The sequence below is a fragment of the Amblyraja radiata genome, chromosome 16, assembly GCF_010909765.2.
Source record: "Amblyraja radiata isolate CabotCenter1 chromosome 16, sAmbRad1.1.pri, whole genome shotgun sequence".
In the NCBI taxonomy this organism is placed as follows: domain Eukaryota; kingdom Metazoa; phylum Chordata; class Chondrichthyes; order Rajiformes; family Rajidae; genus Amblyraja; species Amblyraja radiata.
The window spans coordinates 49,737,672-49,809,760 of record NC_045971.1 but is presented as its reverse complement, the minus strand read 5'-3'; the positions used below and the strand labels follow the sequence as shown (position 1 = coordinate 49,809,760).

At 45.1% G+C, this 72,089-nt stretch overlaps 2 protein-coding genes across 2 annotated transcripts; one reads left to right on the top strand and one right to left on the bottom strand.

The window, feature by feature from the left end:
- The first annotated feature begins 24,385 nt into the window (after positions 1–24,385).
- On the top strand, positions 24,386–25,777 carry LOC116982212 (zinc finger protein 16-like). Its single transcript, XM_033035509.1, has one exon. It carries the CDS (start codon positions 24,394–24,396, stop codon positions 25,726–25,728), a length of 1,335 nt encoding a protein of 444 aa, XP_032891400.1. The 5' UTR covers positions 24,386–24,393; the 3' UTR covers positions 25,729–25,777.
- A 27,258-nt stretch (positions 25,778–53,035) lies between these two features.
- LOC116982306 (zinc finger protein 239-like) lies at positions 53,036–55,573 on the bottom strand. Its single transcript, XM_033035573.1, has 3 exons — positions 55,508–55,573; positions 53,735–54,034; positions 53,036–53,566 (listed from the first exon to the last, which is right to left on the bottom strand). Exons 1-3 carry the CDS (start codon positions 55,571–55,573, stop codon positions 53,036–53,038), a joined length of 897 nt encoding a protein of 298 aa, XP_032891464.1.
- Between the last annotated feature and the right edge of the window lie 16,516 nt (positions 55,574–72,089).

Here is a 72,089-nt window from a genome sequence, read left to right as displayed (position 1 = left end):
GCCGCGTAACACAAGTCAAAAACCAGGTTCAAGTTCAAAAACAGTTTTAATTATTCATTGGAACACAAAACCCAAACCTGATTTTAAACAACCCAGTCAGGGATATGGATGAACTGACAAACAATTTAACAATGCTCCAGCCAGCCACGTAATGGGCCGTCGAACCGGAGACTCTAAAACCTGCCTAAAGAGATATAACCCTGAAACAAAATACACGAAAACTCTAAGGTCAGCCCTTATCCGTCCCAATTCAATATCTGTTAACAAGGAACGGTGAAAGTACACAAAGTTCTATGCCATGTGGCCAGGTTTTCCTCGGCTCACACCAACAGTCTGCTCATCAGTCAGGGTCTACGAAGAAGAGAGAGAATCCTGGGAAGCTCTGGTATTTATGCTTCAGATGAGTCACCCGTCACCTGACGCAGCTTGGCCAATCGGGTACAGGAGCCTTTTAACCCCTTGATTCCAGACTCACAGCCACGAGGCCTGTACTTGGGAGAGAAACAGAGAAAGGTAAGTACATAGCATTCACCAGGAGGGGGAAGCGCCTAACAACGTTTAATGCTAAATTGTTGTTGCCGCACCAGTCCACTAGTTGTTTCACTTTCTCCCTGTACATTGTTTCATCCTTTCCACTGATGAGACCCACCACTGTGGTGTCATCTGCAAATTTTATAATCTTATTGCCCCTGAATCTGGCAGCACAGTCATGTGTGAGCAGTGGGAACAACAGCGGGCTGAGCACACAGCCTTGAGGGGAGCCAGTGCTCAGCGTGATCGAGCCTGAGGTATTCTTGCCAACATGGACTGACTGCGGTCTCGATGTCAGAAAGTCCAGGATCCAGTGACACAGGGTGGTGTTGAGGCCCAGCAGGGTTAGTTCCTCCACAAGTCTCTGTGGGATGATGGTGTTAAAAGCTGAGCTGAAGTCAATGTACAGGATTCTGGCGTAGGTGTTTTTGTTTTCCAGATGAGTGAGTACTGTGTGCAGCGTAGTAGAGATGGCACCTTCTGTAGAACGGTTGGGGCGATAGGCGAACTGGAGGGGGTCTAACGATGAGGAGAGGCTGGCAGTAATGTGAGGTTTAACCAGGCGTTCAAAGCACATCATTACTATGGGGGTCAGGGTGACAGGGCGGTAATCATTTAGGCAAGCCACAACTGATTTCTTTGCTATTGGGATTATTGTGGAGGTTTTGAGGCATGTGGGGACAATGGCTTGACTAAGGGAGATGTTGAAGATGTCTGTTAGCACATCTGCTAACTCAACCGCACATTCCTTGAGCACACGGCCTGGGATGTTGTCGGGTCCAACTGCTTTCCACGGGTTGAGCTTGGACAGGATTCTCCGTGTGTACATCGAGTCTATGGTCAGGATTGGCTGGTCAGTTTGTAAGCAAGGACTAGCTCTCCCATTGGGTATGGTGTTAGCTGCATCAAAACGTGCAAAGAAATTGTTCTTCTGGAACAATTACCTGTAAGTTTATCTGGAAGAGAAGTGTCGGTGTCAGTCACCTGCTGCCTTGCCTTGTACCCCGTCAGTGTTTGGATTCCCATCCACATCCTCCTGCTGTCTCCTGTGTCACAGAGGTGTCCCTGGATTTTCTCTGCATAGCCACGTTTCGCTGCCTTGATTCCTTTTTCCAGTGCAGTCCTGGTAGATGGAAGAGCAGCTGTGTTACCGGCTCTGTAGGCTGCATCACGGGCCCTCAGCAGCGAGCGCACCTCTGCTGTCATCCATGACTTTTCATTTCCACAGAGATTAGGGATCCCAATTGATTGGGGATGATCAGCCATGATCACATTGAATGGCGGTGCTGGCTCGAAGGGCCAAATGGCCTCCTCCTGCACCTGTTGTCTATTGTCCAGTGAAGGTGATTGGACTCTTGTTGTTAGACAAAAATGCTGGAGAAACTCAGCGTGTGAGGCAGCATCTATGGAGCGAAGGAAATGGTTCTTGAGTCTGAAGAAGGGTCTCGACCCGAATCGTCACCTATTCCTTTGAATCCTCTGTCCCAGAGAGTGTGAGAGAGAGACAGACAGAGAGACAGAGAGAGAGAGAGACGGAGAGAGGGATGGAGAGAGGGACGGAGAGAGGGACAGAGAGAGGGAGAGAGAGAGGGAGATGCAGGTGCAGCAGGCAGTGAAGAAAGTATATTCCCTAGGACATTGAGGGAAGTTAGTGTAGAAATAGCCAGGGGCTATGACAGAAATATTTCAAATGTCATTAGAAACGGGAATAGTCCCCGAGGATTGGCGTACTGCGCATGTTGTTCCATTGTTTAAAAAGGGTTCTAAGAGTAAACCTAGCAATTATAGACCTGTTAGTTTGACTTCAGTGGTGGGCAAATTAATGGAAAAGATACTTAGAGATAATATATATAAGCATCTGGATAAACAGGGTCTGATTAGGAACAGTCAACATGGATTTGTGCCTGGAAGGTCATGTTTGACTAAACTTCTTGAATTTTTTGAAGCGGTTACTAGGGAAATTGACAAGGGTAAAGCAGTGGATGTTGTCTATATGGACTTTAGTAATGCCTTTGACAAGGTTCCTCATGGAAGGTTGGTTAAGAAGGTTCAACTGTTGGGTATAAATGCAGGAGTAGCAAGATGGATTCAACAGTGGCTGAATGGGAGACGCCAGAGGGTAATGGTGGATGGCTGTTTGTCGGGTTGGAGGCAGGTGACTAGTGGGGTGCCTCAGGGATCTGTGTTGGGTCCTTTGTTGTTTGTCATGTACATCAATGATCTGGATGAAGGGGTGGTAAATTGGATTAGTAAGTATGCAGATGATACCAAGATAGGGGGTGTTGTGGATAATGAAGAGGATTTCCAAAGTCTACAGAGTGATTTAGGCCATTTGGAAGAATGGGCTGAAAGATGGCAGATGGAGTTTAATGCTGATAAATGTGAGGTGCTACACCTTGGCAGGACAAATCAAAATAGGACGTACATGGTAAATAGAAACATAGAAACATAGAAAATAGGTGCAGAAGTAGGACATTCGGCCCTTCGAGCCTGCACCGCCATTCAATATGATCATGGCTGATCATCCAACTCAGTATCCTGTACCTGCCTTCTCTCCATACCCCCTGATCCCTTTAGCCACAAGGGCCACATCTAACTCCCTCTTAAATATAGCCAATGAACTGGCCTCAACTACCTACTAAATGGTAGGGAATTGAAGAATGCAGTTGAACAGAGGGATCTGGGAATAACCGTGCATAGTTCCTTGAAGGTGGAATCTCATATAGATAGGGTGGTAAAGAAAGCTTTTGGTATGCTAGCCTTTATAAATCAGAGCATTGAGTATAGAAGCTGGGATGTAATGTTAAATTGTACAAGGCATTGGTGAGACCAAATCTGGAGTATGGTGTACAATTTTGGTCGCCCAATTATAGGAAGGATGTCAACAAAATAGAGAGAGTACAGAGGAGATTTACTAGAATGTTGCCTGGGTTTCAACAACTAAGTTACAGAGAAAGGTTGAATAAGTTAGGTCGTTATTCTCTGGAGCGCAGAAGGTTAAGGGGGGACTTGAAAGAGGTCTTTAAAATGATGAGAGGGATAGACAGAGTTGATATGGACAAGCTTTTCCCTTTGAGAATAGGGAAGATTCAAACAAGAGGACATGACTTCAGAATTAAGGGACAGAAGTTTAGGGGTAACATGAGGGGGAACTTCTTTACTCAGAGAGTGGTAGCGGTGTGGAATGAGCTTCCAGTGGAAGTGGTGGAGGCAGGTTTGTTGGTATAATTTAAAAATAAATTGGATGGGCATATGGATGAGAAGGGAATGGAGGGTTATGGTATGAGTGCAGGCAGGTGAGACTAAGGGAAAATAATTGTTCGGCACGGACTTGTAGGGCCGAGATGGCCTGTTTCCGTGCTGTAATTGTTATATGGTTATATGGTTATAAAGTGAATGGTATGTTAGCATTCATAGCAAAAGGATTTGAGTATAGGAGCAGGGAGGTTCTACTGCAGTTGTACAGGCTCTTGGTGAGACCACACCTGGAGTATTGCGTACAGATTTGGTCTCCTAATCTGAGGAAAGACATTCTTGCCATAGAGGGAGCACAGAGAAGGTTCACCAGACTGATTTCTGGGATGTCAGGACTTTCATATGAAGATAGACTGGATAGACTCGGCTTGTACTCGCTAGAATTTAGAAGATTGAGGGGGCATCTTATAGAAACTTCCAAAATTCTTAAGGGGTTGGACAGGCTAGATGCAGGAAGATTGTTCCCGATGTTGGGGAAGTCCAGAACAAGGGGTCGCTGTTTAAGGATAAGAGGGAAATCTTTTAGGACCGAGATGATAAAAACATTTTTCACACAGACAGTGGTGAATCCCTGGAATTCTCTGCCACAGAAGGTTGTTGAGGCCAGTTCATTGGCTATATTTAAGAGGGAGTTAGATGTGGCCCTTGTGGCGAAAGGGATCAGGGGGTGTGGAGAGAAGGCAGGTACAGGATACTGAGTTGGATGATCAGCCATGATCATATTGAATGGCGGTGCAGGCTCGAAGGGCCGAATGGCCTGCTCCTGCACCTATTTTCCATGTTTCTATGTTTCTATGAGAGGGAGGGAGAGAGGGAGAGAGAGAAAGAGACAGAGAGAGGGAGCGAGAGAGACAGACAGACAGAGGGAGAGAGAGACAAAGAGAGAGAGACAGAGAGGGAAAGAGAGAGACAGAGACAGAGTGAGGCAGAGAGGGAGACAGAAAGAGAGAGAGACAGAGAGAGAGAAAGAGACAGAGAGAGACAGACAGAGACAGAGAGATATATCGATAGAGAGAGAGAGAGAGAGAAACAGAGAGAGAGAGAGAGAGAGAGAGAGAGAGAGAGAAACAGAGAGAGACACACACAGTAAAGGACACAGGCTGAAAATGAGAAGCCAGTGTGACCTCAGTGTGGGGGGGAGAGAAAGAGACTGACAGACAGAAAGAGACAGAGACAGAGAGGGATAGACAGACAGACAGACAGACAAAGCGAGAGGTACAGCGCGGAAACATGCCCTTCAGCCCAACTTGCCCACACCGACTAACATGCCCCATCTACACTAGTCCCACCCCGACCAACATGCCCCATCTACACTAGTCCCACCCCGACCAACATGCCCCATCTACACTAGTCCCACCCCGACCAACATGCCCCATCTACACTAGTCCCACCCCGACCAACATGCCCCATCTACACTAGTCCCACCCCGACCAACATGCCCCATCTACACTAGTCCCACCCCGACCAACATGCCCCATCTACACTAGTCTCACCCCGAGCAACATGCCCCATCTACACTAGTCCCACCCCGACCAACATGCCCCATCTACACTAGCCCCACCCCGACCAACATGCCCCATCTACACTAGTCTCACCCCGAGCAACATGCCCCATCTACACTAGTCCCACCCCGACCAACATGCCCCATCTACACGTCCCACCCCGACCAACATGCCCCACCTACACTAGTCCCACCCCGACCAACATGCCCCATCTACACTAGTCCCACCCCGACCAACATGCCCCATCTACACTAGTCCCACCCCGACCAACATGCCCCATCTACACTAGTCTTGTACAAATGCAACGTGACCTCCCAACTTCTTGACTGAATAGGGAGAGAGAGAGGGGGAGAAAGAGGGAGAGAGAGAGAGAATGAGGGAGAGAGAGACAGAGAGAAACACAGAGAGAGTTGTACAGTGCAAAATGAGAAGACGTTTCCCAGGGAATACCGGGGCATCGCACATAAAACTTAAACATTTCACGCATAACCATATAACAATTACAGCACGGAAACAGGCCATCTCGGCCTTTCATGTCCGTGCCGAACACTTATTTTCCCCTAGTCCCATCTACCTGCACTCAGGCCATAACCCTCCATTCCTTTCCCATCCATATACCTATCCAATTTATTTTTAAATGATAAAATTGAACCTGCCTCCTCCACTTCCACTGGAAGCTCATTCCACACAGCTACCTCTCTCTGAGTAAAGAGGTTCCCCCTCGTATTACCCCTAAACTTCTGTCCCTTAATTCTGAACTCATGTCCACTTGTTTCAATCTTCCCTCCTCTCAAAGGGAAAAGCTTATCCACGTCAACTCTGTCTTTCCCTCCCATCATTTTAAAGACCTCTATCAAATCCCCGCTTAACCTTCTGCGCTCCAAAGAATAAAGACCTAACTTGTTCAATCTTTCTCTGTAACTTAGTTGCTGAAACCCAGGCAACATTCAAGTAAATCTCCTCTACTCTCTCCATATTGTTGACATCCTTCCTATAATTAGGCGACCAAAATTGTACACCATACTCCAGAATTGGCCTCACCAATGCCTTGTACAATTTTAATATTACATCCCAACTTCTATACTCAATGCTCTGATTTATAAAGGCCAGCACACTAAAAGCTTTCTTTCCCACCCTCTCTACATGAGATTCCACCTTAAGGGAACTATGCACAGTTATTCCTAGATCCCTCTGTTCAACTGCATTCCTCAATACCTACCATTTACCATGTACGTCCTATTTTGATTTGTCCTGCCAAGGTGTAGCACCTCACACTTCAGCATTAAACTCCATCTGCCATCTTTCAGCCCACTCTTCCAAATGGCCTAAATCTCTCTGTAGACTGTGAAAATCTACTTCATTATCCACAGCACCACCTATTTTAGTATCATCTGCATACTTACTAATCCAATTTACCACACCATCATCCAGATTATTGATGTACATGACAAACAACAGTGGACCCAACACAGATCCCTGAGGCACCCCAGTAGTCACCAGCCTCCAACCTGACAAACAGCCATCCACCCTTAGGTACACCAAAATGCTGGAGAAACTCAGCGGGTGCAGCAGCATCTATGGAGCGAAGGAAATAGGTAACTTTTCGTGAAATCTGCGGTTCCTTCTTGAACACAGCCATCCACCCTTACTCTCTGGCATCTCCCATTCAGCCACTGTTGAATCCATCTTGCTACTCCACCATTAATACCCAACAATTGAACCTTCTTAACCAACCTTCCATGAGGAACCTTGTCAAAGGCCTTATTGAAGTCCATATAGACAACATCCACTGCTTTACCCTCATCAATTTCCCGAGTAACCGCTTCAAAAAATTCTAGAAGATTAGTCAAACATGACCTTCCAGGCACAAATCCCTGTTCCAGGCATAAAATATAATGATAAAAAAAACAATCCAGTTCCTGATAAAACAGTACGAATAGTTAAACAAAAGTGCAGGTAAAAACAGCAACATTAAAATACAAGTAACAGTCATAAAATGTCCAGGGCAGCTGATTTAAGTGGCCTGAGCCAGTGCCAGAGTTATTACTCAGTGCCAGTTATTAAATTGTCAGTTCAAAAAGCAGCAGAATCAGGTGGAATGACTGTTTAGCAGCCTCACAGCCTGTGGCAGGAAACTGTTTAGCAGTCTGGTTGTCCGGGCTTTGATGCTACGGTATCTCTTGCCTGATGGCAGGAGATCCAGGTGTGCGTGGAGTGAGTGCAGTCTGTCCTTTGCTATGCTCAGTGCTTTTTTCAGGCAGCGGCACTGGAACAGTTCTTGTACCGAGGGTAGGGAGACGTCAATGATCCTCTCTGCTCCCCTCACTACTCTCTGCAGAGACTTCCTGTCTGAGCAGTTACAGTTGGAGTACCATGTGTTCATGCAGTACGTGAGTACAGACTCCACCGTGCCCCTGTAAAAAGTCCTGAGGATGTTGGTGGGGAGTGAGACCTGTTTGAGTTTCCTCAGGTAGTGCAGTCGCTGATGGGCCCGTTTGACAATCCCAGTGATGTTCCTGGACCAGGTGAGACTGTCTGTAATTTGCACTCCGAGGAACTTTATGCTCTCTGTTGTTGAGGGGTGTGTGTTTGGGCTGCGACCTCCTGAAGTCCTGAAGTCGACAATCTTCTTCTTTGTTTTGTCGACGTTTAATGCTAAATTGTTGTTGCCGCACCAGTCCACTAGTTGTTTCACTTTCTCCCTGTACATTGTTACATCCTCTCCACTGATGAGACCCACCACTGTGGTGTCATCTGCAAATTTTATAATCTTGTTGCCCCTGAATCTGGCAGCACAGTCATGTGTGAGCAGTGGGAACAACAGCGGGCTGAGCACACAGCCTTGAGGGGAGCCGGTGCTCAGCGTGATTGAGCCTGAGGTATTCTTGCCAACATGGACTGACTGCGGTCTCGATGTCAGAAAGTCCAGGATCCAGTGACACAGGGTGGTGTTGAGGCCCAGCAGGGTTAGTTCCTCCACAAGTCTCTGTGGGATGATGGTGTTAAAAGCTGAGCTGAAGTCAATTTACAGGATTCTGGTGTAGGTGTTTTTGTTTTCCAGATGAGTGAGTACTGTGTGCAGCGTAGTAGAGATGGCATCTTCTGTTGAACATTTGGGGCATTAGGCAAACTGAGGTGGTCTAACGATGAGGAGAGGCTGGCAGTAATGTGAGGTTTAACCAGGCGTTCAAAGCACATCATTACTATGGGGGTTAGAGCGACAGGGCGGTAATCATTTAGGCAAGCCACAACTGATTTATTTGCTATTGGGATTATTGTGGAAGTTTTGAGGCATGTGGGGACAATGGCTTGACTAAGTGAGATGTTGAAGATGTCTGTTAGCACTTCTGCTAACTCATCCGCACATTCCTTGAGCACACGGCCTGGGATGTTGTCGGGTCCAACAGCTTTCCACGGGTTGACCTTGGACAGGATTCTCCGTGTGTACATCGAGTCTATGGTCAGGACTGACTGGTCAGTTTGTAAGCAAGGGCTAGCTCTCCCATTGGGTGTGGTGTTAGCTGCATCAAAACGTGCAAAGAAATTGTTCTACTGGAACAATTTTCTGGAAGTTTATCTGGAAGAGAAGTGTCGGTGTCAGTCACCTGCTGCCTTGCCTTGTACCCCGTCAGTGTTTGGATTCCCTTCCACATCCTCCTGCTCTCCTGTGTCACAGAGGTGTCCCTGGATTTTCTCTGCATAGGCACGTTTTGCTGCCTTGATTCCTTTTTCCAGTGCAGTCCTGGTAGATGGAAGAGCAGCTGTGTTACCGGCTCTGTAGGCTGCATCACGGGCCCTCAGCAGCGAGCGCACCTCTGCTGTCATCCATGGCTTTTCATTTCCACAGAGATTAGGGATGATCGGCCATGATCACATTGAATGGCGGTGCTGGCTCGAAGGGCCGAATGGCCTCCTCCTGCACCTGTTGTCTATTGTCCAGTGAAGGTGATTGGACTCTTGTTGTTAGACAAAAATGTTGGAGAAACTCAGCGTGTGAGGCAGCATCTATGGAGCGAAGGAAATGGTTCTTGAGTCTGAAGAAGGGTCTCGACCTGAATTGTCACCTATTCCTTTGAATCCTCTGTCCCAGAGAGTGTGAGAGAGAGACAGACAGAGAGAGAGAGACAGAGAGAGAGACGGGGAGAGAGACGGAGAGAGGGATGGAGAGAGGAACGGAGAGAGGGATGGAGAGAGGAACGGAGAGAGGGACGGAGAGAGGGACGGAGAGAGAGAGGGAGATGCAGGTGCAGCAGGCAGTGAAGAAAGTATATTCCCTAGGACATTGAGGGAAGTTAGTGTAGAAATAGCCGGGGCTATGACAGAAATATTTCAAATGTCATTAGAAACGGGAATAGTCCCCGAGGATTGGCGTACTGCGCATGTTGTTCCATTGTTTAAAAAGGGTTCTAAGAGTAAACCTAGCAATTATAGACCTGTTAGTTTGACTTCAGTGGTGGGCAAATTAATGGAAAAGATACTTAGAGATAATATAATAATAAGCATCTGGATAAACAGGGTCTGATTAGGAACAGTCAACATGGATTTGTGCCTGGAAGGTCATGTTTGACTAATCTTCTTGAATTTTTTGAAGAGGTTACTAGGGAAATTGACGAGGGTAAAGCAGTGGGTGTTGTCTATATGGACTTTAGTAAGGCCTTTGACAAGGTTCCTCATGGAAGGTTGGTTAAGAAGGTTCAACTGTTGGGTATAAATGCAGGAGTAGCAAGATGGATTCAACAGTGGCTGAATGGGAGACGCCAGAGGGTAATGGTGGATGGCTGTTTGTCGGGTTGGAGGCAGGTGACTAGTGGGGTGCCTCAGGGATCTGTGTTGGGTCCTTTGTTGTTTGTCATGTACATCAATGATCTGGATGAAGGTGTGGTAAATTGGATTAGTAAGTATGCAGATGATACCAAGATAGGGGGTGTTGTGGATAATGAAGAGGATTTCCAAAGTCTACAGAGTGATTTAGGCCATTTGGAAGAATGGGCTGAAAGATGGCAGATGGAGTTTAATGCTGATAAATGTGAGGTGCTACACCTTGGCAGGACAAATCAAAATAGGACGTACATGGTAAATGGTAGGGAATTGAAGAATGCAGTTGAACAGAGGGATCTGGGAATAACCGTGCATAGTTCCTTGAAGGTGGAATCTCATATAGATAGGGTGGTAAAGAAAGCTTTTGGTATGCTAGCCTTTATAAATCAGAGCATTGAGTATAGAAGCTGGGATGTAATGTTAAAATTGTACAAGGCATTGGTGAGACCAAATCTGGAGTATGGTGTACAATTTTGGTCGCCCAATTATAGGAAGGATGTCAACAAAATAGAGAGAGTACAGAGGAGATTTACTAGAATGTTGCCTGGGTTTCAACAACTAAGTTACAGAGAAAGGTTGAATAAGTTAGGTCTTTATTCTCTGGAGCGCAGTGACATCAGTGAGTTCGCGGAAGCAGTCGCGGACTTCATCGCAACAGTAACCGACAACATCGTCCCCACGGTAAGGGTAAGCACCTTTCCGAACCAAAAACCCTGGGTAGACAGATCTGTTCGTGTGGCCCTGAATGCCTACAACTCGGGCGTGGCATCAGGAAACATGGACGTCTACAAGGCAGAGTCCTACCGACTGCGAAGGGTGGTGAAGGACGCAAAGAGAAGGTACAGAGACAAGATGGAGTTACAGATGGAGCAGCAGGACACCAGAAGCCTGTGGCAGGGGCTACGGATTGTATCCAACTACCGGAGCACCCCTCCCTCATCCGCAAGTGCCGGCACCTCCCTAGCTGATTACCTGAACTCCTTTTATGTTCGTTTCGAGAGGGGCAACACCACCCCAGGTATGCCGACTATCGACAATACCGCCAGCGGGCTGGCTACCGAAGCTGAAGGGAGGAATGTGCACACATTCTCGCTGTCCGAGCACGACGTGAGAAGGGCTCTGACACGGGTGAACACGAGAAAAGCTGCAGGCCCCGATGGCATCTCGGGGCGAGTACTCAAGTCCTGTGCTACGCAGCTAGCTCCAGTGCTCACTACATTATTCAACCTCTCCCTGGACAAGTCCGTGGTCCCTGCCTGCTTCAAAAAATCCATCATTGTAACGGTACCAAAAAATGCCTCCCCAGCCTGTCTGAATGACTACGTCCGGTGGCCCTTACCTCGGTAGTCATGAAATGCTTTGAGAGGCTGGTGAAGAAATACATCTGCGCCTTCCTCCCTCGGAACATGGACCCGTTGCAGTTCGCATACCGTCCGAACAGATCCACGGACGATGCGGTCTCCCAGGTCTTGCACACCGCTCTCTCCCATCTGGACAGCCAGAAGGGTCGCTACGTGAGGATGCTGTTCATAGACTACAGTTCAGCCTTCAACACGATAGTCCCCACCAGACTGGCCGGGAAGCTACTGGAATTGGGGCTCAACACCTCCCTGTGTGCCTGGGTCCTGGAGTTTCTCACCGCCAGGCCCCAGGGAGTCAAGATGGGAGGGAATACATCGAAGTCCCTCACCCTGAGCACAGGATCGCCCCAGGGTTGCGTCCTCAGCCCCCTATTGTACTCCCTGTACACACATGACTGTGTGGCTAGGTTCAGCTCCAACTCAATAATTAAGTTTGCTGATGACACTGTGGTGGTGGGCCTGATCTCAGACAACGACGAGAAGGCCTACCGGGAGGAGGTGGCTGATCTAGCACTCTAGTGTCAGGATAACAGCCTCCTCTTGAACATCAAGAAAACTAAGGAGCTGATCGTGGACTTTAGGAGGGCACATCATCTGAGGACGTACACTCCATTGAGGATAAATGGGGATCCTGTGGATAGAGTGAACTGTTTTAAATATCTGGGAGTCCACAACTCCGAGGATATGACATGGGCATCACACGCCTCAGCACTCGTGAGTAAGGCAAGGCAGCGCCTTTACCACCTCAGGCAATTGAGAAAATTCAGAGTGTCTCCGAGGATCCTCCAGTGCTTCTATGCAGCGGCGGTGGAAAGCATCTTGTCCGGAAATATTACCATCTGGTTTTTGAATTGCTCTGCCCAGGACAAGAAGGCTCTGCAGAGAGTAGTGCGTTCGGCCGAACGCACTATGGGAACTTCACTCGCCCCCCTGAAGGAACTATACAACAGGAGGTGCAACTCCAGAGCAAATAAAATCATGGGAGACTCCTTCCACCCCTGCAACGGACTGTTCCAGCTGCTACGGTCAGGCAAACGCCTCCGTTGCCATGCGGTGAGAACAGAGAGGTTGAGAAGGAGTTTCTTCCCAGAGGCCATTCGGACTGTAAACGCCTATCTCACCAGGGACTAACTCTACTGAACGTTTTTCCTTCCATTATTTATTATGTAAAAGAATATGTGTGTTATGATTGTGTTTATAATTTGTTTGGTTGTTTGGTTGTTTGTCTTTTGCACAAAAGTCCGCGTGCATTGCCACTTTCATTTCACTGCACATCTCGTATGTGTATGTGACAAATAAACTTGACTTGACTTGACTAAGGGGGAACTTGATAGAGGTCTTTAAAATGATGAGAGGGATAGACAGAGATGATGTGGACAAGCTTTTCCCTTTGAGAATAGGGAAGATTCAAACAAGAGGACATTACTTCAGAATTAAGGGACAGAAGTTTAGGGGTAACATGAGGGGGAACTTCTTTACTCAGAGAGTGGTAGCGGTGTGGAATGAGCTTCCAATGGAAGTGGTGGAGGCAGGTTTGTTGGTATCATTTAAAAATAAATTGGATGGGCATATGGATGAGAAGGGAATGGAGGGTTATGGTCTGAGTGCAGGTAGATGGGACTAAGGGAAAATAATTGTTCGGCTCGGACTTGTAGGGCCGAGATGGCCTGTTTCAGTGCTGTAATTGTTATATGGTTATATGGTTATAAAGTGAATGGTATGTTAGCATTCATAGCAAAGGGATTTGAGTATAGGAGCAGGGAGGTTCTACTGCAGTTGTACAGGCTCTTGGTGAGACCACACCTGGAGTATTGCGTACAGTTTTGGTCTACTAATCTGAGGAAAGACATTCTTGCCATAGAGGGAGCACAGAGAAGGTTCACCAGACTGATTCCTGGGATGCCAGGACTTTCATATGAAGAAAGACTGGATAGACTCGGCTTGTACTCGCTAGAATTTAGAAGATTGAGGGGGCATCTTATAGAAACTTCCAAAATTCTTAAGGGGTTGGACAGGCTAGATGCAGGAAGATTGTTCCCGATGTTGGGGAAGTCCAGAACAAGGGGTCGCAGTTTAAGGATAAGGGGGAAATCTTTTAGGACCGAGATGATAAAAACATTTTTCACACAGACAGTGGTGAATCTCTGGAATTCTCTGCCACAGAAGGTAGTTGAGGCCAGTTCATTGGCTATATTTAAGAGGGAGTTAGATGTGGCCCTTGTGGCGAAAGGGATTAGGGGGTGTGGAGAGAAGGCAGGTACAGGATACTGAGTTGGATGATCAGCCATGATCATATTGAATGGTGGTGCAGGCTCGAAGGGCCGAATGGCCTACTCCTGCATCTATTTTCTATGTTTCTATGTTACTATGAGGGAGAGAGGGAGAGAGAGAAAGAGACAGAGAGAGGGAGCGAGAGAGACAGACAGACAGAGGGAGAGAGAGACAAAGAGAGACAGAGAGGGAAGGAGAGAGACAGAAAGAGAGAGAGACAGACAGAGAGATATGTCGATCAATAGAGAGAGAGAGAGAGAGAGAGAGACAGAGAAACAGAGAGAGAGAGAGAGAGACACACACACAGTAAAGGACAGGCTGAAAATGAGAAGCTAGTGTGACCTCAGTGTGGGGGGAGAGAGAGAGACTGACAGACTGAAAGAGACAGAGAGGGACACACACAGACAGACAGACAGACAGAGAGAGAGAGAGAGGTACAGTGCGGAAACATGCCCTTCAGCCCAACTTGCCCACACCGGCTAATATGCCCCATCTACACTAGTCCCACCCCGACCAACATGCCCCATCTACACTAGTCCCACCCCGACCAACATGCCCCATCTACACTAGTCCCACCCCGACCAACATGCCCCATCTACACTAGTCCCACCCCGACCAACATGCCCCATCTACACTAGTCCCACCCCGACCAACATGCCCCATCTACACTAGTCCCACCCCGACCAACATCCCCCATCTACACTAGTCCCACCCCGACCAACATGCCCCATCTACACTAGTCCCACCCCGACCAACGTGCCCCATCTACACTAGTCCCACCCCGACCAACATGCCCCATCTACACTAGGCCCACCCCGACCAACATGTCCCATGTACACTAGTCCCACCCCGACCAACATGCCCCATCTACACTAGTCCCACCCCGACCAACATGCCCCATCTACACTAGTCTTGTACAAATGCAACGTGACCTCCCAACTTCTTGACTGAATAGGGAGAGAGAGGGAGATAGAGGGAGAGAGAGAACGAGGGAGAGAGAGACAGAGAGAAACACAGAGAGAGTGACAGAGAGAGAGAGTGTGATAAGGAACTGCAGATGTTGGATTTCACCGAAGATAGACACAAAGTGCAGGAGTAACTCAGCGGGTCAGGCAGCATCTCTGGAGAGAAGGAATGGGTGATATTTCGGGTCGATACCCTTCTTCAGACTGAGATAGAGAGACAGAGAGAGAAAGAAAGAGAGAGACAGAGAGAGACAGAGAGCGAGACAGAGAAAGAGAGAGAAACAGGGAGAGAAACGGAGAGAGTGAGAGATAAACAGAGAAAAAGAGAGAGACACACAGGGAGAGAGAGAGAGAGAGAGAGGGAGTGATACAGGGCGGAAACGGGCCCTTCGGCTCAACTTGCCCACACCGGCCAACATGCCTCATCTACACTAGTCCAAGTACCTGTCCAAGTGTTGGGATAGTCCCAGCCTCAACTCCCTCCTCCAGCAGCTCGTTCCATACACCCACCACCCTCTGTGTGGAAAAGTTGCCCCTCAGGTTCCTATTCAATGATTCCCACCCCTCGCGTCTCTCACCTTAAACCCGTGTCCTCTGGTCCTCGATTCCCCTGCTCTGGGCAAGAGACTGTGCGTCTACCCGATCTATTCCTCTGGTGATTTTGTTCACCTCTATAACCATATAACCATATAACAATTACAACACGGAAACAGGCCATCTCGACCCTTCTAGTCCGTGCCGAACACATAATCTCCCCTAGTCCCATATACCTGCGTCAGACCATAACCCTCCATTCCTTTCCCATCCATATAACTATCCAATTTATTTTTAAATGATAAAAACGAACCTGCCTCCACCACCTTCACTGGAAGCTCATTCCACACAGCTACCACTCTCTGAGTAAAGAAGTTCCCCCTCATGTTACCCCTAAACTTCAGTCCCTTAATTCTCAAGTCATGTCCCCTTGTTTGAATCTTCCCTACTCTCAGTGGGAAAAGCTTTTCCACGTCAACTCTGTCTATCCCTCTCATCATTTTAAAAACCTCTATCAAGTCCCCCCTTAACCTTCTGCGCTCCAAAGAATAAAGCCCTAACTTGTTCAACCTTTCTCTGTAACTTAGTTGCTGAAACCCAGGCAACATTCTAGTAAATCTCCTCTGTACTCTCTCTATTTTGTTGACATCCTTCCTATAATTAGGCGACCAAAATTGTACACCATACTCCAGAATTGGCCTCACCAATGCCTTGTACAATTTTAACAATAAGATCACCACTCATCCTCCTGTGCTACAAGGAATAGAGTCCCAGCCCTGCCCCAACCTCTCCCTGTAGCTCAGGACCCTCGAGACCCGGCAACATCCTCGTAAAGCTTCTCCGCGCCCTTTCCAGCTCGACGACATCTTTCCTGTAACACGGTGCCCAGAACTGAACACAATACAGAGACAGAGACAGACAGAGGGAGAGAGAGACAGGGACAGAGGCAGGGACAGAGATAGAGAGAGACACACACACACAGACAGGGACAGAGACAGGGGCAGGGAGAGTGGCAGAGAGAGGGACAGAGAGAGAGACAGGGACAGAGGCAGGGACAGAGATAGAGAGAGACACACACACACAGACAGGGACAGAGACAGGGGCAGGGAGAGTGGCAGAGAGGGACACAGAGAGAGACAGGGACAGAGGCAGGGACAGAGAGAGAGAGAGACACACACACACACACACAGACAGGGTCAGGGGCAGGGAGAGTGGCAGAGAGAGGGACAGAGAGAGTGACAGACAGAGAGAGACAGAGTGAGAGAGACAGATGCAGAGGGAGATATAGAGATAGAGAGGGAGGGAGAGAGAGAGGGAGACGGAGAGGGAGACATGCAGAGAGAGGAAGAGAGAGATAGAGATATATAGAGAGAGACAGAAACAGAGAGAGACAGGGGGAGAGGGGGAGATGGGGAGACAGAGAGGCGGAGACAGAGAAGGGGAGACAGGGAGGGGGAGACGGGGAGAGAGAGAGAGAGAGAGAGAGAGAGAGAGAGAGAGAGAGACAGAGAGACAGAGAGAGGGAGAGATAGAGATAGAGAGAGGGAGAGATAGAAAGAGGGAGAGAGACAGAGAAAGAGAGACAGAGAGAGAGAAAGAGCAAGACAGGGAGAGACAGAGACAGCAAGAGAGAGAGAGGGACAGGGATAGAGAGGAACAGACAGAGACAGAGAGATACAGACAGAGAGAGAGAAAGAGTGAGAGACAGAGAAATACTGAGAGACAGATGCAGAGAGAGAGGGAAAGAGATATAGAGAGAGACTGAGAGAGACAGAGACGGAGAGACAGACAGAGACAGACAGAGAGGGGGAGAGAGAGAGAGAGACAGATATTGGGCAGTGATTGAGAGGGAGAGAGAGAGACAGAAACAGAGAGAGACAGTGAGACAGACAGAGGGGGAGGCAGAGGGAGAGGCAGAGAGAGAGAGAGAGAGAGAGAGAGAGAGGGACAGAGAGATAGTGGAAACAAATTAGACCCAAATAACTACCGTGGCATCTGTGTCAGTAGCTGCCTAGGGAAGTTATTCTGCAGTATCATAAATAACAGAATGCAGGATTTCCTTAACAAACACAACATTCTCAGTAAAAACCAAATTGGCTTCCTCCCAAAACACCGTACCACTGACCACATTTATACCCTCCACACTCTCATTGAAAAACATGTACACCAAGCGAAAAATGGGAAAATATTTGCCTGTTTTATTGACTTTGAGAAAGCAGTTGACTCTATTTGGCATGAAGGGCTCTATTACAAACTCCGCAGCTGTGGTATAGGAGGAAAGGTATATGACCTTATCAAATCAATGTATCTGAATAATAAATGTGGCTTTAAAATTGGGGACAAACGCACTGATCTCTTCGCCCATAGAAGAGGCGTCCGGCAAGGCTGCAATCTGAGCCCGACACTGTTTAATGTATATATCAACGATTTGGCAGAAAAGTTGGACCAGAGCACAGCGCCGGGCCTCTGTCTTCTGGACGGAGAGGTAAAATCCCTGTTTAATGTGGATGACTTGGTTCTGCTGTCCCCCACAGAACAGGGACTGCAGCAACAGTTGGACCTACTTGATGAGTACTGCCAAAATTGGGCCCTGGTAGTAAATCTAAAGAAAACCAACATCATGATTTTTCAGAAAAGACCCAGATGTCAGGAAGATAAATACAAATTTACTCTCAATGGTGCTGTTCCCGAACACACTATGAGCTATACTTACCTTGGTCTAACCGTCTCAGCATCAGGGAGCTTCAATATGGCAATGAATGCACTAAAAGAGAAAGCTCGAAGAGCTCTGTATGCAATAAAAAGAAGATTCTACAACATCCAAATCCCAATTAAAATCTGGCTTAAAATATTTGACAGTGTAATCCAGCCTATTGCGCTTTATGGTAGTGAAGTATGTCACCATAATTATAGTAAATGGGAAAAACATACAACAGAGGCCCTGCATGCGGAATTTTGTCAGAACATCCTCTGTATCCAAAGGAAAACACCAACAAACGCATGTAGGGCGGAATTAGGCAGATACCCGCTGATATCCAGAAAAGAGCACTACATTTTTGGAATCACCTTAAATCTAGTCCCCCAGATACCCTCCAGTTTAAAGCCCTTCAAACACAAGAGGGGAACCCAGAAAAGAGTTCCCTGGATCAGTTGGTACTGAGATTAACTACCCCTACTCAGTTAAACCCTATCCAGTTAAACCCTGACCGGTCACAGATCAATACTGACCCCCAATCACCAATTAGAGTGAACCAAATTATCAAACAATGTAAAGAAACGTACTTGGAACATCGGGATAAAGAAACCAAAATCCAAAGCAGATTAAAATGTTACCGTGCCCTAAAAAGAGACTATAAATTGGCATACTATCTCTCAACTGTTAGAGACATAAAGCAGAGACAGACCCTCACCAAATACAGGTTAAGTGACCACTATTTGGTAGTTGAAAAAGGAAGACAGAAGAGATTCTGGCAACCAAGAGAAAACAGAATATGCGGCCACTGTTTGACAGATGAGGTTGAAACAGAGGTGCACCTTCCTAAAATGCAAAACATTTGACAAAACAAGGAAAGCATACTTTGACAAACTCAGTGTGTCAACCCCTGATTTTAAAGAACTAGATGATACATCAAAACTAAGAATAATCCTTGGCGAAGGAAATACGGCACATCTTGGTGCACAATACGTAACAGCATGCCATAACCTGAGAGACGGTGAATGACCAACATGCACATATGTACGCACACACTAATTGACATTAACTAACACTAAGAAATGAATATTGAATTGCTAAACTTGCTATTGTGTTGTACTGCTTACAGCTGCAAGAACGTGTAGCAATCAATAAAGGGCTATAGGCATATTGCGAGTTTATGTACAGGGACATATCTATCCCTGCACTGTATACTTACATGACATACATACACTGTATGTATGCCATGTTTTATACTTTAGCAATATAACAATGTTTTTTTATCGTGCCAATAAAGTTTTTAAATTGAAATTGAGATTGATAGCGAGAACTAGAGAGACAGAGAAACAGAGAGAGAGAGAGAGAGAGAGAGAGAGAGAACCAGAGAGAGAGAGAAACAGCGTGAGAGAGAGAGGGGGAGAGAGACACAGACACAGAGGGATAGCGACAGACAGAGTGAGAGAAAGACTCTGAGAGACAGGGAGAACCAGAGAGAGAGAGAGAGACAGAGAGTGGGAGAGAGAGGCGGCGAGAGGAGAGAGAGATGCAGAGACAGAGGCAGCGAGAGAGAGGGAGAGAGAGAAAGACAGCGAGACACTCAGAGAGAGAGAGAGACAGCGTGAGAAACGGAGAGAAAGAGAGACAGTGGGACAGAGAGACAGAGGGGGAGCGGGGGGGGGGGAGAGACGGAGACAGATAGAGAGAGAGAGAGAGAGAGAGAGAGTGACAGAGACAGAGAGTGACAGACAGAGGAGAAGCCGGTAGAGAGAGGGAGAGAGAGAGAGAGAGACAGACTCAGAAAGATAGACAGAGAGAGAGAGGCAGAGAAAGAGAGAGGGAGAGAGAGAGAGACAATGGGAGAGAGATATAGAGACACAGAGAGAGACAGACAGAGATACTCAGAGAGAGAGATAGTCAGAGACCGAGAGAGAGGGGGAGAGAGGCAGAGAAAGAGAGACAGAGAGAGATAGAGAGAGAGACATTGAGAGAGAGAGATGGAAAGAGAGAGAGAAAGAAAGAGAGAGACACACAGTGGGAGAGAAAGAAAAAGTGATAGACAGAGAGAGAGAGAGAGGGGGACAGTGAGAGATACAGAGACAGAGAGTGACAGAGATACAGTGGCAGAGAGAGAGAGAGAGGGACAGTGAGAGAGGGAGTGAGACAGAAGGAGAGGGAGAGAAAAAGAGACACACAGAGGGAGAGACAGTGGGGGAGAGAGAGAGAGAGATACAGAGACTGAGAGAGAGAGTGAGAGACAGAGAGGGAGAGAGAGAGAGAGACAGAGTAGGAGAGAGGTACAGACAGAGAGAGTGCGGGGGAGAGAGATACAGAGGGAGATACAGAGACAGTGAGAGAGAGAGTGAGAGACAGAGAGGGAGAGAGAGACAGAGTAGGAGAGAGGTACACAGACAGAGAGAGGGAGAGGGAGATACAGAGACAGTGAGAGGGAGAGAGAGAGACAGAGTAGGAGAGAGGTACATAGACAGAGAGAGTGCGGGGGAGAGAGATACAGAGGGAGAGAGTGAGTGAGAGAGTGTCAGACAGACAGAGAGAGAAACAGAAACAGAGTGACACAGACAGAGAAAGAGAGAGACAGAGAGGGAGAGAGGTACATAGACAGAGAGAGGGGGGGTGTCAGAGAGGGAGAGAGAGGTGACAGAGAGGGAGACAGAGCGAGAGAGAGAAAAGAGAAACAGGCAAACACAGAGGGAGAGAGAGACAGCAAGAGAGATACAGATACAGAGAGAGGGAGGGGGAGAGAGGGACAGAGAGAGAGAAGAGAGAGAGAGAGAGAGAGCGAGAAACAGAGAGAGAAAGAGAGACACACAGGGAGAGGGAGACATCGAGAGAGCAGAGAGACAGAGGGAGAGACGGAGAGAGATAGAGAGAGACACACAGAGAGGTACAGAGACACAGAGAGAGGGGGAGAGAGGGAGAGAGAGAGAGAGAGACAGGTGAGAGAGGGGAGAGAAAGAGAGAGCGAGACATACAGAGGGAGAGAGAGCAAGAGACAGAGACAGAGTGAGAGTGACAGACAGAGTGACAGACAGAGAGAGACAGACACAGATAGTGAGAGACCGAGAGAGATAGAGACGGAGAGAAAGAGATAGACGGAGAGAGAGACAGATCGAGAGACAGAGGGTGAGACAGAGAGAGAGACACACAGAGAGGTACAGAGACACAGAGAGAGAGAGAGAGAGAGAGCAACAGAGAGAGGGAGAGAGATGCAGAGAGAGAGAGACAGACAGGGAGAGACAGGCAGAGAGATAGAGACAGAGAGGGAGAAAGAGGGGGGAGAGGGAGAGAGCGAGACATACAGACGGAGAGAGAGCAAGAGAGAGAGAGAGAGAGACAGGCAGAGAGAGAGAGAGAGATAGACAGAGAGAGAGTCAGGGACAGAGACAGACAGAGGGAGAGAGAGAGGCAGAGTAGGAGAGATACAGAGAGAGAGTCAGACAGAGACACTCAGAGAGAGAGAGACACTGAGAGAGAGACAGAGTGTGTGTGAGAGAGAGAGAGAGAGGGAGACAGGGAGAGACTGAGGGAGACAGTGAGAGAGAGTGAGATAGAGAGAGGTCAGAGAGAGAGACATTTAGAGGCACAGAGAGAGAGAAAGAGAGAGGGGGAGGGGTGAAGAAGGTGGCTGGGTGAAGAGGGGTGAGAGGCTGGAGGTGGATAAGGGATGAAGGGAGTAGCGGGGAAAGCAGGGATCGAAGGGAGGGGGAGGGATTCAAGGGGGAGTGGGTTTGGTGCTGAGGGGGATGAATGGGGGGCAGGGAACTGGGGGGGGGGGAGAGAGAGGTTAAATTATCCATGAAAGGGGTAGGGAGCCAGGTGGGGGTGGGTTCACATTGTTTGGGGGTGGGGAGGAGGGAGCAAAGGGGGGTAAGGAGCAGGATGCGGCGACATGGGTGAGGGGCAGGGAGGAGGTCACATTGTTTGGGCATGGGGAGGGTGTTGCAGTTTAGGAAGTCAAACCAGGGCAGGATCTTTACTGTGAATGGCGGGGAGCTGGGGGAATGTGTGGAGCCGAGGGATCTAGGAGTTGGGCCGAAGGGCCTCTTTCCAACGCTGTATCACTCTATGAATCTATGACAAAGTGCTGGAGTAACTCAACGGGTCAGGCAGCATCTGTGGAGAGAATGAATGGGTGACATTTTGGGTCGAGACCCTTCTTTGGTTTAGTTTAGTTTAGAGATACAGCGCGGAAACAGATCTTTTGGCCCGCAGAATCCGCGCCGACCAGCGATTCTATCACTAGCACTATCCTACGCACATTAGGGACAATTTAACAATATTGCGGAGGCCAACCGATCTACAACCGTAAACGTCTTTGAAATGTTGGAGAAAACCGGAGCAGCCGGAGTAAAAACCATCACAGGTCAAGGGGAGAACGTACAAACTCCACATGGACAGCACCCGTAGTCAGGATGGAGCCCGGGTATCTGGCGGTGAGGCAGCAGCTGTCCCGCTGCCCCACTGTGCCGCACAGAATTGTATTAGTGATAAATAATGCATCCCAGAGTACTTAAGGAAGTAGCCCCAGAAATAGTGGATGCATTAGTGATGATTTTTCAAAACTCTTTAGATTCTGGAGTAGTTCCTGAGGATTGGAGGGATGCTAATGTAACCCCATTTTTTAAAAAGGGAAGGAGAGAGAAAACGGGGAATTACAGACCATTTAGTCTAACATCAGTAGTGGGGAAAATGCTAGAGTCAGTTATTAAAGATGGGATAGCAGCACATTTAGAAAGTGGTGAAATCATTGGACAAAGTCAGCATGAATTTATGAAAGGTAAATCATGTCTGACGAATCTTATAGAATTTTTTTCGAGGATGTAACTTGTAGAGTGGATAAGGGAGAACCAGTGGATGTGTTATATCTGTACATTCAGAAGGGTTTTGACAAGGTCCCACATAAGAGATTTCGATGCAAACGTAAAGCACACGGCATTGGGGGTTCAGTATTGATGTGGATAGAGAACTGGCTGGCAGACAGGAAGCAAAGAGTAGGAGTAAACGGGACCTTTTATGAATGGCAGGCAGTGACTAGTGGCGTACAGCAAGGCTCAGTGCTGGGACCCCAGCTATTTACAATATATATTACTGATTTGGACGAGGGAATTGAATGCAAAATCTCCAAGTTTGCGGATGACACGAAGCTGGGGGGCAGTGTTAGCTGTGAGGAGGATGCTGGGAGGCTGCAAGTTGACTTGGATAGTTTGAGTGAGTGGGAAAATGCATGGCAGATGCAGTATAATGTGGATAAAGGTGAGGTTATCCACTTTGGTGGCAAGAACAGGAAAGTAGATTATTATCTGAATGGTGGCCGTTTAGGAAAAGGGGAGATGCAATGAGACCTGGGTGTCATGGTACACCAGTCATTGAAAGTAGGCATGCAGGTGCAGCAGGCAGTGAAGAAGGCGAATGGTATGTTAGCATTCATAGCAAAGGGATTTGAGTATAGGAGCAGGGAGGTTCTACTGCAGTTGTGCAGGGCCTTGGTGAGACCACACCTGAAGTATTGCGTACAGTTTTGGTCTCCTAATCTGAGGAAGAACATTCTTGCCACGGAGGGAGTGCAGAGAAGGTTCACCAGACTGATTGCTGGGATGGCAGGACTTTCATATGAAGAAAGACTGGATAGACTCGGCTTGTACTCGCTAGAATTTAGAAGATTGAGGGGTGATCTTATAGAAACTTACAAAATTCTTAAGGGTTTCGACAGGCTAGATGCAGGAAGATTGTTCCTGATGTTGGGGAAGTCCAGAACAAGGGGTCACAGTTTAAGGATAAGTGGGAAGACTTTTAGGGCCGTGATGAGAACGTTTTTTTTCACACAGAGAGTGGTGAATCTGTGGAATTCACTGCCACAGAAAGTAGTTGAGGCCAGGTCACTGGCTATATTTAAGAGGGAATTGGATGTGGCCCTTGTGGCTAAAGGGATCAGGGGGTATGGAGAGAAGGGAGGTACAGGATATGGAGTTGGATGATCAGCCATGATCATATTGAATGGCGTTGCAGGCTCGAATGGCCGAATGGCCTACTCCTGCACCCATTTTCTATGTTTCTTTATAACGGTTTCCTCCGCCATAAACGCACTCAATATGTGCTAGTAATGTCCTGTTTGCCCTGTGTTCCCCTCCTGCAGGGTTTAGGAGCCGTTGCTGTGGACGGAGAGTCGGGGACGTGAGCGGCCATTGAGGGCGGCCAGGGTGCCAGTGGGCTCCCCCATCTGCTCGGTGTGCGGGCTGAGCTTCGATGGAGGACCAACAAGTTAAATTGACATTTGTGGCAAGGCGTGGCGGTGCCTGAGCGAGCTGGAGGCCCACCGGCTGCTGCACACGGGAGAACGTCCCTTCAACTGCTCGGAAAGCGGCAAGAGCTTCACTCACTACAAGTACTTGCAGGGGCACAACAGCATGCACTCCAGCGAGAGGCCCTTCACCCGCTCCAACTGCAGCATGAGCTTCAAGACGGCGAATCACCTGAAGATACACCGGCAGGTGCACACGGGCGAGAAGCCCTATGGCTGCTCCACCTGCGACATGAGCTTTGTCCAGTTGTCGGGGCTAAGGCAGCACCTGCTGGTGCACAGCAGTGAGCGGCCCTTCACCTGCTCCGACAGCGGCAAAGGCTTCAAGTCGTCCAATCACCTGAAGAGGCACAGGCGCCTGCACGCCCGCGAGCGCCCCTACACCTGCAGTGACTGCGGCAAAGGCTTCACCCAGTCCAAAGACCTGCTGTCCCACCGGCGCCTCCACACCGGCGAGCGCCCATACCGCTGCGACCAATGCGGCAAGCGCTTCACCCAGTCCAGTCACCTGCTGGACCACCAGCGCACCCACACTGGGGAGCGGCCCTACACCTGCGCCCAGTGTGGCAAGGGCTTCACCCAGTCCTCTCACCTGCTGGAGCACCAGCGCACCCACACTGGGGAGCGCCCCTACACCTGCACCCAGTGCGGCAAGACCTTTACTCACTCCAGTCACCTGCTGGGGCACCAACGCACCCACACCGGCGAGCGCCCCTACACCTGCGCCCAGTGCGGCAAGGGCTTCTCCCACTCAAGCACCCTGCTGTCCCACCAGCGCACCCACACTGGGGAGTGGCCCTACACCTGCACCCAATGCGGCAAGGGCTTCATCTGCTCCAACAGCCTGCTGGGGCACCAGCGCACCCACACCGGGGAGCGCCCCTTCATCTGCACCCAGTGCGGCAAGGGCTTCACCCATTCTAGATACCTGCTGGAGCACCAGCGCACCCACACCGGGGAGCGCCCCTTCATCTGCACCCAGTGCGGCAAGCGCTTCACCCGGTCCAGCAACCTGCTGGCGCACCAGCGCACCCACACCGGGGAGCGGCCCTACACCTGCACCCAGTGCGGCAAGGGCTTCACCCGTTCTAGTCACCTGCTGGAGCACCAGCGCACCCACACCGGCGAGCGCCCATTCACCTGCACCCAGTGCGGCAAGGGCTTCAACCAGCCAAGCACCCTGCTGGTGCACCAGCACACCCACACTGGCGAGCGCCCCTACACCTGCGTCCAGTGCGGCAAGGGCTTCACCAGCTCCTCCAAGCTGCTGTCCCACCAGCGGGTGCACTCCGGCGACCGTCCCGTCCCCAGCCCGGTGTGTGGAGAAAGCTTTGCCATGGCCTCCCACGCCCTGTCTCACCAGCGCGTGCACACCAGTGGTCAGCCCTACGACTGTCCGTACTGCGGTGAGTCGTTTGACAGCACGCGGGGGTTGCGGCAACACCGGCGGACCCACGCCGGCGAGCAGCTGCTCCCACTGTGACAAGAGAGCACGGGGGCTGCGGGAGCACCAGTGGATACACACCGGAGAGAGACCCTTTGTGTGCGCTGAGTGTGGCAAGGGTTTCACCCACATGTCCAGCCTGTGGCAGCACCGGCGTACCCACTGCGGTGAGCGTCCCTTCCCCTGCCCGTCCTGTGGTAAGTGCTTCACCTGCCTTGACCACCTGCTGGAGCAACGACAAATCCACAACGGTCAGTGCCCGTTCACCTGCCCGCTCTGTGGCAAGGCCTTTGGCCGCTCCTCCAGCCTGCTGGCACAACGCCACATGGATAGATAGGCACTGTTTAAGTAGACACAAAATGTTGGAAGGAATGGGTAACGTTTCTGGGTCGAGACCCATCTTAAATGTCGACCTGAAACGTCAACCATTCCTTGTCTCCAGAGATGCTGCCTGTCCCGTCGTCTCCGTGCATTCCATTCTCTAGGCCCCCATCCTCTCATCTTCATCATGGACGTCCAGTCACTCTACACCTCCATCCCCCACCAGGATGGTCTCAAAGGCGTCCGGTTCTTCCTCGACCAGAGAAGCAACCTATACCCATCCACTCAAACTCTCCTCCGCTTAGCGGAGCTGGTCCTTACCCTCAATAGCCTTGTTTAACTCCTCCCATTTCCTCCAAACACAATGCGTAGCTATGGGCACGCGCATGGTCCCCAGCTGCGCCTGCCTCTTTGTCTGGTACGTCGAACAATCCTTGTTTGAGGCATACCAGGGCCCCATCCCCGACCTCTACCTCCGCTACATTGACGATTGCTTTGGTGCCACCTCCTGCACCCACACACAACTGACTGACTTCATCCACTTCACCACTAACCTCCATCCGGCACTGAAATACACCTGGACCATTTCCGACCCTTCCTTGACCTCACTATCTCCATCACAGGTGATAGACTTCTGACCGACATCCACTATAAACCCACTGACTCCCATGGCTATCTGGACTACACTTCTTCCCACCCTGCTTCCTGTAAGGACTCCATCCCCTACTCCCAATTCCTCCGTCTACGCCGCATCTGCTCCCAGGATGAGGCGTTCCACACCAGGACATCTGAAATGTCCTCATTATTCAGGGAACGGGGGTTCCACTCCTCCACCATAGATGAGGCCCGCACTAAGGTCTCTTCCATACCCCGTAACACTACTCTCTCTCCCCATCCTCCCAATCGCAACAAGGGCAGAGTCCCCCATGTCCTCACCTTTCACCCCACCAGCCGTCACATACAACAAATAGTCCTCCGTCAGTTTCGCCACCGCCAACGTGACCCCACCATTCGCCACATCTTCCCATCTCCCCCCCCCCCCCCTATCTGCCTTCCGCAAAGACCGTTCCCTCCGTAACTTCCTTGTCAATTCTTCCCTTCCCTCCCGCACCACCCCCTCCCCGGGCACTTTCCCTTGCAACCGCAAGGGATGCTACACTTGTCGCTTTACCTCCCCCCTCGACTGCATTCAAGGACCCAAGCAGTCATTCCAGGTGTGCCAGAGGTTCACCTGCATCTCCTCCAACCTCATCTATTGCATCTGCTGCTCTAGATGTCAGCTGATCTACATCGGTGAAACCATGCGTAGGCTTGGCGATCGTTTCGCCGAACACCTCCGCTCGGTCCGCTTTAACCGTCCTGACCTCCCGGTGGATCAGCACTTCAACTCCGTATCTAACCTCTCTGTCCGGGGCCTCCTCCATGGCCAGAGTGAGGCCCACCCTAAATTGGAGGAACAGCACCTCATATTCCCCTTGGGGAGTCTGCATCCTGCTGGCAAGAACATTGAATTCTCACAATTCTGTTAGCCCTTGCTGTCTCCTCCCCTTCCCAGCTCCCCCTCAGCCCTCGGGCTCCTCCTCCTTTTTCCTTTCTTCTCCCCCGCCCCCCCCACCCCCCCATCAGTCTGAAGAAGGGTTTTGGCCCGAAACGTTGCCTATCTCCTTCGCTCCAGCATTTTTGTGTACCTTCGATTTTCCAGCATCTGCAGTTCCTTCTTAAACAACATGCTGCCTGTCCTACTGACTTACTCCAGCACTCTGTGAATATCACCTATCCATGTTCTCCAGAGTTGCTGCCTGACCCGCTGACTTACTCCAGCATTCTGAAATGTCACATATCCATGTTCTCCACAGATGCTGCCTGTCCCGCTGACTTACTCCAGCACTCTGAAATGTCACCTATCCATGTTCTCCAGAGATGCTGCCTGACCCGCTGACTTACTCCAGCATTCTGAAATGTCACATATCCATGTTCTCCACAGATGCTGCCTGTCCCGCTGACTTACTCCAGCACTCTGAAATGTCACCTATCCATGTTCTCCAGAGATGCTGCCTGACCCGCTGAGTTACTCCAGCACTCTGAAATGTCACCTATCCATGTTCTCCAGAGATGCTGCCTGTCCCGCTGAGTTACTCCAGCACTCTGAAATGTCACCTATCCATGTTCTTTTTTTTTTTTTTGAAAATATTTTTTATTGGAGATAGGTACATAACCTATTACATCATTACAGTCTTACATTTTTAAATTGATAATATTGTCAATTATTATTACATTGTCTCCAATACCTTTTGCCTTTTTTTTTAAAAACTAGATAGAACTAAAGAGATAGATGAAGTAAAGAAAGAAAAGAAAGAGAAGAAAAACAAAAACAACAAAAAAAAAAAACAAAAAAAAGGAAAAAGATAGTTAAAGAAGAATGGAAAAATTTATTAAAATAAAAAACTTCATTCGAGATATATTCGTACATTTCAAAGTATAGCATTTCATCCATTCTTTAGCCCGAGTGCTAGTCAGGTTCCTGTGCTGAACTATTCTGACCCTTTAAGTAATCAATAAAAGGAGACCATGTTCCAACGAATAATTCCTGTTTGTCCAACAGGGAAAATCTGATTCTTTCCACGTTTAAGGTCTCCGTCATTTCTATAATCCACATTTTGATTGTGGGGGCCGTAGGGCCTTTCCAAAATTTTAGAATTAATTTTTTTCCTGTTATTAAACTATAATCAATAAAGTTTCTTTGTGTTGTTCTAAATGTTTGATTTAATTCTAATATTCCGAGTATTATTAATTTTGGATCTGGGTCCAATTGTGTGTTGGTTACTTTAGATATTATACTGAAAATATTTACCCAGAATTTTTTAATTTTTATAGTTTGCAAACATATGAGATAATGTAGCTTCTAAATGTTGACATTTATCACATATAGGTGAGATATGTTGAAAATTTTTATGTAGTTTTGTTTTTGAATAATGTAACCTATGTATTACTTTAAATTGTATTAGAGAATGTCTGGCGTTTAGTGAACACTGATGTATGTGTTGCAAACTTTCTTCCCAAGTATCTTTCGTTATTACTTGATTTAATTCTTTTTCCCATGTTTGTCTGTGTAAGTCCGTCGAAGGAATGTCACTGTCTAATAAGATATTATATATATAAGATATTAATTTTTCTGTATTAGGATGTTTGTTCCAACATTCATCAAGAATTTCTGAATTTCTAATTCGAAAATTTTGAGAGTTCGATTTTACATAATCTCTAAATTGAAGATATCTGAAATAATCATTTCCTCGAAGTCCATAAGTCTGTTGCAACTCCTGAAATGTCAGAAAAGTGCCTTCCTTGTAAAGTTGTCCCATATTTTTAATTCCATAATTCTTCCATTGTGTAAACCCCCCGTCTAACCATGAAGGCTTAAACAAAGGATTATTCACAATTGGAAGAAAAAGTGATAAATTATCTAATTTTAATGTCTTTTTTAATTGTTTCCAAATTCGTATAGCACTAAATATTATAGGGTTTTCCCTATAAATTTTTTTGTTTAATTTAGACGTAGCAAATAATATCGAACCGATATCAAAAGGTAAACAATCTTCCTTTTCCATTTTTAACCAGTCTGGTTGATGATCTATTTCTTCCAACCAGAAATTCATATTTTTGATATTAACTGCCCAGAAATAAAACAAAAAATTAGGTAAAACCAAGCCTCCATTTATTTTTGATTTACACAAGTGTCTTTTGTTTATCCTATGATTCTTATAATCCCAGATAAAATCATTAACAATAGAGTCCAATTTAAAAAAAAAGTTTTTTGCCAGATATATCGGAATTGTCTGAAAAAGGTATAATATTTGCGGTAAAAAAATCATTTTTATGGCATTAATTTTGCCAACCATTGAGATAGGAAGTGTTTTCCAGTATTGAATATTCTTATGTAGTTTGTTCAGTAATGGGGGGAAATTTGCTTTAAATAATGATGTATATATCTTAGTTACATAAATACCTAGATATTTAAATTTTTCATTTACTATTTTAAATGGAAATTGTTGTATTATCTGTTTGTTATGTTCCCTTATTGGCATAATTTCACTTTTATTCCAATTTATTCTGTATCCTGAAAGTGAACCAAATTGGGTTATTAGCTTTAATAAGTTTGGAATACTAATTTCTGGTTTTGTAATGTAAATTAATACATCATCTGCGTATAGAGAAATTTTATTCACTGTGTCCTTTGTGTTATACCCATGTATTTCCGGATGCCCCCTAACTCTTTCTGCCAGTGGTTCAATAGCAAGCGCAAATAATAATGGAGATAACGGGCATCCTTGTCTACAACCTCTAGATAGGCTAAATTTAGATGACAACCTTTGGTTTATAAATATTCTAGCCGTGGGATTTGTATATAACAGTTTTATCCATGTACAGAATTTCTCCCCTAGCTGCATCTTTTCCATCACCGAAAATAAATAAGACCATTCGACCTGATCAAATGCTTTTTCAGCGTCAAGTGAGATTATTGCTAGATCTTCATTAATAATTCTCTTGGAATATATAATATTGAATAATCTTCTTAAATTATAATATGAGTACCGTTTCTGAATAAAGCCTGTTTGGTCAGGGTGTATTAATTTATTCATCACTGTACTTAATCTATGCGCTAGTATTTTAGTTAATATTTTCTGATCTGTATTTAAAAGTGCAATTGCTCTGTATGATCCCGGGTCTTCCGGATCTTTATCAGCTTTAGGAATAAGTGTTATTATAGATTCATTTAAAGTGTCTGGAAGTTTCTGTTGAGTATAGATATACTCATACAGTCTTTGTAAACGTGGGCAAAGCAAATAATAAATTTTTTTGTAAAATTCGGAGCCTAAACCATCTGGTCCTACTGCTTTACCATTTTTTAAAGAGCCAATAGACTCCTCAATATCCTTTATCATAATCTCCCTTTCTAATAATTCTCTATCGTTTGAATCTAAACCTTTTAAATTACATTTTATTAAAAAATCTGCTATTCCTTCTGATTGTGCTACGGTTTTAGTTGAATAAAGGTTATGATAGTATTGGAGAAATCTATCATTTATATCCTTGGGCATTTTTAATAATTCTCCTGTCTCTGTTCTAATTTTATGAATTATTTTTTCCCCTTCCATTTTTCGTAACTGGCGTGCTAATAGTTTTTGTGGTTTGTCTCCAAATTCAAAATGTAATTGTTTGGTTTTTTGATAAAGTTTTATTACTTGTTCTGAATACATTTTATTTAATTTATATTTCAATACCGCAATTTTATTATGTTTTAACGTAGATGGCATTCTCGCATTTTCTATATCTAGTTGCTTGATTTCACTTTCCAATGTTTGTTGCTTGATCCTGTTCTCTTTATTATAAAATGCTTGAGCAGAAATTAATGTACCTCGAACATAAGCTTTGAACGTTTCTCACATAAGAGAAGTAGGTGTGTCAGGGTTGTCATTTACCTCAAAAAATATTTGAATCTGTTTAATAATATATTCCTGGCATGATCTTTCGTTCAAAATTTGTGGGTTAAATCTCCAATATGCTTGTTTCTCGGACATTCCATTTAATTTAATCATGAATGTTACAGGTGCATGATCTGAGATTATAATGTTATGGTATTTTGAATTATAAATAAATGGGATAAACGTAGAGTCAACTAAAAAATAATCTATTCTTGAGTATGTTTTGTGTACTGGTGAGTAAAATGAATATTCCCGTCCAGTTGGGTTTTCTATTCTCCAGACATCCTTAATATTAGTGGCATTAATAAATGAATTTAAAAATACACTTGATTGAGATTTTACTTTTTTTTGCCTTGATGATCTATCTAAGTATGAATCTAATGTACAATTGAAGTCTCCTCCAATTATTAATTTATATTGTGTAAATTCAGGAATTTTATTAAATGTTTTATTAAAAAACGTGGGGTTATCAAAATTAGGCCCATAAACATTTAGAAGAATCACTTTTTCTCCATTTAACTCTCCAACTAATATAATATATCTACCATCAATATCCACTATTGTTGAAGAGTTCGTAAAAGGTATTCCTTTACGAATTAATATTGCAACTCCTCTGGACTTGTGGGAAAAGGAGGAATGATATGATTCAGCGATCCACTTAGCTTTAAGTCTATGTTGAGATTCATTTTTAAGGTGTGTTTCTTGAAGAAATATTATATCTGTTTTGATTAAATTTAGATGTGCCAAAACTTTACCTCTCTTAATTGGTTCATTGATTCCCTTGACATTCCAACTACAAAATGTTATTCCCTGACCCCCTCTTGTCATGTTAACATCTTGCATATTGTTTCTAAGGTGGTCTATAACCGAGCAGAAGGTACAACACATAGAACCTGACCCTGCTCCCGAACCTCAAATAGATGAATTTAAAATCATATACGTCGCTCTTCCGAACACATCTCCTTGTATTAGTCTTATTTTTCCATTCAAACATTAAGTTATAAAAATATTTAAAGTGAAGAAAGTGATAGAGTTGGTTAGTGTAGGGTGAAAGAAAAAGAACTACATCTACAATTAGTGTAGTTAGTGATAGCCACACTAACGTGGCTAGAATTCTAAAGACTTCCGTAGCCTTTGTAAGAAAAAAAAAATTCCCAGCTCCGTGCCCGAAGAAAAAAAAAGATTATTTCTAACATTCAAATAACTTCTTTGGGAGTAACAAACTTATTTACATACCCATACATACACACACACAATATATATATATATATATATATATATATATATATATATATATATACCCATATGTATACATACATAAGCACGTAACCCTGCAGAAAAGTTCAAGGACAGCAAAAATTCACAACGTTATTATTCTCTACATATCATATTAATTTTTTCGCTAAATCTATAAATTTAATTTTAAATTGAAAAATAAAGAGAAAAACCGTCAAACTTTATTATGACGTAGGCTAATTTACCTCTTGCATATCTTCCTATATAATATAAGTATGTAATTCATTTCTACGTTAATCGAAGACTATTAATTATTAATCATTGTTATCAATCATATACAGTATTAACTTTTTATGAGAAATGTTAATGTTAATAATTTTAGTGGTAATATGGATATTTAATAAGTATTAGTTGTTACATATATAGTTAGATATGAATATACAGATAATAATAATGATTAGTAAACAAAAAAAAAAACAAAAACAAAAAAATACAAAGATCACGGTTTTATCCAATGTCCTCCGTCGATTTCGGTTTCCGAATGTCCTTAAAGCTCTTGAAAGAACTTTAAAGGTCCTTTTAGATCTGGCGGTCCTGTTAGTCCTTGACTCCTAAGGAGTAATGTAAATTCTTCAGTCTATGGTCATGTTACCGACTTCTTTGGCATATTCCAGTGCTTTTTCGTGGTCTGTAAAAAAGTGCTCCTTGGACTTGTAGGAGACTCTTAATCTTGCGGGATAAAGCAAGCTGTATCTCAAATCAGGTACATTCTTCAATATTCTTTTTGTCTCAGTGAACAGCGCTCTTTTCTTGAAGACTTCTGCCGGATAATCTCGGTAAATACTGAATCTCACACCTTCAAAGAGGAGCTGTCCGCCTCGAACAATTTTCTTCATTATATCGTCAAATTCATGATCCAGTTGCACTTTTACGATAATTTGTCTTGGATGGGCATCATCTTGTATACGACGTCGCTGCGCTCTATGAGCTCGACCGAGTGAAGGTTTGTGATCCAATTTTAAGGCTTTTTGTAATAGGTCTGCCACAAAATCCCGAGTGCCCATTTCCCTCTCACTTCCTTCTTTCACCCCTACAATTCTTAGATTCTTACGTCTTTGACGCCCCTCCAAATCGGTACATTTATCACTTAATTTGATCACCATATCGGAGAGGCGTTGGTTTTCAGTAAGGAGTCGACTTACAGTTTCCGCACTTGTCGTCGCCCATTTCTCAAGTTCGGTTATCGCTGTTCTATGTTGATCAAGTTCGTGATGAATGGGGTCCACCTCCGTTTTAACCTTCGTTTCCACCGAAACGAGCCTGGCTTCCAGCACTTCCATCTGATCCTTGACCTCTTCCTCCCTCGTTCTCTTCCAGATTTCCAGCATTTGTTGAACGGTAGAATGCATTTCTGCTTTAAAATCTACCTTAAAAGCGTCAAGTGCCTCTTTAAAATTCTCTCCAAAGGTTTTCATTTCAGCAGCGAGAAAGGTTTTAAGATCCTCCATTTCAGACTTTTTCTGTTTCATTTTCTTCGGAGGGTCTTCCTGGGCCGTCGTTGTAACTGAGGCCGAGGCCTCTGTAGGGCCTTCCTCTTCCATCTGCGGTTTCCCTTTACCGGCTTTTTTTTGTGTCACACGGGGGGGGGGGGGGGTACGTTGTACCGACGACATACCATAAAGTCGCGCGCCTGATGACGTCACGCAGGCAGCCGTTCAGATCGCGATCGCTGCAGGTAAGACCCGATTTTCTCCCGTTTTTAGATTCTTCGGCACGGAGCTAGTTGGCGCTGGACTCAAGCCTCCATAGCGCCAACGGAAGTCACCTATCCATGTTCTCCACAGATGCTGCCTGACCCGCTGAGTTACTCCAGCATTTTGTGTTAGTCGTAGAGTGGTACAGTGTGGAAACAGGCCCTTCGGCCCAACTTGCCCACACCGACCAACATGTCCCAGCTACACTAGTCCCATCTGCCTGTGTTTGGTCCATATCCCTCCAAACTTGTCCAATCCATGTAACTGTCTAACTGTTTCTTGGGATGGTACCAGCCTCAACTACCTCCTGTGACAGTTTGTTCCACACTCCCACCACCCTCTGTGTGAATGTACCCCTCAATTTCCTTTTAAATCTTTTCCCCTTCACCTTGAACCCATGTCGTCTGGTCCTCGAATCCCCCACTCTGGGCAAGAGATTCTGTGCATCTAACTAAATTGTGTTCTATGCAAGATTCCAGCATCTGCAGTTTCTTGTGTCTCCCTCACCTATATCCACCTATCACTTCTGAAGAAGGGTCTCAACCTGAAACTTCACCCATTCCTTCTCTCTAGAGATGCTGCCTGTCCTGCTGAGTTACTCCAGCATTTTGTATCCACCTATCACTTGCCAGGCTTTGTCCTGCCCCATCTCTCTTTTCCAGCTTCCTCCCCTCACCCTCTCCACTCAGTCTGAAGAAGGGTCCTGACTTAAGTGTTGTTTGTCCATTCCCTCTAAAGCGGTGGAGGAACTCAGTGGGTCAGGCCGCATCTGTAGAGGGAAGGGAATCTAAGACGACCACTCCCACCTCTCCTTTCCAACTTTCTCCACCCCCCACACCAAGCAGTCTGAAGAAGGGTCCTGACCTAGAATGTTGCCTGTCCATGTTCTCCAGACGTGCAAGTTGCTCCAGGAGATTGCGTCTCTCTTTGTAAACCGGCATCTGCTGTTTCTTCTTTACGTATGAGAAGAGGAAAATCATATAACAATTACAGCATTGAAACAGGCCATCTCGGCCCTTCTTGTCCGTGCCGAACACTTATCCTCCCCTAGTCCCATCTACCTGCACTCAGACCATAACCATCCATTCCTTTCCCGTCCATATACCTACCCAATTTATTTTTAAATGATAACATCAAACCTGCCTCCACCACTTCCACTGGAAGCTCATTCACACAGCTACTACTCCCTGAGTAAAGAAGTTCCCCCTCATGTTACCCCTAAACTTCTGTCCCTTAATTCTCAAATCATATCCTCTTGTTTGAATCTTCCCTACCTTCAATGGAAAAAGCTTATCCATGTCAACTCTGTCTATCCCTCTCATAATTTTAAAGACCTCTATCAAGTTCCCCCTGAACCTTCTGTGCTCCAAAGAATAAAGACCTAACTTGTTCAACCTTTCTCTGTAACTTAGTTGCTGAAACCCAGGCAACATTCTAGTAAATCTCCTCTGTACTCTCTCTATTTTGTTGACATCCTATAATTTGGCAACCATACTTCAGAATTGGCCTCACCAATGCCTTGTACAATTTTGACATTACATCCCAACTTCTATACGCAATGCTCTGATTTATAATGGCCAGCACTCCAAAAGCTTTCTTTACCACCCTATCTACATGAGATTCCACCCTAAGGGAACAATGCACAGTTACTCCTAGATCCCTCTGTTCAACTTCATTCCTCAATTTGCTACCATTTACCATGTACGTCCTATTTTGATTTGTTCTGCCAAGATGTAGCACCTCACACTTATCAGCATTAAATTACATCTGCCATCTTTCAGCCCACTCTTCCAAATGGCCTAAATCTCTCTGTAGACTTTGAAAATCTACATCATTATCCACAACACCACCTAACTTAGTATCATCTGCATACTTACTAATCCAATTTACCACACCATCATCCAGATCATTGATGTACATGACAAACAACAGTGGACCCAACACATATCCCTGAGGCACCACACTAGTCACCGGCCTCTAACGTGACAAACAGCCATCCACCATTACTCTCTGGCATCTCCCATTCAGCCACTGTTGAATTCATCTTGCTACTCCACCATTAATACCCAACAATTGAACCTTCTTAATCAACCTTCCATGAGGAACCTTGTCAAATGCCTTACTGGTGTCCATATAGAAACATCCACTGCTTTACCCTCATCAATTTCCCTAGTAACATCTTCAAAAATCCAAGATTAGTCAAACATTACCTTCCAGGCACAAATCCTGGAAGGTCATGTTTGGCTAATTTTGTACTTCTTGAAAACATTAGTTAAGACCAAAGTTGGACTCTTGAAGAATGAAAAAGGTGAATTTATTATGGGGAACAAGAAAATGGCAGATGAGTTTAACAGGTACTTTGGATCCGTCTTCCCTAAGGAGGACACAAACAAACTTCCTGGTGTACTAGTGGCCAGTGGATCTGGGGTGATGGAAATCCACATTAGGCAGGAGATGGTGTTGGATAGACTGATGGGACTGAAGGCTGATAAATCCCCAGGGCCTGATGGTCTGCATCCCAGGCTACTTAAGGAAGTGGCTCTAAAAATCGTGGACACATTGGTGATCATTTTCCAATGTTCTATAGATTCAGGATCAGTTCCTGTGGATTGGAGGGTAGCTAATGTTATCCCACTTTTTAAGAAATGCGGGAGAGAGAAAACAGGGAATTATAGACCAGTTAGCCTGACATCGGTGGTGGGGAAGATGCTGGAGTCAATTATAAAAGATGAAATAGCCACATATTTGGATAGCAGTAACAGGATCGGTCCAAGTCAGCATGGATTTACGAAGGGGAATGCTTGACTAATCCTCTGGAATTTTTTGAGGATGTAACTAGGAAAATGGACAAGGGAGAGGCAGTGGATGTCATGCACCAGGACTTTCAGACAGCATTTGATAAGGTTCCACATTGGAGATTAGTGAGCAAAATTAGGGCACATGGTATTGGGGATAGAGTGCTGACATGGATAGAAAATTGGTTGGCAGACGAAACGGGTCCCTTTCAGAATGGCAGGCAGTGACAAGTGGGGTACCGCAAGGCCCGGTGCTGGGACCGCAGCTATTTACAATATACATCAATGAAGAGATTTAAAAGTAACATTAGCAAATTTGTAGATGAGACAAAGCTGGGTGGCAGTCTGAACTGTAATGAGGATGCTATGAGAATGCAGGGTGACTTGGACAGTTTGGGTGCGTGGGCAGATGCATGGCAGATGCAGTTGTATGTGGATAAATGTGAGGTTATACACTTTTGTAGCAGAAACAGGAAGGCAGTTTATTATCTAAATGTCAAGTTGGCAAAGGCGGAAGTACAACGGGATCTCGGGGTCCTTGTTCATCAGTGACTGAAAGTAAGCATGCAGGTACAGCAGGCCGTGAATAAAGCGAATGGCATGTTGGTCGTCATAACAAGAGCAGTTGAGTATCGGAGCAAAGAGGTCCTTCTGCAGTTGTATAGGGACCTAGTGAGATGACGCCTGGAGTGTTGTGTACAGTTTTGGTCTCCAAATTTAAGGAAGGACATTCTTGCTATTGAGGGAGTGCAGCGTAGGTTCACAAGTTTAATTCCCGGGATGGCAGAAGTCATATGCTGAGAGAATGGAGTGGCTGGGCTTGTACACTCTGGAGTTTAGAAGGATGAGAGGGATTCTGATTGAAACATATAGGATTATTTAGGGGTTGGACATGCTAGAGGCAGGAAACGTGTTTCCGATGTTCGGGGAGGTCCAGAACCAGGGGTAACAGTTTAAGAATAAGGTAAGCCATTTAGAACGGAGTTGAGGAAACACTTTTTTCACACAGTAAGTTGTGAGTCTGGGGAATTCTCTGCCTCAGAGGGCGGTGACGGCCGGTTCGCTGGATACTTTCCAGCGAGAGCTAGATAGGGATCTTAATGATAGCGGAGTCAGGGGAGAAGGCAGGAACGGGGTACTGATTGTGGATGATCAGCCATGATCACATTGAATGGCGATACTGGCTTGAAAGGCCGAATGACCTACTCCTGCACCTGTTGTCTCTTGTCTGATGTCTATTGTATCAGGACTAGGCGTGTATTTCACCCTACACTCCAAGGCCTGCTGGATCTCCTGGTTGCCAACCATTTTAACTCCCCTTCCCACTCCCACACTGATGTTTCTGTCCTGGGCCTCCTCCATTGCCAGAGTGAGGGGACACGCAATCTGGAGGAACAGCACCTCATAGCTTACAGCCCAATGACATGAACATTGAATTCTCCAAATTAAGGAAACTCCCCCCTCCTGCTCAAGTCCTGGAGTCTGTCCCAACCCCATCTCTTTTTTCCAGCTTTCTCCCCCGACTCCATCAGCCCAAAGAAGGGTCCAGACCCTACACGTCACCTGTTCATTCCCCTCCAAAGTGCCGGTAGAACTCAGCAGGTCAGCCATCCGTGGTGGGAAACGGATGGAGAAGTGTTCCTATTACTAGCTCTCCTTGGCCCTGTCAAGAATGCGGTGTCCATTCTTGGGATGGGATGCAAGGTCCGAGCTGACCAGTCATCGACAGCCCCCCTTCCCTTCCCTCGTGAGCCACCTGTTTGTCATTCCTCTGACTTCTTGCTGGATGACAAGCAGAACCGTCTTGGTTTAACAGTAGATGTACCTTCTTCCTTTTGGCGTTTCGTTTCTGCAGGTATTTAGAGCGGAAACAAAACTACTTCCCTTAGGTCCTGATCTTCCTTTTGTTTTAGTAAAGGTAGAACGTTTGACAGTTGCGATTGGTTTAGGATCTTGAATATTCCCATAGCGTAAATTTGACATGAACCATACTTCCTTTTCTATGAAGTTCCCCAGATCAGGAAGCATGGCCTCTCCATTCTCAATTTCCTCTAACAGACCAGCTTTATCTTTTCTCTAAGTCTATAGGGCAGTTTTAGAGCGATCATTTTCATATTGCTAACAACATTCATTTCTTGCATGTGGTCTAAGAGGGTAGTCATTTCTTTCATACTTCTAAGAAATATCGCAAACTCCCGCAATGCTTTCGCATCTTCTGGCTGGATAGCTGTCCAAGCGTAGGCCTTCTTCATGAGGATGTCTTTGGATCATGGAAGTTTAAAGGGACCTTTATGTAGTGTGTTGGCAGCAAGCGGCGACTGCGGAGGGTTCAACAGCCCCGGCCACGGGTGAACAAAATGGGAAGATGATTGAAATTTATTACCTTCCATCACAGTGAGGAATGTGGATTCCGCTGTGGTGGATGTTTATGTTAGATTTTATTTTATGTGGCTGTGTGTCTTGTTGCTTTTTACTTAGTGTGGCTGTACGGTAATTCAAATATCACTGTACCTTATTGGTGACAATGTGACAATAAATTCCAACTTGAACTTGATCAGCTTTCGTCTATATTTCTATAATAAAATTCTAATATTGATGTGTATTTATTTGTGTGTGATGTTTGTGTGTACTCACATTTTCTCGAAAATACGACACATTAACGGTAACATTTTTACATATTCCGTTAGAGATTTTCCTTCTGGAGTCCAAAACAGCTTATCTGAAAAATTCATGCTTTATTTCTAATTATTTATGAAAATGTTCACACATCCGAAAATAAACGAGATGGACTTGCTGATGACGTCACAATGGGTCTTCCGCGCATGACCTGCGCTGCGTTCCACGCACTGCGAGTGACGTCGCACCTCCCCCCGCCCAACTCGCAGTCGTTTGGTTGACACCCGCTGCCCCGCTCTTTTCCACTGCCCCTCTGCCCGCTACTCCCCCTCCTCTCCCAAGCCCATCCTCTCCCGCCTCCTCTCTCTCCCTACTCTCTCTCCCCTCCTATCTCACCCGCCTCTCTACCCCCTCCTCAATACCCCCTCCCCGCTACCTCTCCTCTCCACCTCCTCTCTCTCCCCTCTTCTCTCCCCCTCCTCTCTCTTCCCCCTCATCACCCCCCTCCTCTCTACCCCCCTCCCCGCTACCTCTCCTCTCTCCCCCTCCTCTTCTCTCCTCCCTCTTTCCCTCCCTCTCTCCCCCCTTGTCTCTCACCCCCCTGTCTGTCTGTGTGTGTGACGCCACAACCGCGTGTTGAGGGGATGGGACACAACGTGTCCTACTTGGTCTAGTATATATTAAAACAAGGATAATGCGGACTGATCGTGCACAATTGTGACGGCTTGATTCCAAAGGCAGGTGCAGGGGCATTCCCTGAGGGATTCGGGGGGTTGGAAGAGGTTTCTTCTGTGTTTTTCCCCCCGGTTGTTGTCCGGGGAGGAAGGCGGCGGCACTCAGCCCGTCGGGGCTAGGAGGCGCGGGAGGAAGGCTGAGCTCGCCTCCCCTGCCCCGATCCGTCCACCATGGAGGGGAAATCGAGTAAACTCCACACGGACGCTGGTCGCTCTGCCCGGAGATTGGCCCTTCGGCCCCTCTCGTCCGTGCTTCCTCGGGCTTTCTGCAACACAATCTTGCACTGTTCTGCACTGGATATTGCATTCATTGCGTTTGTCATCACTGTATGTACACTGTTTGCTCTGGCGGCTGCGTGTGAACGAGCGATTTCATCGCCTCCTGACCGATGTGCAGAACAACAAACTTACTCCACCAAGCTGGCTACCCCCTTTCATTCCCCTTACTCCCCCAAGCTGCCTACCCCCATTCCCCTTACTCCACCAAGCTGCCTACCCCGCTTCCTTACTCCCCCAAGCTGCCTATCCCTATTCCTTACCCCCCCAAGCTGCCTACCCCCTATTCCTTCAAGCTGCCTACCTCCCATTCCTTACTCCCCAAGCTGCCTACCTCCCATTCCTTACTCCCCAAGCTGGCGATCTCCCATCTCTCATTACCCCCAGACTGGCCACCTCCATACCTTATCCCCCAACCTGGCTACATCCCATCCGGTACCCCCCTATGTGAGTATCCCTCCATTCGTTAATCCTCCAAGCTGGTTACCTCCCATTCCCCTTACTCCTCCAAGCAGGCCACGTCCCATCCCTCCCCTGTCCCACTTATGAACCCTGAACGGAAACCTCTGGTGACCTTGCGCCCCACCCAAGGTTTCCATGAGTCGGCAGAGGTCACTCGCCTGGAAAGCCTCGACCGAAGCGTGAGCTGCATCTACTGACCAAAGATCCTACAGCGTCTTTTCTACCGACACACATCGCGAAGGTGGGGGCCAGGGACAGCGGAGGAGCGTTGTCTGCGCGATGAAGAGGCAGGTAAATGGCTGCCGCACAGCACGGTAAGTCCTTTAGAGAGCGCGGGAGGGAAGGGGAAAGATGGGAGAGAAGGACAGAGAAGGGGAGATAAGGGTGTGGAAGTGGGGAGAAGGGGAGAGACGAGGGGGGAATGGGGAGAGAAGGTGGAGAGAAGGGGAGAGGGAAGGGGGAGGGAAGGGGGAGAGAAGAGGGATAAGGGGAGAGAAGAGGAGAGAAGGGGAGACGGAAGGGGGAGAGAAGGGGAGAGAAGAGGGAGAAGGGGAGAGGGAAGGGGAGAGAGAAGGGGGAGGGAAGGGGGAGAGAAGGGGAGAGAAGAGGGAGAAGGGGAGAGGGAAGGGGGAGAGAAGGGGAGACGGAAGGGGGAGAAGGGGAGAGGGAAGGGGAGAGAAGGGGAGAGAAGAGGGGGAAGGGGGAGGGAAGGGGAGAGGGAAGGGGGAGAGAAGGGGGGAGGGAAGGGGGAGAGAAGGGGAGACGGAAGGGGGAGAGAAGGAGGAAGAAGGACTAGAGACAGTTTTAAGAAGTTCAATAAAGTTAGTGGGCATTTGACCTACCGGCGGAACTTCTAGGTCCTGAAAACCAACGATCCTACAGGATGTTTGCTGAAAACTCCAATGAGCCAATCAAAATGGCTGGTCAGCGAAGGAGATTTCATTCGACTGCCTGTAAGTACATAGCGACCCCACTCCACTGGCTTCGACCAAATGGCAACCTATTTTTAGTCGAGGCCGGTTTTGAATTTGTTGAAATAATCGCAGGATCATAGAAGAAACATCGGCCATGCGGAAACCACTTTCGACCATTAGGGAGAGTGACCTAAATCTCTGCGAACTTCACGCAAACCTTGGGTGGAGCACAAGGTCACCAGCGGTTTCCGTTCAGGTTTCCTAAGTGGGATGGGGGCTCCCATCCCTTACTCCCCCAAGCTGGTTCCCACCGCACTGTCAAGGGCCGTGGGTCGGCAGCGCACACACACACGAGGCCGGGTGGAGCGGGGCCATGGCTCCGGTCAGCGGACACACGGGGCCATAAACACGGCAATATCCCCATCAGCTGATGCAGAGTTGGGGACAGTCTGGTCCCTCCGCACACCCAGCGTCACTGACCGCGCTGCACCGGCACCATGACCCCCCCCCCCCCCCCAGACCCACACCTGGGATGATTCACCCCCGCCCCAGACCCACACATCGGGGTGATTCACCCCCCCCCCCGCCCCAGACCCACACCTGGGATGATTCACCCCCGCCCCAGACCCACACATCGGGGTGATTCACCCCCCAGACCCACACATGGGATGATCCACCCGGGTGCCGGGCTGTCTGTAGCCCAAGCGCTGTGTTTCAGACACCAAACACCAAACGATATTGCCAAGTGCAGGAACTATCTTTCAAGTAATGGGGAGGTGTGCGACTGCCCTATGGCTACAGATATGCATGGAGGCAAGAATTATTTATTATCATTTCTGGAGATTGAGGACTTCTGGTGGCGCCATGTTTTGTTAGCAGTCGCAAACTTTCTAGCTCCGCTGAAAAAATTGCGATTTTTCGCGTTAAAATCGGGTCTGGAGGTCGGGACCGTTTTAAAAACTTACCGGAGTCTCATGTCGCGGTGCTGATGACGTCATCAGTAAGCGCCGTGAATGTAACGGCGGGAAAGGCATTTTAAATGAAAAACACGTCTCCAGGTCAGAACCCACAGAGGAAAGCTACAAAACACCTGCTGAAGACTCAGGAACATCAAGAAACTGCAAAACTGACCTCTGGAGTGGTCTCTGGAATGGCTACACGATCTAAGACTGAGATGACCACAAAAGAGAAAACCGAAATGGAGGAGTTAAAGAACTCGATAAGAGATTTGAAAAATGATTTGAAAGCTGGAAACTTAAATTTGATGGAAAACATACAATCCATTAATGCCGGTAATGAAAAAATACTTGATGGCATTGGGGCTCTGCAAAAAAAAGTTGATGATGTGCAAGAAGAATTAACGGAGAAAATTAAGACGGTGGCAGAAGAGTCCACAAAGATGTTTGAGGCTGTGCATGAAACTGTTTCTGCAAATGTAACTGCAGTGAAAGATATGAAAGCTGTTGTGGAAGAGATGGCTGGAGAGATGCAGACGATGAAGTCAGAAATAGACAGCCTCAAGAGCCAACTTACAAAGGTTGCTGATAAATATGTTGACCTAGAAGCTCACTCAAGACGTCAAAATATACGAATACGTGGAGTAAAAGAGGGAGCTGAGGGGGACAATGCTCGTGGGTACACTGCCAACCTAATTAAACACGTGCTCAATCTATCTGAGGCACCTGTAATTGAAGAAGCACATCGACTACCCAGAGTTAAACCAAGATCTCAAGGAGAACATGCCTACCCAAGACAGATCATAATCAAACTTCGGGATATCCCAACAATGGAAGCGCTGATGAAAAAGATCAAATACGGAGAGAACATGATGTACAGAAATGATTCTATTAATCTCCTACGGGACTACCCTCACGAGATTGTTCTGAAGAGAAGAAAGTTCTCACAGACCAGAGAAGCTCTTTACGAGGTCAAGGGTGTCAGATGTGGAGTGTATTATCCGGCCAGAATGCGTATTACTTTCATGGGAATCTCAAAAACATTTATTAACTCGGTGGAATCTCTTAAATACGCTCAAGAAATCGTGGCCAAGGCAGCAACAACTGAAGATTGATCACCAAGACGTCATGAACAAATTAATTTGCTTATTCCCCCAACAAGAATATTACAAGAAAAGTGAAATAAGCGAACAACACCAATCTTTAAAAATTACTACATGCAACATATTTTCCACGAGACGTGTCTAGACATTATTATCTCGCCTTGAACATTGCGGAATCTAACTCAAGGACATTCTGTGCTCAAATGAGGAAAGACTGATAACATGGGAGTGAATCTGCTGAGCTGAGAGCGAAAAACATCACATGGCTTATATAGTTTTACAAAATATTGAGAATTAATAATAATTAATAATTAACAATACTAATATAGAAATAGCAACTGAAACTGATAAAAATGTGTTGCCTGCTTTATAACGCAGACAACCGTAATCACATATGTTCCGCAGCTCGAGTGGGGAGGGGAGGAGACTCAGGCACCTGGCATAATTCCAGGAGCCTGACTTCGGTTAACCCTTTCAGCGAACAATTCACTTTTAACAATACTAAAACCAATTACAAATAGTTAAGAGATAAAGAGTGAGGAATATATGTAACTTAATACATGATTAGATTTGATAAGTCGGAATGAAACATATATATATATAAATACTGCAACTGGGTGAAATAGAACTGATTTGGAAACGGTACCGACCCCCTAGGTTTTGGGTAATAAAGGCAGCGGGGCTAACCTTTTAACATCTACGCCGGAAGCGATATCGATGTCGTACCCCACAGACGAGTGGGTCACTCACTACGGTGTCCGAAACTCAGACACCGTAAATTTATTTGATATACTTTTTTTTTTTATTATCACAATATGTCACATCTATGTGTTTTCTTTTCAAGGACAATCGCAGAGGGGAACTACCAAGGAAGTCTATATTATAAATGCTCCCAAAATAACCAGAGTCCTGAGGTATGAATGCACCATAATAAATAAGGTCATCAAAATAGGTAGAAATGTATGACGACAATCAAAAGAAAATGGGAGGAATCACACTATGCAGTTTGAATATAAGGGGTATTAATGAACCTATTAAAAGGGGCAAGATACTAGCTCAGTTGAAATCATACAACACGGATATTTCGTTTCTACAGGAAACGCATTTTAAACATCAAGATCAGACGAGACTGAGGGCGAACTGGATAGGCCAAACATTTCACTCTTCATTTACTTCCAAATCATTATTCGTAAAGGAATTCCATTTAAATCAAAGAATATTATTTCAGATAAGGAAGGGAGATACCATATAGTATCAGGAGAGATCAATAATACGCCAATTACGCTGGTAAACATATATGCGCCCAATTTTGATAACCCTCAATTTTTAAATAAAATTCTGAATATAATTGCAGAATGTAATTATCAAAATGTCATAATTGGAGGAGACTTTAACTGTGTTTTAGACCCTTATCTAGATAAATCGATGCAAAAACAAAAAGGTAATAGGAAATCTAAAACCAGTGAACTTTTACATACATATATGGAAAACACAAATATAGTAGATGTGTGGAGGATTGCAAACCCGACGGGAAGGGATTATTCGTTTTATTCAACGGTGCATAAAACATACTCACGGATAGACTATTTTCTTGTGGATACAAAATTAATTCCGCACACTATGAACCCTAAATACCACACTAATGCGATCTCAGACCAATCTCCGTTAACTTTTGTTTTAAAACTAGAAGGAATGTCTATGAATAAATCGTTCTGGAGGTTTAACTCGCAAATTTTAAAAGACCCACAAGGGAGTATATATCTAAAAAAACAGATGGACCTATTTTTTGAGATAAATGATACACCAGATATATCCCCCACGCTATTATGGGAATCCTTCAAAGCATTTATTAGAGGAGTCATTATTTCATTTCAAGCTTATCAAAATAAAAAGAATAAGAATGAACAAAGACATTTAGAAGAACAAATAAAACAATTAGATACAGATAATGCTAAAGATCCAACTATGGATAAACATAATAAAATCCTATTATTGAAATTCAAGCTAAATAAATTACTGTCAGAGAAAGTTATAACATTATTTCAAATCATAAAACAAGAACACTTCGAATTCGGGGATAAACCCCACAAACTTTTAGCACGCCAACTGAAAAAACGGGAAAAAGAGAATGCAATATTAAAGATTAAATCAGATAGAGGGGAATTATTAACATTACCCAAGGATATCAATAAAAGATTTGCTCAATTTTACCAGAATCTATACACATCTAAAACGTTAATAGACAATAATAAAATTTCAGAATTTCTAGATAACTGTAACCTACCACAATTAGAACTGAGGGAACAAGAGGAACTGGGAGCACAAATTACTTCTAAGGAGATAGAAGACACAATAAAAACACTAAAGAATGGAAAAACACCAGGACCAGATGGATTCAGTAATGAATTTTATAAATCTTTTTATGACATAGTTACTCCACGATTACAGAAAATGTATACATATGCTTTTGAGGAGCAAAGCTTACCTGAAACACTAGCAGAATCAACGATCATATTAATACTTAAAAAAGATAAAAATATAGAAGAACCAGGTTCATATAGAGCTATTGCTTTGTTATATACGGATCAAAAAATAATAGCGAAAACACTAGCCAGTAGACTAAGCAGGTATGTTAGTAGACTAATAAATGAGGATCAAACAGGATTTATACCTAAGAGACATTCATTCAATAACTTGAGACGTTTGCTTAACATAATGCACTCACATAAATCTCACGACCAAGAGTTAGCTATCATCTCACTGGATGCAGAAAAAGCGTTTGATCAAGTAGAAAGGGATTATATGATTAAAGTATTGCAAAAATTCCAATTGGGAGAGAACTTCATTGCATGGATAAAACTATTATATAACAAACCTACGGCTAGAATACTAACTAATAATATATTATCCTCGAAATTTGAACTATCAAGGGGCAATAGACAAGGTTGTTCATTATCTCCGCTGTTATTTGCTTTGGTAATTGAACCCCTTGCTGAAAAAATAAGAACACACCTGGATATTTACGGTTATAATACAAAATATTAAAATAACAAAATATCCCTATATGCCGATGATGTACTACTGTACATCACAAAACCACAAATTAGTATACCGAATATATTAAATTTAATTGAGGACTTTGGATCCTTTTCAGGATATAGAATAAATTGGAACAAAAGTGAAATTATGTCGATAAAACCAAAAGACTCAACACATCTCAGGAAATTCCCCTTTAAAATAGCTACAGAAAAATTCAAATATTTGGGAATTGAAATTACTAGAAATTACCAGGATATGTTTAAAGCCAATTATAATCCCCTACTTAAGAAATTAAATAATCTGATTAAATTCTGGAAAACACTTCCGATGTCCTTAATAGGCAGAATAAACGCTATAAAAATGATTTTCTTACCACAAATTCTATACCTATTTCAATCAATACCTATATATCTCCCAAAAAAGTTTTTCAAAAAATTGGACTCAGACATTACAAATTTCATATGGGATTATAAACCCCATAGAATACAAAGAACACACCTTAATAAACGAAAAGAGTGGGGGGGTCTAGCGCTCCCTAACTTTATGTATTATAATTGGGCAGTAAATATTAAAAATATGATTCACCTGCTGGACAACTCTGCCCAGCAGGCGGACTGGATTGTAATGGAAAAAGGGGACTGCTCCCCGAGTAATATAGGAGCGATTATCCTCTCACCAATAAATCTGAATAATAAAAATTATAATAAAAACCCAATTATACATAGCACAATTAGAACATGGAAACAAATAAAACAGAATCAAAAATTAAGAAACCTATCTCTCTCAATACCAATAGCCAATAACCCATCGTTTAAACCATCAATCATAGACAAATCATTTATACATTGGGAAAGAATGGGAATCAAAACGCTCGAAGATCTGTATGAAGTGGGAAAATTACTATCATTTCAACAACTACAACTGAAATATAATTTGAAAAATAACCAATATTTTAAATATCTTCAAATTTGTGATTATTTGAAAAAATACACAAAAGACTATCATAATATGCCTTCCGACTTACTGGATGAAGCAATGAAGACAAAGGCGGAATCAGCTAACTTAATATCGTACTTATATAATATCATTTTAAACATAGAAATACCCACAAGAGATGGAATTAGAAGAGACTGGGAACAAGAATTAGCTATAAAAATTTCAAAAGAGATCTGGGATAATCATTTACTACAGGTGCATAAATGCTCGATCAATGTACGACATACGCTTATCCAATTCAAAACATTACATAGACTATATTATTCAAAAACTAAATTAAATAAAATCTTTCCTAATGTTTCACCAATCTGTGATAAATGTCTGTGTCAAGAAGCTACCATAGCGCACTCTTTTGTTTTTTGTACAAAAATCCAAAAATTCTGGCATGGAATATTTGATATTTTTTCAAAATTAATTAAAATAAAACTGGTACCAAAACCAGAATGGATCATTTTTGGGATATCGGAAGGTATCCCTGAATTAAACGTGTATCAGAAGAATTTACTCAATTACGGGCTAATAATGGGAAAAAAGCTCATACTTAAATTCTGGAAAAATGCGCCCACACCAACAATAAAAATGTGGACATCAAATATGTTTGAAACATTACATCTGGAAGAGATGAGATTCCTCTTAGCAGATAAAGCAAACCAATTCCAAAAGACGTGGTCTACGTTTATGGACCTATTACAAGCATGAGGTGCAATAGTAATTTTAAAAATAAATAAATAAATAAATGGTATCAGGACCTGGCATTGGGAGATAAAACAACAAAAACAGACTTGGTTGGTAGTCTTTCTGCGGAGTTTAATGTTATAATAGAGCGATTGTCCTTACTTTCTTTTTCTTTCTTTTCTAGGGTCTACTTTCTTACTTTACTTCCTTCTCTAACTTCTTTTCTAAGGGGCTTTCTTTTCCCAACACTCTCTTGCACTTCACAACTCTTGCGCACCTTCTTTACTTTCCTTACTTCTATCTTTTTCTTAAAGCTTTAAAAAAAAAAAAAAAATGAAGCGGTACAAAAAATGTATTAAGATATATGTGTTGTGTGTTATTGTAATTTACCGTACTTCTAATATAAAAAAGAAAAAGAAAAAAAAAAAAAAAAATCATTTCTGGAGATTGTTGCCATTTTTTTGTATCAGTCATTGGCTGTGGGTGAAGAGAAAAGATGCTGCCTGGGCTGCCACGTGACATTCTAGAGGCTAAACATAAGACACACACCCGGGTCTGATCACCCTGCGCTGGGCCTGCCTCAACTGAGGGTGGCTTGTGATAAAAGGCCGAAACACCCAGTGACGTTGAGGTACACAACTGAAGATGTGTCTCATTGGTAGCAAAATCACCTAGTGGTCACCCCCAAGAATGCTCAATGTCAATTGTGGTGTAAAACCTTAGGGATTGTAACATCCAGTCCTACTAATCAATTTCATTATTGATAGCACAACATGAATTCTGGAGAATTCCGAAGAACACAGTGAGGTCAGAAAAACTTGCTTTATTTGTTACGTAGGGCACAAATGCGTCAAGACTTTCTTTAGTTCACCTAATCCATGATGTGTCTGTCAGACCTTGAGTACTAATCATCAGTCTCTTCATAAAGGCAAGAGTGAGCATGTTGCTATAGAAACTCCTCAGAGGAAAGACCCTTGTAGGAAAGGAAAGGAAACATTTCCTAATCTAATCAAATCCATGAAACAAGTAAAACACAACAGCGGCCAAACGATATTGACAAGTGTAGGAACTAACTTTGAAGTAATGGGGAGGTGTGCGACTGGCCTACGGCTACAGATATGCATGGAGGCGAGAATAATGTCTTATCATTTCTGGAGGTTGGCATTTTCTTTCATTATTGATAACACAACATGAATTCTGAAGAATTCCAAAGAGCACAGTTGTCAAAGTTCGTCTCTTAAAGAAAGCAGACAGCAACAAAATTGTTAAAGGTAAACCAAAACAATCTTTTAATCAATTTGCCAGACGGGAGTGGCGAGATCTACAAAGAGCACACACGTTGCTCAGTGCTTCTCGAGCGCCACTCAAAGAACAAAGGAAAATTAGAGTAATTATACAGTTTCTTATCAATAAAACACACCTTCTAAATCCGAGTGAAAGATCTGTAGCCAAAGGGAAACAAGGGAGGTTGGACCCATATATTTGCAATGTCAGCCTTATTCTCAAATCTTGGCACAGCTTCAGTACAGCTGCCCATTCCGGAAGGACAACTAACTTCATTTTGTTTTCAAATTACTTCCACCTTGGTTCCAGAATTGGCATCCGTCTGTGAACTAAAACAAGCTTGTAAGACTTGGATGAAAGCCACTACCTTGTCCTTGACTGGGACAGGCAGTTCAGACACATATCTAATATGGTGCTGTGCCCAGACTATACATCTCTATGTTAATACATTGTTGATATATTGTTTCAATGATTAGTGTAAACCAAACTTCTAAGATTTTCCCAGACTTTATGCTGCTGGGAAAATTCTCTTTTAAATTTGACTGCTTTCTGTTTTTCAGCAAATCTGCATTTTTAATTTACAGACCAAATTAAATTATTTCACAGTGAGGTCAGGATAAACTTGTTTTATTTGTTACGTAAGGCACAAATGCGTCAAAACTTTCTTTAAAAAAACAATTTAAAATGCTTAAGAAGGAACTGCAGATGCTGGAAAATCGAAGGGAGACAAAAATGCTGGAGAAACACTGCGGGTGAGGCAACATCTATGGAGCGAAGGAAATAGGCAATGTTTCGGGTTGAAACCCTTCATCAGACTGATGTGAGGGTGGGGGAGGGGGGAAGAAGAAAGGAGGAGGTGGAGCAAGTGGGCTGAGGGAGAGCTGAGAAGGGGAGGAGTAAGTAGGGACTACCTGAAATTAGAGAACGACGTTGATCCCAGGGATGGCGGGACTGTCATATGAGGAAAGATTGAAAAGACTAGGCTTGTATTCACTGGAGTTTAGAAGGATGAAGGGGTATCTTATAGAAACATATAAAATGATAAAAGGACTGGACAAGCTAGACGCAGGAAAAATGTTCCCAATGTTGGGCGAGTCCAGAACCAGGGGCCACAGTCTTAGAATAAAGGGGAGGCTATTTAAAACTGAGATGAGAAAAAACTTTTTCACCCAGAGAGTTGTGAATTTGTGGAATTCCCTACCACAGAGGGCAGTGGAGGCCAAATCACTGGATGGATTTAAGAGAGAGTTAGATACTCTAGGGCGTCAAGGGATATGGGGAGAAGGCAGGCAGGGGTTATTGATAGGGGACGATCAGCCATGATCACAATGAATGGCAGTGCTGGCTCGAAGGGCTGAATGGCCTCCTCCTGCACCTATTTTCTATGTTTCTATGTTTAAATCAATGTTCATACCGCTGGGGTGCAAACTGCCCATGCGAAATATGAGGTGCTGCTGTTCTAATTTACGGTGGGCCTCACTCTGGCCATGGAGGAGTTGAAGTGCTGAGCCACCAGGAGATCAGGTTGGTTATTGTGAACCGAGTGTGTGTGTGAGAGAGAGAGTGTGTGTGTGAGAGAGAGAGTGTGTGTGTGAGAGAGAGTGCGTGTGTGAGAGTGCGTGTGTGAATGAGAGAGGGAGTGTGTGTGTGAGAGAGAGGGACTGTGTGTGTGTGTGACAGACAGAGAGGGGGAGTGTTGTGTGTGTGTGAGAGACTGTTTGTGTGTGTAGGTGAGAGAGAGGGAGAGAGGGAAAGGGGGTGTGTTGTGTGTGAGAGAGAGAGGGACTGTGTGTGTGTGTTTGAGAGAGGGAGGGAGAGAGGGGGAATGTTGCGTGTGCGAGAGAGGGGGACTGTGTGTGTGTGAGAGAGAGAGGGGGAAGTGTCGTGTGTGTGTGTGAGAGACTGTTTGTGTGTGTGAGAGAGTGTGTGCCTGAGTGAGAGCGAATGAGGGGCTATGGGAGAGAGATAGGGAGCAAGAGAGGGAGTGTGTGAGAAAGATAGGGAGCAAGAGAGGGAGTGTGAGAGACAGGGAGCGAGAGAGGGGTGTGGGAGAGAGGAGGGGGCATGAGGGGGTGGAGTGGAGAGATTTTGTGTAGGAGTGGGGGGGGGAGAAGGGAGAGGGGAGAGAGAGGAATGTATATGTGCAGCTTTAAGGGACATTGGTCAGGTAGCATTTGCATACAGTTCTGGTCATTCCATTACAGGACTGATGTGGAGGCTTTGGGGAAGGTGCAGGTCCAGAATGGCTTAAAAACAAGTAACTGCAGATGCTGGTTTACAAAAAAGGACACAAAGTGCTGGAGTAACTCAGCGAGACAGGCAGCATCTCTGGAGAGAGGGAATGGGTGACTGAAGAAACCATCCGAAACGTTACCCTTCCAGCATTTTGTGTCTACCTAAACAGCGCCAACCTATCTACGTGGCGGTGTGCCAGCAGGCTGGAGGAGCGGTCAAAGGCCTTGCCACAGAGCGGGCAGGTGAAGGGGCACTGACCGGTGTGGACTCGCCAGTGCTCCTGCAAGTGGTCAAGGCGGGTGAAGCCCTTACCACAGGATGGGCAGGGGAAAGGACTCTCACCGCCGTGGGTACGCCGGTGCTGCCACAGGTTGGACATGCGTGTGAAACCCTTGCCACACTCAGTGCACACAAAGGGTCTCTCTCCGGTGTATATCCGCTGGTGCTCCCGCACCCCCCGTGCTCTGTTGTCACAGTGGGAGCAGCTGGTCGCCGACGTGGGTCCGCCGGTGTCGCCGCAACCCCCGTGAGCTGTCAAACTCCTCACCGCAGTACGGGCAGTCGTAGGGCTGGCCACTGGTGTGCATGTGCTGGTGAGGCAGGGTGTGGGAGGCCGTGGCCAAGCGCTCTCCACACACCGGGCTGGTGAAGGGACAGTCGCCGGCATGCACCCGCTGGTGGGACAGCAGATAGGTGGAGCAGGTGAATCTCTTGCCGCACTGAGCGCAGGTGTAGGGGCGCTCGCCAGTGTGGGTGCGCTGGTGCAACAGCAGGGTGCCGGACTGGGTGAAGCCCTTGCCACACTGGGTGCAGGTGTAGGGGCGCTCGCCAGTGTGGGTGCGCTGGTGCAACAGCAGGGTGCCGGACTGGGTGAAGCCCTTGCCGCACTGGGTGCAGGTGTAGGGGCGCTCGCCAGTGTGGGTGCGCTGGTGCTTCATCAGGCTGCTGGAATGGGAGAAACCCTTGCCGCACTGGACGCAGTTGTAGGGGCGCTCTCCACTGTGGGTGCGCTGGTGCACCAGCATGTTGCCGAAGCGGGTGAAGCCCTTGCCGCAGTCATTGCAGGTGTAGGGCCGCTCCCCGGTGTGCACATACCCGTGCTGCTTCAGGTCTGGAAACGACTTGAAGCCTTTGCCGCAATCAGAGCAGGTGAAGGGCCGCTCACTGATGTGCACCCGCCAGTGCTCCCGCAGCCCTGACAACCTGGCAAAGCTCTTGCCGCAGGTGGAGCAGGTGAAGGGACTCTCACCCGTGTGCACCCGCCGGTGCACCTTCAGTACATCCGCCGTCTTGAAGCTCTTGCCACAGGTGGAGCAGGTGAAGGGCCTCTCGCCGGAGTGCGCGCGGTTGTGCCGCAGCAGGTGGCTGGAGCGGGTGAAGCTCTTGCTGCACTCCGAGCAGTCGAAGGAGCGTTCTCCCGTGTGCACCCGCTGATGGATATCCAGCTCGCTCGGGCTCTGCCAGGCCTTGCCACACACGTCGCACTCATAACGCTTCTCCTTGTTGTGCCCCGTCATGTGGTCCTCCATCGGAGCTCAGCCCCTCGAAGCTCAGCCCGCACACCGAGCGGATGGGGGAGGGGGGGGTGGAGAACTCACCGGCACACTGGCCGCCCTCAATGGCCGCTCACGTCCACAGCAACGGCTCCTAAACCCTGCAAGATGGGAACACAGAGGGTCAACAACCTGGCAAACAGGACATTACTAGCACATATTGGGTGCGTTTATGGCGGAGGAAACCCTTATATAATTATGTGCGGCACAGTGACGCAGCGGTACAGTTGCTGCCTCACCGCCAGAGACCCGGGTTTGATCCTGACTATGGGTGCTGTCTGGGTGGAGTCTGTACGTTCTCCCCTTGATCTGCGTGGGGTTTTACTCCGGGCGCTCCGCATTTCCTCCAACATTTCAAAGACGTTCAGGGTTGTTGATTAATCGGCCTCCACAAAATTGTTAAATTGTCCCTAGTGTGCGTAGGATAGTGCGAGTGTACGGGGTGGTCGCTGGTTGGCGCGGACTCTGCCGGCCGAAAGACCTGTTTCCGCGCTGCATCTCTAAACTAAGCTAAACCAAACAATGGCCTCGACCTAAAATGTCACCCATTCATTCTCTCCACAGATGCTGCCTGACCCGTTGAGTTACTCCAGCACTTTTTGTCTATATTCTCCACAGATGCTGCCTGACCTGCTGAGTTACTCCAGCACTTTGTGTCTATCTTCTCCACAGATGCTGCCTGAACTGTTGAGTTACTCCAGCACTTTGTCATAGATTCATAGAGTGATACAGCATTGGAAAGAGGCTCTTCGGCCCAACTCCTACTTGCACTCCTAGATCCCTCGGCTCCGCACATTCCCTCAGCGCCCCGCCATTCACAGTGAAGATCCTGCCCTGGTTTGACTTCCTAAACTGCAACACCCTCCCCACCCCCAAACAATGTGAACGCACCTACCCCCTTCCTTGGCTCACTTGACGCCTCTATCTTTCTCCCCCCCCCCCAGTTCCCTGCCCCCCCCCCATTCATCCCCCTCGGCACCAAACACACTCCCCCTTGAATCCCTCCCCCCTCCTTTTGCTCCCCTGTAAATAACATTATTTACCCCAGTTTAACCGGGTTTATTTCCCCAGGCGTGTAGTTTATTTGGTGATTTATTGATTATTTACAGAGAGGGGGGGAGCCAGAGAGGGAGATGTTTATAACGTGTTTTATCCCAGGACGCTGCTCCAGACAGTGAGTTTATATTATTGACCCCAGACCAGTTTTATTCCCACACCATGTTGACCCCACACGCACGTGCACTGTATTGTACTGTTGTGTACTGTAGATGAGGTATCTCCACCATGTTGACCCCACACACACGTGTACTGTACTGTAGTTGATGTATCTCCACCATGTTGACCCCACAGATCCCGCTCAATCCGCTGCTGATTTACAACATTATTTACCTCAGCTCCGTCCGCAGCGACGTCGCCAACTGCGGCTCCGCTGATTGGTCGGCAGCCGGCGGCCATTTTTGTGAATGAATGAATGAAAACTTTATTGTCATTCAGATATACACCTAGACACAGTGCACCTTGAACGAAATTTCGTTGCATTTGACTCTCCAAATCAGGTAATAGTAAAAAGTGCTAGGTGCGTCCATAAAAATGCCTCATGTGCACGGTTCTGTAAAATAAATATATATAAAAAGTTTTTTAAAAGTGTCGATATTTAAAAAGTTCTAGCCTCGATTTTGTTGATTGTTCAGTAATCTTATGGCCTGGGGGATGCAGCTGTTGCAGAAGCTGGTTGTCCCGCTATTCATGCTGCGGTACCTCCTCCCAGAGTTAAGCAGTATAAACAGTCCAAATTCTGGGTGTGTGGGGGCTCTGGTAATGCCCTTAGCTCTACTCAGACAGCGCTTGTACCCCATGTCCATGATGGAAGGAAGAGAAGTCCCAATGATTTTTTCCGCTGTCCTCACCACTCTCTGAAGGCACTTCCAGTCCGCAGCTGTACAGCTGCCGCAACACGTAGAGATGCAGCTGGTCATGACCGACTCAATTGTGCTTCTGTAGAAAGTGGCGAGGATGGGAGGGTGGAGGTGTAAACTTCTCAACCTGCGGAGGAAGTACAACCGCTGCTGTGCCCGTTTTGCCAGAGATGTAATGTTTGTGGACCAGTTTAAGGTGCCCGTTATATGCACCCCCAGGAACTTGATGCTTTTCACTTGCTCCACTGCTGAGTTGTTGATACAAAGTGGAGTGTGACTGGGCTGAATTTTCCTTTTGAAATCGACTACAATCTCCTTGGTTTTGTTCACATTTAGGAGAAGGTTGTTCCTGCTGCACCAGCTCACCAGCTGTTCCACCTCCTCTCTATATGCCTGGTCGTCGTTATTGCGGATGAGGCCCACTACTGTTGTGTCATCCGCGTATTTGATGATATGGTTAGTAGTGGACCTGGTGACACAGTCATGTGTCATCAATGTAAAGAGCAGCGGACTCAGGACACAGCCCTCAGGGGAGCCGGTGCTCAGTGTGATGACCGAGGAGGTGTTCTTCCCCACCCGCACAGACTGGGGTCTTTCAGAAAGGAAATCCAGGATCCAGTTGCATAGTATGGTATTGAAACCTAGGGGTGCCAGTTTGCTCACCAGATGCTGGGGGATTATCGTGTTAAATGCTGAGCTGAAATCAACAAACAGCATCCGCACGTGGGTGTTCTTCTCCTCCAGGTGTTGTAGGCTCAGGTGGACTGCAGAGGAGATAGCATCCTCTGTGGAGCGGTTCGGGCGATAAGCAAACTGGAACGGGTCAAAACTGGAGGGGAGTTTAGAGACCATGTGCTGCTATATAAGCCTCTCAAAGCACTTCATTATTATTGTGAGGGGTTAATGGCGGCCATCTTAATATGGGGAAAAGTTGGTGTTGACGGCGGCCATCTTGGTGAGGGGTTTATAGTAGCAGATTATGATATCGTTCAAGAGATTGCTCCCTGGAGCCACTTAGGAGACAGCATGGAGTTAGGAGAATGTCATTTTACGCATGTCAGCTCTCCACCAGACTTGCTTCTTGAAAGATAAATAACACAGTCTTTTGATAAATAACAGTCTTTTGATTAATAGTTTATTTTAATAGTTTAATAGTACTATCATCCCCTCCAAGCTGGTTACCAAACTCGCAGAACTGGGTCTCTGCGCATCCCTCTGCAATTGGATCCTCGACTTCCTCATTCACAGACCACAGTCTGTTCGTGTTGGTGGAAATGTGTCAGACTCGATAACAATCAGCACGGGAGCACGTCAAGGCTGCGTGCTCAGCCCCCTGCTGTACTCACTCTATACTCATGACTGCGAAGCCGGTCATAGTGTGAACTCCATCATCAAGTTCGCTGATGGTGATGAGTCAGAGTATAGAAGAGAGATCGAGCGACTGTCCATATGGTGCCAGCACAATAACCTGGCCCTCAACACCAGCAAAACCAAGGAACTGATTGTTGACTTTGGAAGGTGTAGGATGGGGACCCACAGTCCCGTTTATATCAACGGGTCAATGGTTGAAAGGGTCAAGAGCTTCAAATTCGTGGGCGTGCACATCTCTGAACATCTTTCCTGGTCCAAGAACATTGATGCAATTATCCGGAAAGCACATCAGCGCCTCTACCTCCTGAGAAGATTACGGAGAGTCGGTTTGTCAAGGAGGACTCTCTATCAATTTCTACAGGGTGCACAGTAGAGAGCATGCTGACCGGTTGCATCGTGGCTTGGTTCGGCAACTTGAGCACCCTGGAGAGGAAAAGACTACAAAAAGTAGTAAACACTGCCCAGTCCATCATCGGCTCTGACCTTCCTTCCATCGAGGGGATCTATAACAGTCGCTGCCTCAAAAAGGCTGGCAGTATCATCAAAGACCCACACCATCCTGGCCACACACTCATCTCCCTGCTACCTTCAGGTAGAAGATACACGAGCCTCAAGACTGCAACGACCAAGGAATAGCTACTTCCCCACAGCCATCAGGCTATTAAACTTGGCCCGGACAAAACTCTAAACATTAATAACTCATTATCTGTTATTTGCACTTTATCAGTTTATTTATTCATGTGTGTATATATTTATATAATGGTATATGGACACACTGATCTGTTTTGTAGTCAATGCCTACGATGTTCTGTTGTGCTGAAGCAAAGCAAGAACTTCATTGTCCTATCAGGGATACATGACAATAAACTCAATTGAACTCACTTGAACTTGAACTTGATTTATTGTTGAAGAAAAACAGTAATATATTCATCCAACCTTCTTTGACTCATACACGTTAATCTTCATCAAACTTCAGCATGTCGCTTAGAAATGTTGGAAAACTCCTCATGTAGGAAAGTTCCTCATGCAGGAAAGCTCCTCATGGTCGAAAGTTATTCCTTCTCCATGTTCCTCCAAACTAAACTAACAAATTACTAGCTTTTGCGCTAGAATCCCCGCAGCAAACACGCCCCAGGTGATGCAATAAATCCACCCACATGATTACAGGCAGACTAAATTTAAAGGCAAATGCTATAATTAGGACACACAGCATTATGCAAAATGGTTACTACATGGTTGACGGTGGCCATCTTGGTGAGGGGTTGACGGTGGCCATCTTGTTCGGTTCTCACCATTCAAATCGCCATCTTAAGGTGCCAATGGCCCACTCACATTTTCCCCATTCTCCCCTTTAAACCTGTCTTTTCCACGTACCTGTCCAAGCGTCTTAGTTTCCATCCCTTTGCCCACCAGTGGCCGATCAACGCGTGGAGGAAAGGACTGCGGAAGGTGTATTAATCCGAACATAGACACAATGTGCTGGAGTAACTGGGCGGGACAGGCAGCATCTCTGGAGAGAAGGAATGGGTGATGTTTCAGGATCAGCAGAGGGATCTAGGAGTGGCCAATGTGACCCTTACCTGCCTCCCCCTCTGACGGGCAGCACCAGCGGCCAATGGGACGTGTCCCACCTCCCTGGCCTGACGTCACAAAGGACCAGTTCCCACCCTCTCCTTCCGTCTGCCCCCCACCCCACCCCCACCCCATGCTGGAGTAACTCAGCTGGAGAGGCAGCATCTATGGAGAGAAGGAATAGGTGATGAGACTCTTCTTCAGACTGATGGTATGGGTGAGGAGTAGCCGCATTCACCTGGTTCAAGGGTGAAGGGGAAGACACAGTGATAAGGTCCCACATAGGAGATTAGTGGGCAAAATTAGGGCACATGGTATTTGGCGTAGAGTGCTGACATGGATAGAAAATTGGTTGGAGGACAGGAAACAAAGAGTAGGGATTTCCGAATGGCAGGAAGTGACTAGAGGGGTACCGCAAGGCTCGGTGCTGGGACCACAGCTATTTACAATATACATCAATGTTTTAGATGGAGGGATTAAAAGTAACATTAGCAAATTTGCAGATGACACAACCCTGGGTGGCAGTGTGAACTGTGAGGAAGATGCTATGAGAAAGCAGTGTGACTTGGACAGGTTGGGTTAGTGGCCAGATGCATGGCAGATGCAGTTTAATGTGGATAAATGTGAGATTATCCACTTTGGTGGCAAATATACGGGAGGGCAGATTATTATCTAAATGGTGTCAAGATGTGAGAAGAAGAAGTACAACAGGATCTGGCGGTCCTTGTTCATCAGTCAATGAAAGTTAGCATGCAGGTACAGCAGGCAGTGAAGAAAGCAAATGATTTGTTAGCCTCTATAACAAGAGGAGTTGAGTACTGGAGCAAAGGTGGCTTCCTGCAGTTGTACAGGGCCCGTGTGAGACCTCACCTGGAATATTGTGTGCAGTTTTGGTCTGCAAATGTGAGGAAGGACATTCATGCTACTGAGGGAGTGCAGCATTAGGTTCACCAGGTTAATTCCTGGGATGACAAGACTGTCATATGCTGAGAGATATGCTGAGAGGCTGGGTTTATATACTCTGGAATTTAGAAGGATGAGAGGGTATCATTGAAATTTTCTGAGATTATTATGGGTTTGGACAGGCGAGAGGCTGGAAACATGTTCCCAATATTGGGGGAGCCCAGAACCAGGGCCCACAGTTTAAGAATAAGGGGTAAGCCATTAAGAACAGAGATGAGGAAATACTTTTTCACACGGAAATTGTGAGTCTGTGGAATTATCTGCCACAGGTGGAGGCCGGTTTTCTGGATAATTTCAAGACTGAGCCAGATAGAGCTCTTAAAGATAGCGGAATCAGGGGATATGGGGGAAGGCATGAACGGGGTACTGATTGTGAATGATCAGCCACAATCACATTGAATGACGGTGCTGGCTCAAAGGGCCGAATGGCCTACTCATGCACCTATTGTCTAGTGAGGTTCCCTGTGGGAGGAGGGGGAGCATTAGGTCCCAGCCCAGTTAGACCACGTGGTGTGAGAGTCTGCAGCGTGGCGACTCCAGGCCTGGTCGAGGCCCGCGGTCGAGTGGCACACGGGCGAAGTGTCGGAAGTGCCGGCAGCGGATGAATGGGAAGGCAGCGAGGGTCGGCGGCTCCGGCGAGACAGCGAGGGTCGGCGGTGTCGGTGAGTCGGTGAAGGTTGGCCGCAACGGCCACGGGTGAGGTCACATAGAAACATAGAAAATAGGTGCAGGAGTAGGCCATTCGGCCCTTCGAGCCTGCACCGCCATTCAATATGATCATGGCTGATTATTCTACTCAGTATCCTGTACCTGCCTTCTCTCCATACCCCCTGATCCCTTTAGCCACAAGGGCCACATCTAACTCCCTCTTAAATATAGCCACTGAACTGGCCTCAACTACCTTCTGTGGCAGAGAATTCCACAGATTCACCACTCTCTGTGTGAAAAATGTTTTCCTCATCTCGGTCCTAAAAGATTTCCCCCTTATCCTTAAACTGTGACCATTTGTTCTGGACTTCCCCAACATCGGGAACAATTTTCTTGCATCTAGCCTGTCCAACCCCTTAAGAATTTTGTAAGTTTCTATAAGATCCCCCCCTCAATCTTCTAAATTCTAGCGAGTACAAACCGAGTCTATCCAGACTTTCTTCATATGAAAGGCCTGACATCCCAGGAATCAGTCTGGTGAACCTTCTCTGTACTCCCTCTATGGCAAGAATATCCTTCCTCAGATTAGGCGGAGAGTCACGCGAGGAGGTCGACGACACCAGCATCCCCTCCACCCACACAGTGTCAGTGACCGCGCTGCACCGGCACCGGCACCACGACCCCCTACCAGGGTGATTCACCCTCCGACCCTCACACCGGGGTGATTCACCCCCGACCCCCACACCGGGGTGATTCACCCTCCCCCCGACCTCCACACCGGGGTGATTCACCCCCGACCCCCACACCGGGGTGATTCACCTCCCCTCCGACCCACACACCGGGGTGATTCACCTCCCCTCCGACCCACACACCGGGGTGATTCACCCTCCCCCCCGACCCTCACACCGGGGTGATTCACCTCCCCTCCGACCCACACACCGGGGTGATTCACCCTCATTCACCCCACATGGGACGATTCACCCCCCGGACCCCCACAATGGGGTGATTCACCCTCCGGACCCCCAGATGGGGTGATTCACCCACCGGACCCCCAGATGGGGTGATTCACCTACCGGACCCCACAATGGGGTGATTCACCCTCCGGTCCCCCACAATGGGGTGATTCACCCCCCCGGACCCCCACAATGGGGTGATTCACCCTCCGGACCCCCAGATGGGGTGATTCACCCGGGTGCCGGGCTGTCTGTAGCCCCACTGCCGCATTTCAGCCGCCAAACACCAAACGATATTGCCAAGTGCAGCAACTATCTTTGAAGTAGTGGGGATGTGTGCGACTGCCTTATGGCTACAGATATCAGGCCCGTACGAAGCTTTTCAAAAAGGGGGGTGGCATGACGGGATTACAAAAAACTTAATGTGAAATACTTTGCGCTCTGCGCACATCACGAGCGCGAAGCCTGAAGTCCCTCGATGCCAGGGTCCAGGGCCCTTAAGCGGGCCCTGGAAGCTCTGGGGTTTTTCATGCTTTCTGATCCATTCTGAGCCTTATTTTGGAGCATTTTTGCACCAAATTTATGACCAATATTTCAGAAATTAACAGGAATCTGAGTGCTTACCCTCTCCTATAACGTCTCTGCTGCCTTGGGTGATGCAAGACAGGACACGAGCTTTGGGACACGGTGTGAAGCTGTTGCCGTCTGTCCCAGCCTGGTAAAAACCTGGATGGAGTGGATTTGGAGAGGATGTTTCCACTACTGGGAGAGTCTAGGACCAGTGGCCACAGCCTCAGAATTAAAAGACATTCCTTTAGGAAGGAGATGAGCAGGAATTTCTTAAGTCAGAGAGTGGTGAACTGTGGGAATTCATTGCCACAGACAGCTGTGGAGGTCAAGTCAATGGACATTTTTCAGGAGTAGATTGATAGATTCTTGATTGATACGGGTGTCGGAGGTAATGGGGAGAAGGCAGGAGGATGGGTTTGAGAGGGAAAGATAGATAGTCATAGAGTGATACAGTGTGGAAACAGGCCCTTCGGCCCAGCATGTCTCATCTGCACTAGTCCCACCTGCCCACGTTTTTTGTTTTTTAATATTTTATTTATTAGAAGTGAGTACAATGCATTGGTACAAACACGGTTAACATATTACATTCTCTGTACAACTTCCCTTTTTTTTTAAAGAGAGAAGTGAGAAAGGAGAGAAGAAAAAGAGGTTGTGAAAAGTGAAGAGTAGATTAGTGAGCGTGGGTGAAAAACCAATAAAGAAAAAGTGAAAGAGAAGGAATAAGTGAAGAAGGAAAGTAGGAGGGAGATTATTCCATTGCCACAGTGAGATGATTTTTTTTTAGTATTCTAAATCATCTTTCACCCATACCTGAAACTGTTGGTTTTCATGATACTATGTCACCACATGAATCCAAGAAATCAATAAATGGGGACCAACTGCTTTAAAATAGGTCTTGTTTGTCTATTAGGAGGAGTCTCATTTCTTCCAAGTGTGCTGTGTCCAGCATATTACTGATCCACATTTTAAATGTTGGTATATTAGCATTTTTCCAAAATTTAAGTATAAGTTTTTTTGCTGTTATTAACCCATAATTGAAAAATGAGTTTTGGTGTGTATTTAATTTGTTCCCATCTCCACTTACTCCAAATATAATCATTTCAGTGTTAGGTTCCATTTCTGTCTTAAATAGCTTTGAGAATATATCAAATATATCACACCAAAATTAATAAAGTTTTGAACAAGAGACAAATGAGTGCGTAATATTGGCATTTTGAGAAAGACATTTATCACAAATGGGAGAAATATTTGGATAAAATGTATTCAACCTAGTTTTGGAATAATATAATCTATGTAATATTTTAAATTGAATTAAGTTATGTCTAGCATTGATCGAACATTTATGTATATGTATCAAATATTTTTCCCATGTTTCTTTTGAGATTTTTATCATTAATTCTTTTTCCCAGTCTTCTCTAATTGCCTCTGTTGATGGTAATTCTATATTTAAAATACTGTTATACAAGTATGATATTAATTTTGTTGACTCCGCATTGATATTCATTACTTCTTCCAGTGGGTCTAAAATTATACTTTGGAATCTTGGTATATATTTCTTCATAAAGTCACATACCTGTAGGTATTTAAAATATTGATTGTTATTCAATTTAAATTTTGATTTTAGTTGTTGAAATGATAATAAATTTCCCAATACATACAAATCACCTACCTTTTTAATTCCCACTTTTCCCCATTGTTTATATGTTTTATCCATACCAGATGGTTTAAATACTGGGTTATTCACTATTGGTGTTAACACTGATAAGTTTCTTAATTTTAAAGTTAATTTTATTTGTTTCCAGATTCGTATTGTATTTTGTATAATTGGATTCTTCTTATATAACATATTATTCAGCTTTATTGGGGAAAAAATGATCGCTCCTAGATCGTAGGATCCTCTTTCTCCATTCTTATCCATTCCAACTGTTGAGCAGAACTGTCCAACCAATAAATTATATTTTTAAAAGTACTGCCCAATAATAGTATAGAAAATTAGGTAATGCAACCCCCCCCCCCCCCCACCTCTTTGGGTTTGCACAAGTGATTTCTTTTAATTCTATGTGCTTTATAATCCCAAATAAAATTAAAAATATTCGAGTCTAATTTTTTTTAAAGTGTTTTGTTATATATATTGGTATAGATTGGAATAAATATATTATTTGTGGTAGCGCTATCATTTTATAGCGTTTATTCTGCCGATTAGTGACAGTGGATGTTCTCCAAAATTTAATCAGTGAATCAAATGTATTTAATAATGGTATAAAATTAGCATTAAATAATGATTTATATCTTCTAGTAACTTGAATACCCAAATACTTAAATTTTTCCGTTGCGATTTTAAATGGAAATTTTAATAGGTGATTCGCTTTCTGGGGTTTTAATGACATCATTTCACTTTTATTCCAATTTATTCTATAACTATATAAAGAGCCAAATTCCTATATTAGATTTAATAGATTCGGGATGCTCGTTTGGGAGTTTGTAATATATAAAAGTATATCATCTGCATATAGTGATATTTTATTAATAGTATCCTTAGTATTATATCCCTGAATATCCGGATACCTTCTTATCATTTCAGCAAGCGGCTCTATCATAAGTGCAAATAGCAGGGGTGATAAAACACAGCCCTGCCTATTGCCCCTCGATAATTGAAATTTTGAAGATAATATATTATTAGTTAGTATTCTTGCCATTGGTTTATCATATAGTAATTTAACCCATCTGATAAAATTCTCTCCCATATTAAATTTTTGGAGTACTTTGTATAAATACTGCCATTCTACCTGATCAAATGCTTTCTCTGCATCCAGAGATATAACTGACAAGTCTTCCTTTTCCGTTTTGTATGAATACATTATATTAAAAAGGCGTCTCAAATTGTTAGATGATTGTCTTTTAGGTATAAACCCCGTTTGGTCCGGATTTATCAATTTATTAATATATTTACTCAATCTTCTTGCTAAAGTTCTTGCTCAAATTTTCTGATCTGTATTTAGGAGTGATATGGCTCTATATCAGCCCGGTTCTTCTAAGTCCTTATCTTTTTTAGGTATTAACGTAATTGTGGATTCAGCTAATGTTTCTGGTAATTTATTTTCGGTAAAGGCATATTTATATAACTTAAATAACCGTGGTACCATTAACTCCTGGAAACCTTTATATAATTCATTATTTAAACCATCTGGTCCTGGCGTTTTCCCATTTTTCAGCTCTTTTATTGTTTAACTTATTTCTTCCCTTGTGATCTGTGCTCCTTATTCCTCTTGTTCCAAATTATCCAATTTTGGCAGATTACAATTATCTAAAAAATCTACAATTATATTGTCTTCTATTTTAGTTTTAGACGTATACAAGTTTTGATAAAATTGGGCAAACCTTTTATTAATATCCTGGGGTAACATTAATAGTTCACCATTCTCTGATTTGATTTTAGTAATCGTCTTTTCCTTCTCCTGTTTCTTCAATTGTCTAGCCGGAAGTTTATGTGGTTTATCATCAAATTCAAACTGTGCCTGTTTTGTGATCTGAAATAATCTTATTACTCTTGCCGATAATATTCGATTAAGTATAAATTTCAATAATGTGATCTTATTATGTTTATCTATAGTTGGGTCTTTTGCGTTATCTAATTCTAATATTTTAATTTCCTTTTCTAAAGTCTCTTGTTCTATGGAGTTCTTTTTATTTTGGTAACTTTGATATGAGATTATAACTCCACGTATAAATGCCTTAAAAGGTTCCCATAATAAAGATGGTGAAATGCTTGGTGTCTCATTTGTATCAAAAAAGAATTTCATTTGTTGTTTTAAATACTCATAACCTTGTGGATTATTAATTAACTGTGTATTAAAACGCCAAAACGATTTTATACCTGGCGTTCCCTCTAATTTTAAAGTAAAGATCAATGGTGAGTGATCAGAAATAATACTATTGTGATATTTAGGGTTAATCGTATAAATAATTAATTTTGTGTCCACTAAAAAATAATCAATTCTCGAATAAGTTTTATGTACCGCTGAGTAAAATGAGTATTCCCTTCCCGTAGGGTTGACTATTCTCCATACGTCTGTTATATTAGTGTTTTTTTATATATATGTTTAAAAATTCACTAGTTTTAGATTTAACCTTCCTCTTCCTTACTTTTATTGATTTATCTAAGTATGTATCTATAACACAAGTAAAATCCCCACCTAATATTACATTTTGGTAATTATACTCATCTATTATATCCGTGATTTTCTTAAAAAATTGGGGTTATCAAAATTTGGTGCATAAATATTTATCAGAGTCAGTGGTGTAGAATAAATTTCTCCTGCCACTATAGTGTACCTTCCTTCCTTATCAGATATAGTGTTCTTTGATATAAATGGTATACCTTTCCGAATGATAATAGCCATACCTCTAGCTTTAGAAGTAAATGACGAATAATAAGTTTGGCCTATCCAATTTGCTTTAAGTCTCATCTGTGTTTGTAATTTCACATGCGTTTCTTGTAAAAACGCAATATCCACCTATAAGATTTTAATTGAGCCATAATCTTACCCATTTCAATTGGATCGTTCGCACGCCTAATGTTCCAACTACAAAATGTGATTACTCCATTCCTTTTCCCCCTAATGTCTTGCATTTGGTATCATTTAAAAATAAATTGGATAGGCATATGGATGAGAAGGGAATGGAGGGTTATGGTATGAGTGCAGGCAGGTGGGACTAAGGGAAAAAAGTTGTTCGGCACGGACTTGTAGGGCCGAGATGGCCTGTTTCCGTGCTGTAATTGTCATATGGTTATATGGTTATATGGTTATTCTTAATTAGTTTTGCTAATTTTAATTCATGTGGTGTGGTTAAATACCTTGAGGTTTTGGGTGTGGGGTAACCGTCCCCTATTAACGTTATTTTACATCTCCTCCGTCTATTGAACCTCCATAAGAAGAAAAAAGAAGTGCGTTAAAAATACATAGAAAAAACAGAATACTATTATTAAGTCAACCATATAACCATGAATTATAATTTTTAAAAAAGAGTGATTTTAAGGTATCAAAAATGGGATACCTTAAATTCTCGTTGCCACCTAAGGTGGCCCGAATATTATTGACTTCCTCCGTTGGAATTGTACATTGAGCTCAGCCCCCAAATTAAGATGTCCTAGACAATATCATGCCATTTCCCCTTAATATAGCCAAAAATCTTAACCTACATAGAGAAGGAGAAAAAAAAAATTGTAACCAGTCAAGCCAAAAAAAAACAAAAAAAAACAACCAAAATTTAATCATAAAAAATTATCATCATCATTACTTTTCCACATAATCTCTTAAATACCCAAACTTTAAACCTTCTATAATTCTTATTCCTTACTTACAATAATGAAATCATAAGACATAAGGACAGGCCTTGTCCTTATACTCAGAGATGCACCTAATTACCAGCCTGTTCCAAGGGTTAATTTTCTTTATCTTAATAGTAACCATCTTCCCGTCCGAACCTTTGGAACTATTCCAAATCCTTAACACCTCCCCCTTGACTACAGGTTTATAGAATTATAATGTTCTTATACCTATTTTCACTCTTTAGATTCTGGAGTAGTTCCTGAGGATTGGCGGGTAGCAAACGTAACCCCACTTTTTAAGAAGGGAGGGAGAGAGAAAACGGGGAATTACAGACCAGTTAGTCTAACATCGGTAGTGGGGAAACTGCTAGAGTCAGTTATTAAAGATGGGATAGCAGCACATTTGGAAAGTGGTGAAATCATTGGACAAAGTCAGCATGGATTTACAAAAGGTAAATCATGTCTGACGAATCTTATAGAATTTTTCGAGGATGTAACTAGTAGCGTGGATAGGGGAGAACCAGTGGATGTGGTGTATCTGGACTTCCAGAAGGCTTTCGACAAGGTTCCACATAAGAGATTAGTTTACAAACTTAAGGCACACGGCATTGGGGGTACAGTATTGATGTGGATAGAGAACTGGCTGGCAAACAGGAAGCAAAGAGTAGGAGTAAACGGGTCCTTTTCACAATGGCAGGCAGTGACTAGTGGGGTACCGCAAGGCTCAGTGCTGGGACCCCAGCTATTTACAATATATATTAATGATCTGGATGAGGGAATTGAAGGCAATATCTCCAAGTTTGCGGATGACACTAAGCTGGGGGGCAGTGTTAGCTGTGAGGAGGATGCTAGGAGACTGCAAGGTGACTTGGATAGGCTGGGTGAGTGGGCAAATGTTTGGCAGATGCAGTATAATGTGGATAAATGTGAGGTTATCCATTTTGGTGGCAAAAACAGGAAAGCAGACTATTATCTAAATGGTGGCCGACTAGGAAAAGGGGAGATGCAGCGAGACCTGGGTGTCATGGTACACCAGTCATTGAAAGTGGGCATGCAGGTGCAGCAGGCAGTGAAGAAAGCGAATGGTATGTTAGCTTTCATAGCAAAAGGATTTGAGTATAGGAGCAGGGAGGTTCTACTGCAGTTGTACAGGGTCTTGGTGAGACCACACCTGGAGTATTGCGTACAGTTTTGGTCTCCAAATCTGAGGAAGGACATTATTGCCATAGAGGGAGTGCAGAGAAGGTTCACCAGACTGATTCCTGGGATGTCAGGACTGTCTTATGAAGAAAGACTGGATAGACTTGGTTTATACTCTCTAGAATTTAGGAGATCGAGAGGGGATCTTATAGAAACTTACAAAATTCTTAAGGGGTTGGACAGGCTAGATGCAGGAAGATTGCTCCCGATGTTGGGGAAGTCCAGGACGAGGGGTCACAGCTTAAGGATAAGGGGGAAATCCTTTAAAACCAAGATGAGAAGAACTTTTTTCACACAGAGAGTGGTGAATCTCTGGAACTCCCTGCCACAGAGGGTAGTCGAGGCCAGTTCATTGGCTATATTTAAGAGGGAGTTAGATGTGGCCCTTGTGGCTAAGGGGATCAGAGGGTATGGAGAGAAGGCAGGTACGGGATACTGAGTTGGATGATCAGCCATGATCATATTGAATGGCGGTGCAGGCTCGAAGGGCCGAATGGCCTACTCCTGCACCTAATTTCTATGTTTCTATGTTTCTATTAGTTATTGAGTATTAGAATACATCCAGGATATATTTCCTTACATTTCATCTATTGGAATTATTTAACTGTTAGTAATTTAATAAGCTTCATATAATTAATTGGTTCTTTACTATTTAATCTTCATTATAATAGTTAAAGCTTTAAATTCAGTCCATCATATCAGTTCTGCTGTTTTTCTTCAGCCTGTCATTTTTTCTTCAGTTGTTTATCTTCTAACTTTTCGTTCAAGGTGAAATCTGAACTCTGTCGTTGAAAACACATTCCATTGAGATAAGGCTCGTTAGTGTCTGAAGCAGGTCCGCCATCTTAATTGTAGTACAGACTTTTATTGAAAGTTTTAATCCTCATCCTTCTCAATTTTCTGTACAATCTCTTGTGCGTACTTAAGTGCCTTCTCCGGATCCCTGAATGAACGTTGAGTTGTTTTGTAAGAATTAAACATCTTGGCCGGATAAACCACGCCGTATCTTATCCCTCGTTGTTCTTGCAAAGTGTTGCTTGCTTTTTTGAATTGATTCCTTTTCTCCATTACTTCGCGAGGGTAGTCCCTATAGAATCTCACGCTCCCTCGAATATAAGCTTCTCACCGTGTGGTATCATCTTCAGGAGTTTTTCCGGGGTTGAAATGTCTAAGAACTTCGCAATAATTTGTCTTGGGGGAGCATTTGTTTCTCTTCGGTGAGGACCAACTCTGTGAGCCACATCAATACTCACATTTTCCGTCAGCTTAAAGACCTCTTTGATTATTTTGGAGACAAGCTCCGGCATATCAATTCCTTGCTCTCGTCCCTCCTTTACTCCTACAATCCTTAAGTTCAATCTTCTTGCTCTCGCTTCTAAATCATGACATTTGTCCATCAATTTAATCAATTGCTCCCGATTATCACTTTGTTCCTTTTTCAGAATCGATATTTCACGAGCCATCTCCTTCATTTCAGTTGTAATCTCTTCTGTCACGATGTCAGACTGTTTCATCTCTTCAATCAACATATCAAATTTCTTTTTATGATCACTTTCTAGTCTTTCAAATTCCAGTGCTGTTCTCTGATCAAAGTCACTGAATTTCTGCTTCAGAGAAGTATACATTTCCCTTGATTCTTCTCGAGCAGCATCAATTTTCTTGGATAAGTTAACTTCCAGTTTACAGAGATTGTTCTCCAGTGTAGTATTGATACTGGAAAACATTTCGGAGAAGTCTTTAGTAAGATCTATAGTAAGATTAGCTCTTACCGTTTGTTCCAGCTGTTTCAGCTCCTTCTCCTTTTCTTTGGCCTCTCCTCTTGTAGCCATTTCAAATACTGCTTGTTGAGGAATGGACTCTTCTTCTGAGCTTTCAATTGTTTGATATGAAACAGACTTTGTTGATTGAAGAGCTTCCAAATCTTCTTGAACCTGAAGTCTGATAGTAACTTTCCTGGGTCCTCGTGTGAGTTTTCCTTTTCTCATCTAAAGGTCCCGTTAAACTCCGATTTTTTTGTTGATTTGTGATGACGTCACTCCCACGACGCCAAGCAACCTTCGGTGAGTATTTTTTTAAATCGTTCCCGACTTTAAAAAGGCTTTTTATGCGATTCACGGGAAGCTGAGCTCAATGCTGTGCCCTCACCACAACATGGCCACACCGGAAGTGGAATTTTCGTCACTTTTTGTGTGCTGAAATTTCGGCACTCTTCATGTGCTGAAATTTCGTCGCAATATGCGTCGAATGGTACAACTCTACCATTGTGCCACCGTGCCGCCCCAGATGTAGGTGCAATGTAAGGTCGTATGTGATAGGAGCAGACTAAGGCCATTCGGCCCATCAAGTCTACTCCGCTATTCAATCATGGCTGATCTATCTCTCCCTCCTAACCCCATTCTCCTGCCTTCTCCCCTTAACCCCTGACACCCGCACTAATCAAGAATCTATCTCTGCCTTAAAAATATCCACTGACTTTGCCTCCACATCCTTCTGTGGCAAAGAATTCCACAGATTCACCACCCTCTGACTAAAGAAATTCCAACATCTCCTTCTCAAAGCAACGTCCTTTAATTCTGAGGCTGTGACCTCTGGTCCTTGACTCTGCCACCAGTGGACACATCCTCTCCACATCCACTCTGTCCGAGCCTTTCACTATTCGGTAAGTTTCAATGAAGTCCCCCTCATTCTTTTAAACTCCAGCGAGTACAGGCTCAATGCCGACTAACGCTCATCATATGTTAACTCACACATTCCTGCAATAATTCTTGTAAACCTGTAAATATAGAATCTGGGGGTGAATTTGATGAGAATGTGGGGAGAATACAAAGAGATCAGCGTCGGATAAGTGGTGCTTGGACAATATGGACCCGATGGGCCGAAGGGCCTGTTTTGCGCTGTATCACTATTACTAGATTCTCTCCCCTAAATTAAGTATTAACCCAGATAGGTTAAACACAAAGTAGCGGGTCAGGCAGCATCTGTGGAGAACATGGATAGGTGACGTTTCACAGAGTGCTGGGGTATCACAGTGGATCAGGCAGCATCTGTGGAGAACATGGGTAGGTGACGTTTCACAGAGTGCTGGAGTATCACAGTGGATCAGGCAGCATCTGTGGAGAACATGGGTAGGTGATTTACATTGGGAAGGGCCCTGACCCAATATGCCATCTGTCCATTGCCGCAGGGGTGATGCCTGAGCCGCTGAGTTAGTAAAGTATTTTAGTTTAGTTTAGTTTAGAGATACAGCAGAGTTTAGAGAAACAAGAGGTGTTTCGGCACCGAGTCCCCGGCGCCCAGCGATCCCCGCACACTGACACTACCTTACACTCACTGGGGACAATTTACATTGATACCAAGCCAATCAAGCTGTAAACCTGTAATTCTTTGGAGTGTGGGAGGAAACCGGAAATCTTGGAGAAAACCCACACAGGTCACTGGGAGAACGTACA

What these genes read in the sequence shown, in the direction of transcription:
- LOC116982212 (XM_033035509.1), top strand. Translation starts at nt 24,394, where the DNA reads ATGAGCTTCAAGACGGCGAATCACCTGAAGATACACCGGCAGGTGCAC.
- LOC116982306 (XM_033035573.1), bottom strand. Translation starts at nt 55,573, where the DNA reads ATGGCCGCCGGCTGCCGACCAATCAGCGGAGCCGCAGTTGGCGACGTC. An exon ending in TCGCTGCGGACGGAGCTGAG is followed by an intron (nt 54,035 to 55,507) that starts GTAAATAATGTT and finishes GACGTGTGTGGC; the next exon opens with AAGGCCTGGCAGAGCCCGAG. An exon ending in GGGAGCACTGGCGGGTGCAC is followed by an intron (nt 53,567 to 53,734) that starts ATCAGTGAGCGG and finishes CAGCGCACCCAC; the next exon opens with AGTGGAGAGCGCCCCTACAA.